Source organism: Rhinatrema bivittatum, chromosome 1 (genome assembly GCF_901001135.1).
Source record: "Rhinatrema bivittatum chromosome 1, aRhiBiv1.1, whole genome shotgun sequence".
Lineage (NCBI taxonomy): Eukaryota > Metazoa > Chordata > Amphibia > Gymnophiona > Rhinatrematidae > Rhinatrema > Rhinatrema bivittatum.
In genome coordinates, this window is record NC_042615.1 from 561,624,439 (window position 1) to 561,696,527 (window position 72,089).

General features: G+C 43.9%; 1 protein-coding gene across 2 annotated transcripts; it reads right to left on the reverse strand.

The window, feature by feature from the left end:
• Positions 1–4,191: 4,191 nt before the first annotated feature.
• CTSL (cathepsin L) lies at positions 4,192–16,805 on the reverse strand. Of its 2 annotated transcripts, none has more exons than XM_029616942.1 (8): positions 16,667–16,805; positions 15,871–16,023; positions 15,656–15,778; positions 12,906–13,061; positions 11,878–12,102; positions 5,148–5,316; positions 4,945–5,062; positions 4,192–4,612 (listed from the first exon to the last, which is right to left on the reverse strand). In XM_029616942.1, exons 2-8 carry the CDS (start codon positions 16,000–16,002, stop codon positions 4,513–4,515), a joined length of 1,023 nt encoding a protein of 340 aa, XP_029472802.1. In that variant the 5' UTR covers positions 16,003–16,023; positions 16,667–16,805; the 3' UTR covers positions 4,192–4,512. The 2 variants fall into 2 exon arrangements, with proteins under 2 accessions (XP_029472802.1, XP_029472810.1); XM_029616950.1 differs by lacking the exon at positions 16,667–16,805 and adding an exon at positions 16,308–16,555.
• Positions 16,806–72,089: the final 55,284 nt, after the last annotated feature.

Below are 72,089 nucleotides of genomic sequence, written 5' to 3' on the forward strand. Positions count from 1 at the left end.
CATAGCCACAAATGATTATGGATTTGGAAGGGCTTATTGTTAGCCAGGAAAACAATTGTTTGAGTGGGTAGGGACTGACCTGCCAAATTTGGTTTAGTGGAAAAATCAGATTCACTTTTTTTTTAGGTAAAGAATAGAGTGGGTTGCTATGTCCCATAAACCTTGATTGTTTTTGCCTGTTTATATTCAATCCCTGCCCATAGAGCTCACAGCTCTATGCACAATAACCTCTCCTTGCCTTCTGCCCAGTAATTTCTCCTCCTCTTCCACTAAGGTCCTGGGGTGTTGGGTCTCTTCTTCCCTGTGGGCAGCTGCAAAGGTTGCACAAGCCTGCTCTTTCCTTTCATGTACTCCTTTCTTTGCCTGGCTTATGGGTGGGGGAGGTGGAGGTTGCTGGGGGACTTCTTGTTCTGTTCATGGGTGCTGCTTGTCTCATTGCCCGTATGGTTTTGTGAAAGATATTTAAACATAAAAGGCTCATCTCTAGGCACAAGTCCTCCAATACCCAGGCTGCAGAATAAGGTAGGCCACCAGGACCATGGCCTCTTTTTGCCTCAGGAACAAGGGAGCATGTAGAGGTTGGTGTATTTGTTTCCCCCTTCGCCCAAGGAGAAAAAGTTGTTTGGCTCCTTTCCCTACTCTAACATGACTTGCTCTAGAAGTTATGACAGCTGTATGATTTTAGCCCAAGCATGGCAAAACAATTTGCAGAGAATAAAAAATGGTCTTCTCTAGGACAGAAGCAAGAAATACACCCCAATACACGGCAGATAGCATTAAAGAGGACTAAGTGAGCTGCCCTCATGCAGCAGAAGAAAACATACTAATACTGTTCACCAAATCCTAGTTTACTCAGAACCTACACACTGGAAGGAAAACAAGAACTTGGCATTTAGTTTTCGCATTCCTAGGTCATTAGATGACCTAGGAATGTGAAAACTGATACTGCAGCCAGAGACCATTCACCCAAGCTTCAGTGATCTAAGAGAGCAAGCAGAGCATATAATCCAAGTATCTGATGCATAAGGGTGAGAATACTACCAACTCTGTGTTCAGTGTTAAGGCCAAGCAACGGAAGAAGGAATATTTAAAGGCTGCATCTTTTGCCATTACCAAACACTTACTGGGAAATGCATACTGTTCCAACATGGGTTAAACAGCATATATTGTACAATAGAGCACTATCATGTAATATTGAGCATGTGACCACACAGGTACCCTCCCCTATTACAATGACCTTTGCACACATAAGTTAAGCAAATACCTACAAAGAAGGTCATTACTAGGGAATTTTATATTTGATTGAAAGTGCCTAAAAAGCAAAATATAAGAGTGAATTACATTCAAATGCTATAGGTATTTCACTATCCCCAGGAGGGCTTAAAATTTATTGTACCTGAGGCAATGGAGGGTGAAGCGACTCGCCCAAGATCACAAGGAGCAGCGGTGGCATCTGAACACCCCTGGGCTTCCCTTACTTGAGAAGGTGGTCAGCTACAATAAACCACTACCACTTATTTGAAATGTGAGGGATGTCACAAGGTTCCTGCTTCATATTTAGAGGGCCAGACACCCCCCAAAACACAACCCACAGCTTCTGCAAAGGTTGAGCAAGAGTCTGGGTTGACTCCCAGCTCAACCCCGAGCCACCACTTGAGGTATCCCTGAAGGGCCACAGGTTAAAAAGTAGCCAAAATAGCCATGTGGCAGTCACCCCTGCCCCCCCCCCACGGTACACATGGCCTGGGTCTGATCCTTGTACCTTGCCCCAGTCACATGGCTGGGGCAAGATCAGGTTGGCATAATTTTAGAAAATGCCCATCAAGGCCAGGTGCAAGGGTACACCCCAGCTCCATCTAGGAACCTTATGACCCTTCTAAAGGTTCAGGGGGTGTGGGAAGTGGCCCATTAAGCCACCAAATCTTATATGGGGGGGTGGGGGAGGTGGTCAGGGCCTATAGTTTATAATCTCTGGGGAAGGGGGAGCCAAATCCTGCTTTGTATTTTAGTGTACCTGGGGGAGGGCCCTCACTGCAGCTATTTGTGACTATTTTAACCTTTGGCCAGTCAGGGCCACTGCAAGAGTCACACCCAACCCCCAGCTCAACCTCTTCACATGGGCCTATACAGTAAAATCACGGGACAGCATCTGCTGTCCTGGCACACACAGGCCACTGTTTGCTATACAGTATTTTAATTTATTTAAATTAGGCCTGTGGTAAAAAGATGCTAGGGACACTACCATGTCCCTAGTGCCTCTTGAGGCAAGCAGCAGTTGTCAGCGGGTTTGACAGCCGACACTCAATTTTGCCGGCGTCTGTTCGAGCCCACTGACAGCCATGGGTTTGGAAACTGGACACTAGCAAAATTGAGTGTCCGTTTGACCTGCCAGCCCTGGGCCCATTTTAAATTTTAAATTAATTTTTTAAACTTTCAGGACCTCAGACTTAATATCACTTTCCCAGTGCCCAGATAAATTAGCGCCTACCTTTGGGTAGGCACTAATTTCGGAAAGCAAAATGTGCTGCTTGGCTGCACATTTTGCTTTCTGAATCACGTGGGAATACCTAATAGGGCCATAAACATGCATTTGCATGTTGCGGGCGCTATTAGGTTCGGGGGGGGGGGGGGGGGGGGGGGGGGGGGGGGGGGGGGGGTTGGATGCACATTTTGGACACACTATTACCCCTTACTGAATAAGGGGTAAAGCTAGCGTGTCCAAATGCTGGCAAATAGTGTGCTCTGGAGCACACTGTACTGTAATTAGCCCAACAAATTTGTTAGTTAGCACCACTTTAAGGCACAGATGGTCCCTTGAGGTTGGGGCCACCACTATTAAAGGCCTGCCATGAGAAGACCTGCTTTAGTGGGGCCACTCCCCAAAAATGGTTCTATCAAACCCTCCCCCACAATGGGACCCCACCCACAAAACTCAGCACCCCTTAGTGGCTCTAGGCTAGTGGTCCCCCCAAACCTGTCCTGGAGGGCCACCAGCCAGTTGGGTTTTTGGGATATCCTCAATGAATATGCATGAGAGAAAGTTTGCATGCGCTGCCTCCATAACATGCAAATTCTCATGCATATTCATTGAGGATCTCTCAAAAACCCGACTGGCTGGTGGCCCTCCAGGACAGGTTTGGGCACCACTACTCTAGGCCTTAGATTTGTATCCAAATGGAGCAATTTTTCACAACACAGGTGAACGAAACTAGTTCAAAACAAGGGAAGTTTTAGTTAAAACTTCTCTAAATAAGGCTGCCAAGAAGTGCTTGAATAATGATTAATAAAGTGTCCAATTACTAGAATGGCTACACTAGTAGTTTTCCCACATTGGTTCAGGAAAATGTTTTTTGGAAGGTTCCTTTTTGTCAGCTCTGGTGGAAGTACCCACCACACTAGTCTGGATAAGTTTGTCACCTGGGTAATATAAATCCAGGAAAAGTTGCCCCAGATCCAGCAGTAGGGGTCCCATGCTAATTATATTACAGGCAGTAAGGAATGACATTACATTGGTATTTAAACCACCTTTCTGGTTCCAAAGTTTGGCATTTATGCTATGGAAGGTTAAACACATCAGGGTTTTGACCCTTATGTCTCAAAATTTGGAGACCTTTTCTGGCTAGAGTAGATAGGAAGAGTTAGATTTGGATTAGGGAGTACATATTTGCCTTGTAACAAGTTTTCTTCATTGTATATTGCTTTTAATTGGGTATGGGTTTTCTAACGATTTGTCTTAAATGGATGGGTTTGATTTGTTCTTGTGCCTTTGTATTCACTTATTGGTTTACTTGTTTGTATTCAATTTGTTTAAACTGAAATATTAACAGGTAACTTGCATCTTGGTGTAGGACAACTATTGTGTTTGCAGAAGACTTAAGGCCATAGTTATAGCTAGACATTAGCATAAGGGTAAGCAACACTCCAGTCCTTGAGTGCTGCACTCTGCTCAGGTTGTCTGAGCATCCACACTGATTAAGCATTTGCCTACATTGCCTTAAACTTCATGCAAATACATATCATGCAGTCAGTGTGAATATCTGACATGAGACACTCAAGCATCAAAGTTGCATACCAGTGGCCCAGATATCAAACATCTTCAGACTAGAGTATTTCTATAGACTTTACAAGTTAAGTGTTTCAATATTTAGCAGCATATGGTCCAGCATTTTAGATTAAGCATGACAGGGGAGATTTAGAACACAACAGTAACTAAAATTTATTTTACATTAAAAAGGTAATACATAATCACTATAAAAACAATTACACTAGTTCTGTAAAAACAAAAGAATGCTACCTATATTACAAGTCTTTCTATAGTCCAATATTTTTAGACAATGACGATCCAAGTCACAATACAAGTCCAGACTTCAGCACCCTGTGTTCCTCTTCTGTGGCAGAAGAAACACCAATACAAGGTAAAATAAAAACAAAGGGCCCTGGAAGGGCAGGCTGGTAGTACTGACTGTGCAAATAAGTTTGGTCCCGCAAGGGTGAGGTAGTTCTCTTATCAAGTTACACGAGAGGATAGCTAGCAGCTGTTGCTATTCCACAGTGATTCTTCTTGTCCTTTGCCATTAGCACATATCCTTCTTTGCCCCACTTCTCACCCCAACTTGAGAAAAAGAAAAGAAAAAAAAAGAGTTAGTTTGCATCATGCATAGTGACCAGACCAGGCCCCACTTTCATTCAACTACTCAGATACACATTAGTACTAAAGATAAGTAGGGAAAGCTGGTTGTAACAAGAACAGAAGCTTGGTGTCAACAGGCCAGTAAACTGGAATGCCAACAGATTTGGGAGTAATGTCCAAACTTAAGTCAGTATGCCTTGCAACTCTTAACCAGCAGAAGGTAGAACTAAGGAGCTCCATAGGTACCTGCTATCAAGTGGGAAGAAAATCTGGATCACATCAGCCCAAGATCTGAAGAAAAAGCCAGTGCATACCTGTTCTTGACAATCCAATATTTCTTTCCATCCACATCTGATCCCTGAAATCCATATCCCACCACTAGGACACCATGGTCTAGATCTTCACTGCTGCAATCCGGTTCATAATAGACACCTAAAATGAAAGATGAGGCTAAACTAAGTATACCCAACAGAATGTAATCTGAACATACATGTTTACAGCCACAAAAGATACATACCAGACTGATAGAACTGGAATGATGAATGGCCTGCATCAATAGCTACAGATACTGGCCCCACAGATGCTACTGCTTTCATAAGAGCCCTTTCATTACCAGCTGGGATGTCCATAAAGCCTGTGTCGTTTGCAGAGTTGTACTGAGGATCATAGTGGCAGTCCACATCATCCTTAAAAAGGGAAAATAAAGTTTACCTCATGTTTAAGTAGGACAGAAATACATAAAGATCTGATCACAAGTACTGCTAGCATTCCTGCACAGCATCCCACCCTGGTAATGTATTGATGTCATCAGGCCTAGGCCATGAAAGCTTGTAAACCTAGAGGGCATCCCTATCAGTTTACAGTACAGAGCACTTCTCTCAGCTTTATGATGCATTTGCTTTCCTGTTAGGCAAGAAAGGAATTTCCAGAATGTTTTAAAATGTTAGAGCATGAGATTAGATGCTGTTTCAGGGCCTGAAATGCATCTCTTCCAGATGCTCTGAGCTGGAATGAAGTCTCAGCTCTAGGTAACATACTGTTTTACCCAATTCCACCACCTATATGAAAAACAGACTTTAAAACCAAATGCCTATAGCTTTAAAGCAAAAAAGTAAAGCAGCTTCATTTGTAATGTAACGGTCCCTGTAATAAGTGCACATTCCCATTCACTGCTGGAAGACTGATCTACTTCTAACCTTAGATCTTAAATAAATACTACCAGCCCTTATGAAGATCTTTAATATGTAAAGATATGTGCAAGGATGAAATATCAAGTGTGGCCAGAACATCTGCCATGCCTGGGGCAGTGGCTACAAAGGAAAAAATGAGCAAGTATTTAAGTCAACAGCAAGAGATAGAATTGGGCAGAAAAACTTTGAGAGGACCCCCTCTTAGTCCAGTGTGTGCCACCTGCTTCTCTTCACTATTACTAAGTACCCAAGCAGTACAAACAACTGAATAACCAAGAACTTATCCTCCAACCCCACAACAAGCAGAGGCTGGAGGGACAAACTAATTGAATTTGGCAGCTAAGACTGCACTCCTGCGATCAGGCAAGCAAGAGAAAATATTAAAGTGGACTCTTAGTTACACCCAAACCCAGTAACTCAATCTCTATAGTGGGTGGGTGTCTGGACTGATCTGTGGCACTACAGAATTAGCGGGTAAGAACCAATTTTCCTTTCCTGTATGTACCCAGATCAGTCCAGACACCTGGGATGTACCATAGCTTCCCTAGACAGGGTGGGACTACAAGAGTCCTGCTCAGAGAACCCAACTGCCAAAAAGACAGGCTTTGGGATCTTTAACATCTAGGTAGTAATGCCTGGCAAAGGTGTGTAGAGATTACCACGTAGCTGCCCTGACTTTCTGCCCAGGACGTTGCTTGTGAATGTGTGGAATGGGCCTTTAAACCCTCAGGGACTTCTGCCCCTTGTTAGTGATGTGCCACAAAACAAAAAGGTGATATGACAGTCTGAAATTGTTGGTAACCTCCAAACAGTGCAATAAACCACCTCATGTCCAGGTTCTTTAAATACCTGGCATATGGAGAATTGGACTCCATGTCAGAAAAGGCTGGATGCTCCACCAACTGAGATGAAAAGATGACACTACCTTTGGAAGAAAGCACGGGACTATGTAGGGAGATTCAAGGTAGAGATTCTCAAAAACTGTTCTAAGGACAGAGCCTGTAGTTTCAAGATCCTCCTGGTGGAACAGATGGCCATCAAAAATACTGCTTTCAGTGTCAGATCCTTCAGGGTGGCTCTTAAGTGGCTCAAATGACACTGCACACAAGCCCCTAAGGACCAGATTCAAACTCCATGAAGGTCACACCCAATGGACTGGAGGACAAGTGCTTCACCCCCCGAAGAAAAAACATTACATCTGGATGAGCTGTCATGCAAGGTTCATGGATCTTCCCTGTCAGGCATCCCAGGACCACCACCTGAACCCTCAAAGAGCTGAATGATAGACCCTTTGCAAGGCCAGCCTGCAAGAAAATCTGTCAGAGGCTCAACAAGGGTCCACACTGTCTTGCACAAAGACTCCACACCCAAATATATGCCATGGAGGGCTTCTGAGCTCTTAACAGTAGTAATGACATCCTCCTCTCAAAAGCCAGACTGCAAGACAAAAGTGATCTGCTTGATCCAAAAATGTCAGGCCTTGATGCAGGAGATTTGGGAGATGATTGAAATGCAGGGATCTGTCCAATGCCAGATTGATCAGGCCCACAAACCACAGGCAATGTGGCCACTTGAGCCACCAGATCACCTGTCCCTGGTGAAGCTCTATTCTCTTGAGGACCTTGCTGATCAAGGGCCAAGGAAGAAACATGTAAAGGAGGACCTCCTGAGGCCAAGGGATGACTAGCGCATCAACTCCCTCCATGGCTGTAGAACAGTTCTGCCTTTGCATTGCTGTAGGTTGCAATGAGAGACATGCAGCTGGCCCCACTTGTGGGATATTAAGTCCATGGCACTCTAATTCCCATTCTCTGGGGTCCAGTTGACGGCTGAGAAAATCTTCCTGAATGGTGGAGGTTTCTGCTAAATGGGAGGCTGCCAGCATTGTCAAATGATGTTTGGCCCAGGACATCAACACCTCTGCCTCTAGAGCTCTTGGTTCCCCCCCTTGATAGTTGATATAAGCCACCATGGTCGCAGTGTCCAACAGGACCCAGACTGCCTTGCCCAGAAGGGGAAGGAAGCGCTCCAAAGCTAGTCTCACTGTCCTCGTCTCTAGACAGTTGATTGACCAGTTTGCTTCCTTCCAGGGACCATTAACCCTGTGCTGCTTGAGACTGGCATACAGTTCCCCAGCAGGAGAGACTGGCATCGGTGGTCACAACCATCCACTAAGAACTTCAAGGTCCACACCACACTCCAAGTGACTTTGCGACTTCAGGGAGAGGGAACTGTAGATGAAATTGTTCTGACAACGGATTCCAACAGGACAGCAACTCTTGCTGCAGAGGTCTCATGCAAGCAAAGGCCCAAGCGATGAGCTCAGAGGTTGATACCATGGAACCAAGACCCTGTAAATAGCTCCAGATCCTGGGCATTTGCAGCCGCATCATGTTCTGGACTTGAGCTCGCAACTTGATCATCCTCTTCCGAGAGAAAAACCTTTCCCATGTCTGTATCTAATCGAGCCACTAGGAACTCCTCAATCTGGGAAGGAATAAGATGACTCTTGGATAGGTTGAACACCCAGCCCGAAGAGTACAACTGGAGCAGTACTGTGTTGACCTGTAAGCACAACTCTTGCAACTTTGCTCTAATCAGCCAATTGTCCAGATAGGGATGGACTAGAATCCTCTCTGCACAAGGCCACCGCAACTACAACCATGACCTTTGTAAAGGTCCAGGGAGCTGTGGCCAGGCCAAATGGCATGATGCAAAACTGGAAATGCTGGCTGAGGATCATAAATCAGATATCTGATGATCCCTGAGGATCCAGATGTGCAAGTAGACTTCAGTCAGATCCAGGGAGGCCAAGAACTCCCCATGGCACACTGCTACAATCAAACTGAGAGTCGCCATCCGAAAGTGGGGCACCTTGAGGGCGACATTGACCTTCAAATGTAGGATGGGGTGAAAGGATCCCTCCTTCTTTGGAACCACAAAGTAGATAATCTCCCCTGGCCTTGTTCTTGGTGAGGTACTGGAACGATGGCCATTAGGTCCCTCAGAGGAGAGTGTCGAACTACCTGCTTCTTTTCTGGGGAGCTGCAGGAAGACATGAAAGTCAAGCTGTGCAGCGGGCAAGCAAACACGTAACAGTGTTCTACCATGCTTAAAACCCACCAGTCCGACGTGAATTTGACCCAGTCCTGGTAAAAGTCAGCCGACCCCCCCAATGTGGGGGTCAGCTGATGTGCTCCCGGAAGTCCCCTCCCCACCGGAGATGCATTGAGGGCAGGGATCGGGGACTTGCGGCTTGGGAGCCGCAAGCCGCTCAGAGCGCAATGGCTTGAATATGGCATGGTGCCTGCGGTGGAAAACCTGAGGAGAGAAATGGCAAGTCGCCACGGAGAACCCCCACAGCACACATGAACCTTAGTGCCGACGGGCATCCTCTCCCCCGCTAGCCATCCTCAAGTTTGTTTTTTTTTTTTTTACACAAAACTAAGAAAAAAATGGATATTTTCCTGAAACCCTGGCGTCTACAGAGGAGGGGGATGGTCCCACCAGGACCTAAAACCCCCTGGGAGGCTGGACCCAGTCTTTGTTTTGGTTTTTTTTTTTTTTTAAAGCTGATACAAAATGCAGGTTTGCACCACCTTCATCTGACTGAAGACAAATACTGAAGAGAAGCAGGTGCACACCAGACTAAGAGGGGGCCCTCTAAGTTTTGTCTCCATCTGCTGGAAGGGAGGCAAAACCCAGGTGTCTGGAATGATCTGGGTACATACAAGGAATGCTACCAGGATAAAAAAAAAGTTACTTTTTCTTGGATATACCTGTAAATAAGACCCTGGAAGCCCCTTGTGCTTAACTATTTCCAGGCCCCAGTACCATCATTGTAGAACTGCACAGCCAGTTTTAGAGAACAGTGTTAAAATATTTTCTAAACTTGGGAGCCAGCACAAAATTCTTGCACTTATGGTCTACTGCATCAAAAGGATACAATAGCACAAAGTAGGACTAACCTGATTTACTTCCTTCCTGAGTAGCAGCACCCAATCTGTTTCCTGGAGTGCAGCCTGCTCACCCCCCCCCCCCCCCTTGTGGAATCCCTCAGGGCTCTAAATTGTCACCCATCCTATTCAATGTCCGTATGCCCCCCCCCCCCCCCCCCCCCCCCCCCTCACAAGAATCCAGGACTAACAAATCACACTGCTAGCAACATCAACTATTAATCTCATTCAGTTGCTAACCCCACTCAAACCAAGATGGCTGCACCAAAAACAGACTAAGACCTAAGGTACCAAGAGACAAATGCTCTGGATTTGTAAGAACCCAGCCACTCAAATCACACTCATGAGCAACCTTGGGTAATATTTAAACTGTTCCCTGGACTGATCCTGGTACATACAGGGAACTCCGTTCCCCAAGACCACAGCCAATTCAAAGACCAGCTCCAAGTAGTGACCAAAACAGCTTTTATGTTAACCCCTCCAACTCCTGGAAAACACTGCCTTTGAAATAGTCACCTGGGCCTATGTAATCTTCTGCTCAGATTTCAACTCACTGTCAAGCTTCCAGCTCCTTAAGCCACCAGTTGCATGTCATACACAAGCCAATGCAGTATTGTACACCGAGCCTAGTGCACAGGTTAATGAGTGCTTGGACACTATTCTGGACATGCATTCATAACCCCCAATGCAATAATGGCATCAACACATCCAAAATGCATGTAGCTACTAGTGCTCACCACAAATTCCATGTAGATGAGGCTATTACCTGCAATGCAAAAAATCCCTGCGTGCCCAAGGTTGCACTAACCAGTCCAATTTTACCCTTGCCCAGAGCAGGCATAAATTCTTCCTGCTCATCAAGGGTTCAAATTAAAGAAATGATTGTGTTTTCTCCTTAGCATCACGATAATTAGGAAGAGACGCATAAAAAAGATTCAGGGTGCACCCTACACCTACAACATACACGCTCATGGCCATGTATATTATGCATGTGTATTTTGTGCCAGTAAGTTAGCTGCTGTGGGATAAGACAGATGCTCAATTTGAGTGTATTTTGGTAACCTGTACACAGAGCACTTATTCACTGTTTCACTTAATTCTGACTGTCCATTCATTGACACTTCAGTGAAAAGGACCAAGTGAGAAAAGCCCTGCTGGGTGGGGGGCAGTGGAGCGCGCTCTGACCTAGCTGTTGTGAACACAGCCACTTCTCCTGGGAGCCTGATGCAGAGCACTAGGGACACAAATTATCCATTGTGCATCCCTTTTAGCATGGCAGCTCATTTGATTATATCTAGTTCCCAGGAGAGGTGGACGTGCACACATTCAAAAAACATGCATCCATTTTGTTTGCCCATTTATGTGCATATTGCATCGGCCAGAATGGTGCAGCTTGCATAATAAGGAATGCAAACAAGTGATTGAAACCACTATTGAAACCTAACCAAAATCCTCAGGCTTGGCTCCATCATGTCAGATCTAACTTCTATATACCAGCCCATTCACTCAGGTTCATCCTCAAAAGCAATGGACCTCACTAGTACCAGAAAGACCTTTGCAGATCTGCCCCAACCTTGTGGAATACCCTACTGCTTTGCATCAGATATGTTCTAGGTTTATCCTTTAGAAATAAATGTTGCTGTTAAGCCTTAATTGTAACACTAACCAGCAATGTCAATCCTATTTAAAACATCCTTCTACATTTTTGCATATGTTGCTCTTGTTTTTGCATGCTTTATTTGAAACTTGTTGCATTTGTCATTTCAGCATACAATTTGCAAATATTTGCACCATTCTGTAATATGTTTTGATGTTTCCTGTTAGAAAAACATGCAATAAAAGACTTGAATTTTTACTTCCTTAATTGCTTCATGTTTTTCCAACCTTTTTCATTTCTCTTTTTTCTCCAGCCTCCCCCTCCTTATGGTAAGGAAGCCACACTAGACTGTCGTGACTTCCTAGATGGGTGCCTGGAATTTTCTACCCCATTAGTGCTAAACTGAGGACAAATACACCCAAAAATGTGATCTAGAATGAGACTCTGGGAGCAAGAGGACATAACAGTACTGCTTTCACAGTGCCCCCCCCTCCCCCCATTTACCTTAGCAGTATATGGATATGAGTCTTCTGAGTCAATTCCATTATTATCTTCCACATACTGGAAGGCCTGATCCATGAGCCCACCATTACAGCCCTGGTTTCCTTCAGGCCGTGAACACTCCACCAGGTTCTGCTCACTCAGCGAGACCAGCTTCCCAGTTTTTCGGAAATGCTGACCTTCCAGAGCCCCTGTTGAACTGAATGCCCAACATGAGCCACATGCACCCTGGGGAGGAAAAAATTCCAATCAGCTTGCCTTATATTAAATGAAAAAAAAAAACTACATCAGCAGCATCTAAACCAAGATGTGACTATAACTGGGTCAAACATTATCCACCACGTGTTCATCTTCAACAGGTAGATAACTGTACCACAATCACCACCCATTGTTTGTAGAGCAAAAGGCAAGGCTCGGCTCCTGAATACTATCCGGCAAACACTTTACTAGCAGGGAAGATGCAAAAAGCAGAGTATTAAAAAACTGTGCTAAATTCAGTTTTATCTTTTAGAACTCCTGATGCAGAAAGCTAGTAGTATGCTAATGCATCAGGAGTTAAAATGAGAAGACAGAAATGGGTGCAAAGAAAAAAGCTCAGTGCATAGCAAAGCATGATTTATGCAAACTCATTTTGTGCACAAACCCATGCTTTCTGTATAAAGTTTGATTTATGTGCACATAAAACAGGTACATGTGCTGAAACTCCAGCTTCTACCCAGAGACTAACATTAGCCCTGGAAATGTTACTCCACCTTAGACTAATGTTTCCCAGCACTAAGATACAAGGTAAGCCAATACACTTCTGCACTGGGGGTTAATAGTTTACAACTTCATTAACGGGGGGGGGAGGGGTTTCCATGCAAGGGCACTAACTATTGTATTCCCATTTTTTTGTACATAAAACTCCTTGCTGCATCAGCAGTAAAGTTTGTACACAAAATGTGCGTCAAACTATGTGCTGTGCCAAATGCACCTTACTGCTAAGTTAGAACTGGTCTAATATCCTTGGCATGAACACACTGCTTCAATACCTGATCTTTAACAGGAGTCACATATCCATGCTCACGCCAATCCACAGATTTTGGGGCTTCTAGGAAGTTGGGCTCAAGAAACAGGGATCCACGGAACTTCCTTTCCGACTTCTTATGTAGGAAGCCGTTCATTACTTGTCTGAACTCTTCAGAGGTCTGGAAGATAAGCACATTTTGTATTCCTTCATTCAGATCACTAGAGATGTAAGTCTTGGCTAACAATTTATGATAGTCAAAAACATGTGCATCACCCAGCAACAAGACCTGAAGTTAAGCCAGGCGGCATTCACCTCATGAAGTATAGTTTTAGCACTTGTGCCAGACTGCATGTTGATGTCTTAATTTGCCATAAATCTGCAGCAAAATGCCACAAAACTGGCTCCTAAGCCAAGGAACTGTGGCAAACCACCCTCCCCCTGTGTGCCAGCTTTTCTCCTGGGGCCCTTAGCTGCCACTACCAAGACATGGCACCAGGGGAAAGACACCAGAGGTGCAAGAAGAATGTGCACTGTATCATGAGGAGAAAGGGGAAAATAATGAGATTAGAAGAAGGTCAGAGGCTAGTGCAATTAGGGAGCAGGAAAGGGAGGAAAAGAGTGAAGACAGACAAGATGGGGTAGAATTGAGGAAAAAGGCATAAGGAATAAAAGCATATGGAAAAAAGCAGAACATTTAAAATCAGTAGTGTTGTGTTTAGTATTAAACATTTTTTGTTGAAACTGAACCCTCCAATCAGGTGTTTGTTGCAAAAGCTAGGCCTTATTCCACATCATGTAGCCAGCTGATTTGTGAAATTTGTTTAGAGAAAAATTCTACTTTATATTGATCAATAAACTCTGCACTTATCTGTTGTACTTTTCTGAATTAAAAAATTAAAGTTTCATCAGTAAGAAGTTAAATCTTTCATAAGGTGGCAAACTCCACTGTATATAAATACGACTTTAAAGAGTCCCAGACACAGACCCCCGTGTTTTGCCAAAAGGCTGCATCAGGAGGGACAACGAGTTTTAAACAATCTGTAAATAAATATAAAGGAACATATTACATAAAGATAAGACCAAATAGGGCAAGCCGATGTATAGCATATACAGTAACATACCAATGTTCATTAGTTGTGTAGATTCACAGGGAGCGCACTTGGAAAAGGGAACAGAGGGACTTTAAATGCTGTCAGAATGGTGCAAAAGAAGTCAGCCAATCAGCAGCGAGGGGAAGGTTAGCCAATGATCAAGCCAGCCATCAAGCATCGGAGCGGATGAGAGGGAGAGACTGCAGCAAATGCTAGGTCGGTCACAAGAAACAAATACATCGGTGGGTTTTCTTTTTTTCCCCCTTCGGGCACAGGTCTGCTGAGGGCGAGTAAGCTCCCCGGTATCACCCCCAGCCATGGGCAAATAGCAGGGTTTCCAACCCTCTGCTACCAGGGAGGATAGTACCACCAGGACCTAGCAACCCCCTGGAAGGCTGAAACAAAGCCTGCGCTTTGCCTTTTTTCAATAAACTAATTCTGCTTTCTTAGCCTCTTCTACTTTTTTTTTTAAACACCTAACACTCAACCCAGACTAAAGGTTTTGCACCTCCATCATCTGCTGGAGACAAATACTGAAACTCTAGGTGGCACCTCAGGGGTATAGGATGGAGTCCATTAGAACTTCTGTCTCCATCTGCTGGGGGGAGGGGGGAACCCAGGAGTCTGGACTGATCCAGGTATGTACAGGGAAAGTCAGGATTACTTATGTCTGTCTAATTCCAATCAATTTCAGACAGCAACTAATGAGAGCCTTGACTTTTACAGTCTGGGAAACCAATGTGCAGAATTAGGGGAAAACCACAGGACTGCTTCAGTCCATAAGCAAAGCACATGAAATTGCATTGTCAGTTTTCAGGAATGCTCATCACCCAAGAAAAGTTGCTACCATTAAATTTATGGGTTATAAGGCTTGGGGATAATCGCACATAGCAGCAGTTGCTACACTTACAAGACACATGGGGTAACATGCACTGTGCAGCAGATACTATCATGGGAGGCTTGCTGGGCAGACTGGATAAACCATTTTGGGTCTTTTCAATCATCATTTCTACGTTTATTTTAATTATAATGGAAGACTGGCAGTCAAATTTTAAGTTTGGACCATCCAGCCAGAGTGTCCACCCTAGTTATAAATCACACCCACACACTGACCAGCAAGAACACCCTGAGAATATATTCCTGTCTTGGGCCCTGGAGGTCTATCCCCTTTGGTGAATTTACATCCTCTGTTTGAAGAAAGACTGTGCAGATATCTAGCCCCAGGTCTGAATGTGACCCATGCACTTCTTAGCACTACTCTAGAAGAGCTACATAATTTTTTTGTTTTGAGAAAGGAAAATACATCACAACAGCAATGGACAATCAATTCAACCTATTTTACCACTCCCCATAAAAGATTTTTAAGCAATGTGGATTTATACCATTTTACATTCACACTATTATGCGCAAGTTTTGTTCATATTTTGTTATGAAAACACTTCTACCCTACCTGTATTGAATAGATTTTTCTAAAACTTGTCAGCCTATTTCTACTCAGTACTGAAGGATGCTGCAACCAATGTCAACATCATACTAGGGAGGTAAAGGACAACTTGAAGCTTTTATTGTAAAATACCCTGAAGCATTTGCTAAAGAGAAACTCGCCAGCAAGACTAGAAGGAAGACTAGAGACAATATTGGTTTAGTTTTTGCAATTGCTTCTTTGCTTGCCAGCACTCACCATATCCCCGAAGCGGTTCATGGCCAGGCTGTAGGTGTGCTTCCCCAGGGTATAATCCAGATTATGCAGTTCGATCATCTTCAGGTTCTTCTCCCAGATCTGTCTCCTCCAGCCTTCCTCCGTCTGTAGAGAGAGGGAAGGCCAGGGTGAGTTACGCACTAGCCGCATGGCGCCCACCCCTCCCCTGGGATCCCTCAGGGGAGCAGGACACTCACCGGACCATAACTTTTGGTGTGCCAGGTCTTCCACAGATGCCAGTGGGTGTCCAGGTCCGGATCCAGCCGCGGGGCCGCCAAGGTCGCCCCCATCAGGCAGAAGAGCAGCAGGGAACAGCACCATGCAGCCATAGCTATAACCCAACAGGAAACCTAGGGAGAAGAGCAGAGTCAGCCCGGGCACAAGGTACCTAAGGGCGGAATGGCGGGTGGAGATTTACCACCACCCTGACGATGCAACCAGTCCGCTTTGAAACGCCTGTAAAAGCGGAACGTAAATAAAATGAAAAACCGGGCAGGGGAGTTAAAGCCCACGTAGCGCGATCTCGCGGTCTCACTGGCTCTGTTTTCCCCCATCCCATGATGAGGACGTCGCTCCTTCCAACCCCTCTCCGAACCGGCTCTCGCATCAGCCGCCGTCTCCTTCTCCGTCTCACCTTCCGAAACGGGCGACTCGCCACTCAGACTAATCGCCTGGAGCGGGAAGCCGGCAGCAGCCCTTCCCGTGCCTCTCCCAGGAAACCACACGGGGGTCCTCCGCCATACCTTTCCGCTTGCTCTGTATATTGTTTGGACAACGTTACACGTCTCACCCCTAATAAAGTTTTTTTTGAATGCTAAAAGCGGCCACGAGCCCCAATCCCCAGGGAGAGCACAGGGACGCTAGCAGCTCCCAAGCGCGCACCGCCCCAATCACAACCCTTCCGTCCGCCCTTCGGGAGAGAGCAAGGGGGCTCTAGCTCCCATTACCCAATAACAAACCGGATGGACGCAAGCCAGAGCAGCCCGCACCCACCTGCACCCCCTCCTACTGCAGCACACTACGGCCAGCACTAAGGCTCCAAGGCCGCCCGGCCACCGCTTCATAGGCATCCGCCGAGCCCCGCCCGGCAGTGACGCTGCGTCCTCTGATTAGTCGGAGCCGCCTCGAGGCGGGCGTGGCGAAGCGTTCTCGTGACTGCCGAGCGCGTGATGCTATTGTCCTCCGAAAAGTCCAACGGGGCTTCAACGTTAGGTGGAGGAGGTTTTGGAGAGGGAGAGGAGCCACTCCTGAGTGTATGCTGGGATGATGGGGGCGGGATGGGGGAAAATGTTACCCAGAGGCCCAGCTTTTTCTCTCCCCCCTATCCGTAAATATCGGTTATAGAAGAAACCACGGCGCTTATTCTTGCCATTTTAGAGATCCCCCTCCCATTCTTGACTTTGCTTACAAAACAACAAACTAAAAGCCCGCCATGCCGTTCGCGGGAGGTGGAGGTGCTCGGTATGCCCAGTGTATGTCTCAATGAACGGTGGCAAGGGCGCCGAGCGCAGCAAACCACACTTGCTACCTCGCAGGAGCCCGAATGGTGGCAGAGACCCTTGCTAGGAAAGCAGACTTTCATAAAAATACGGCTTTGTGTAACATCCCATTAGACCAGGGATGTCAATAAAGTCGGCCTGTTCCTGCACTGTCTTACTTTTTGGGGGGAAGGAAAGAGGAGAGACCGCCTCCACATGCCTGAGCTTTGTGCTCAGGGCTGGACTGAGCCTTGCGTCATTATTCAGTTTTAGCAGACCTGCAGGCATGCTGTGTTGGATCAAGCTAGGAGAGGTGGAGGCATGCTGAATCGGACCAAGCCTCTGGCAAGGCCAGCGTCCTTCCTTGAAAGTACGGGCAAGAATTAAGAGATGGAGGCACTACATTCTGTTTGGCTAATAACCTTTAATAGATCTGCCCTCCAGAAACTTGTCCACACCATTTTTAAACTCAGCTACTCTGCTAGCCATGGGCAACTTTCAAGCACTATGGGGAAGGTGTTGGAGTAAAACAAATCCACCAGTGGTGCACACTTCAAATTCTGAAACTGAGTCACTGGGCAGAGTAAAAAAGAAAATACAGACTAACAAATTAATGTAAAAGACAACAGGACAGAAGCAAAGGCATGCAGTTTATGTTGTTTACCTGTTGTCATTTCATGCTCAAATATATTTAAGAAGAAATAATCACATTGCTGTCTGCTTAATTCAGGCCTGATCCTTATTTCACACTTAAGGTCACTTTTAAGAACTATTACAACAATCAAATTGTTCTTATGGTCTTTAATTAGTACCAGATATCGTTCAGGCTCCTTCTGAATCTTTTTTCCATAATTCCTGGACCTTCTCATTTTTATGAAAATTTGGTAGGTACTGTTTTCCTCCTTATTGCTATCCCTTGGTTGTATACTGTTTCCGTCACACACCCGATACCAATTCATCAATGGTCATCAGTAGCTTCTGTAAATTGAGAATTACAAGAAACATTTCAAGTGTGCAATTTTTAAGAAGTTGGATAGAGTAGTGCGGTGGCTATCAGGAAATAAAGGTCAGTAAACAAGCGAGTGGTGCCACCTTTTCTTTGGACTAACATTACATGTCTGACTACCTTTTGCACATTACACTCCCTTCTTCAGGTAGTGTAAGACTGGGACAGCACAGCAGGCAGCTACAGCTGGGTAAACAATTGGAAAAATGATTCCTATCTGCCATCATCTTCATTGCCAGGATCTTCTCTTTCCCTGTGTCAAGCAGCAATATGCTCTCAGCGTTTTGGTACTCTAGCAGTAGTTCTCTGCTAGGCCTGATTGCCAGAGGTTAATCAGGAGCAAGGAAACAAAGAGCTGTTAACTAACTAGTCTTGTGTAACATGCTGGAGCAGGCCAGGGTTTTATTTTTGCTCCTTTCTAGTTATTCTAGGAATTTCTGCTGCTTTTGATTTAGGCCAAGCTGTGTGGCATGTGGAGAGGCATGGGCACGCCTTTTCCAGAGTTACCTTTGTTCCCAATGCCTCCCCAGAGGGGAGGGGAGGTTGGGAACTTCTGTCAGAATGTGAGGCAGGCATCGGAGCTCCTTGGAGATCGCAGAGGCTGCAGCACAGTTGATGGCTCCTCGGTTTCTGTGGGAACGGCAGCCATTTTAGCCTCCTTTGCATCCACAGGAAAGCAGTGAGAAGAAGGATCCCTTCCCCCTCCACTGTCCCCAGCCGACAGGAGATCCCGGAGGCCCAGGAACATCTGTCTGAGGAGGAGGAAGACCTCCTGGGTCAGGAATCTGAGGGTGCAGACAATTTTTCCTTTGAAAGTGTGCTCCTTCTCCATAAAGCATATTTCACCAGGAAGACCATAGGACACCGCCTTTCCTAATGGGGGGGGGGGGGTGCCACGCCACAGGATCCGTGTCCTATTAAGATCAAGGAGACACATGCGAGGGGGTCTACCAGGGTTCAGAGAATCCTAGGTCAGGCTTCCAGGTCTGTGGATTCAAACGAGCCCTTGGGAGACTCGGATGACGGAGAGCCTCTGGCAGAGGACCTTCCGTGGGTGCATTCTCACCCAGACCATTTGAATGAGGAGCAGGAACAAGCCCCCAGCTGTGGAAGGCGACGATCCCAAGGTGGTTCACCTTTTTCCACAGGGAAGAATTGTGGCCGCTGATTCCATTTGCCCTTAAAGAGCTAGGAAGCAAGGAACTGCAAACGAGTCTTATCAAGAAGAAGCGGACCCAATCATAGAGGACTTAAGAGGTCCAACGAAGGCCTTCCCATTTCATAAGTTGGTGAAGAAACTTGTGCTCCTGGAATGGGAGACTCTGGATACTGGTTTGAAGATTGGCAGGGCTCTGGACAAGCTGTATCTATTTATTTATTTGAAATTTTTATATACCGACATTAGTGACAAGAGATCATACCAGTTTACATTGTAACTGAAAGCTGGAAAAGTACAAAGAACAAAAAAAGGGGGGGGGGGGGAGTGGAGGAACAAGGAGATGCAGGAAGAAAGTAAGGAAGTGCAACAATTCAACAGAGGAAAAACTTTGTACATGAGAGTAACTTATATACAGAGGTCCCTGCCTTTTAGAGGGGGAATGAGGGGGTCGTAGCAAGGGGGGGACTTCTAGCCTGTGTTCGAGATGAAAGCAGGTGATTAATAAGGTGGGGGTGGGGGGGCTATCAGCACGGGTTATTCAGGGTAGGCTTGTTGGAAAAGCCAAGTCTTTAGTTTCTTCCTAAATTTGGAGTAGCATGGTTCTAGTCTGAGCAAGGTCGGAAGGGAGTTCCAATGTCTAGGGCCTACGATGGAGATTGCGCGGTCCCTGGTGGAAGAGAGGTGGGCTTTTTTAAGGGAGGGTATAGCGAGGGTTCCTTTGTTGATGGCCCTGGTAGGTCGGTCAGAATGAGTGATGCGAAAGGGTTCATCAAGCCAGCTAGAATTGTAGCAGAAAATGGATTTGTGAATTATGGATAGAGTTTTAAAGAGGATGCGGGAAGGGATGGGGAGCCAGTGAAGGTCTTTGAGTATGGGAGTGATGTGGTCAGATTTCCTTTTGTTTGTGATGACCCTAGCTATGGCATTCTGGAACATTTGTAAGGGTTTAATGGTGGAAGAGGGGAGACCGAGGAGGAGGGAGTTACAGTAGTCAAGCTTAGACAATAGTGTGGCCTAGATAACGGTCCGGAAATCATGATAGTGGAGCAGGGGTCTAAGTTTTTTTAGGACGTTGAGCTTGAAAAACCCCTCTTTAAGGATGGAGCAGATATGTTTTTTTAGGTTCAGTTGTTGATCTAGAAAGACTCCCAGGTCTCTTACACATGGTAGCGATGATATGGCACTGTTAACTGGGTCATTAGAGATCAGGGGTTTGGGGGGTTGGTGTTGGGATATAAGGAGCAGTTCTGTTTTCGATGTATTCAGGGCCAGGTGAGAGCTTGTGAGGAGGCTGTTTATAGAGGAGAGACACGTATTCCAGTGCGCCAGGGCATCAGACAGGGTTTTATCAAATCGGGATGATAATTTGAATATCGTCTGCCTAGAGATAGAATTTGAGGCCGAGATCTGTTAGTAGCTGGCAGAGGGGGGTGAGGTAAATGTTAAATAAAGTGGAGGAGAGGGAGGAACCTTGTGGAACGTCTTTGACAGGGTAGAGTGCAGATCCGGCATTTCCACTCTTGACAGCAAACCTTCTGTTGGAAAGGTAGGATTTAAACCATAGAAGGGCTAATCCTGTAATGCCTATATCTGACAGCTGGGTGAGGAGGTGATTGTGGTTGACGGTATCAAAAGCAGCTGAGATGTCGAGTAGAGCGAGAAGGTAGCAGTTGCCCTGATCCATGCCTCTGAGCACATGGTCAGAAAGGGGAAGCAGTAGTGTTTCGGTGTTAAGGTATTTGCGGAAGCCAAACTGGGTTGGGTGGAGTAATTTGTTGTTTTCAAGGTATTCGGTGAGTTGGGCATTGACTATCCATTCCATAATCTTAGAGATGAAGGGTAGGTTAGAGATGGGGCGGAAGTTGGAAGGGTCTTTAGGGTCAAGGGATGGTTTTTTGGGGAGGGGTTTAACAATCACTTGCTTTAGACTGTCAGGGACGGAGCCTGAGGAAAGGGAGGAGTTGATGATATCAGCGATTGGCTTGGCAATGGAATTAGGAATGGAAAGGATGGTTTTTGTGGGTATGGTGTCAGAGGGGTGACTGGTGGGTCTGAGTTTTTTGAGAACTGATTCGACTTCTTTAGCCGAGGTGAGCACGAGTGTATCAAGGGTGTTGGTGGAGGGGTCCAAAGGGGGGGGGGGGGGGGGGTTGCGGGGGATGGGTGCTGGAATCTGAGGAGAATATTAGCTATTTTTTTCTGGAAATATTGAGCGATTTCTTCACTTCTGGCGGAGGTTTCTGTGTCTGGAATAGGGGGCTGAGATGATTTGGTGAGGTCTGCAACGTAAGTGAAAAGAGCCTTAGGGTTATAAATATAATCATGAATTTTGGTAGAGTAGAAATCACGCTTGGTGTTGAGAGTGGATATTCTGTATTGATGAAGGGCAGATTTATAGTTGGAGGCATGTTGGGGAGCGGGGGCTTTACGCCAGATCCTTTCTCGCTGTCTGTTTATTTTTGAGGATTTTCAGCTCTGCTGTGTACCAGGGTTGGCAGTTCGTTGTGGGATGTTTCAATTCACGTCTGGAGATGGGACATAATTTGTTGGCGATATCAAGTAAGTATTATCTGCAAGTATCTGTTACCAGAGGACACTTTGGATTTGTTGCGGCTTCCGAAAGTGGATGCCTCAGTATTGGTTACAAAAAAGGATGACTATTTCTGTGGCTGGTTCTGCTGCGCTTAAGGATATGCAAGATAGAAAACTGGAGGTTTACCGGAAGAACATTGTTGAGGTCTCTGCCTGGGCATTCGTGCAGCATCTTTATGCTTCGGATTGGTTTGCACTGGACAAAACAGTTACAGTCTGAGAAGATTATCTCAACTTCAGAGCCAAGCAGGCGGAGTGGTTGGAAGCCATGGTGGCCTATGAAGCGGATGCCTTATACGATCTTATCTGGAAATCCTTCAGGACTATGGGGTCTGCAGTCTCTGCCAGGCAACTCCTTTGGTTAAGGAACTGGTCAGTGGACGTGTGGTCTAAGTCTAAATTAGGGCCAGTACCTTTTAAAGGGAAGCTCCTTTTTGGAGAAGACTTAGAGGAGCTGCTGAAGCTTTTGGGCGAAATCAAAGGGCACAAGCTACCTGTTGCACCTGTCGGTCGCAGATGGCTGCGACCTTTGCTGCTCACCTACTTTCTCACTACAGCTCCTTCGTGGTGTGGATTCTCGGGTTATCCCGCTCTGCAGGCCACTACTGGATCCATACTGTCTTGTGCAACTTCCAGCTTCAGCCTCCGACCTACCCAGCACTGTGGACCACTACCAGAGATCAGCTGCACAAGGTCCATCAAGAGGAAGTATTCCCCGGGTTACCCCGCACTTTGGGACACTACCGGAGAGACCAGCTTGCAGATCATCTACTCTGGACTGAGTCTATTAACCTTCTCAGGTTATCTTTGCTGTACAATAAAGCTATTGCCTCTAGTGTCCATCACTGCTGAGACCCCGCCTGTCATGGTGAGTCCCCACAGGGCTCCTCCCTGTGGGTGGAGTCAGCTCTTACCACGAGCCAAGGGCCCACTATCTAGTTCTAATACATAGAACGTAACACTACTGAAGGATAAACCGAGGGTCAGAAGATTTCCTCTTCCCTACAGACTCACTTTCGGACAAATCTGTGTTTTCATCAAAATAGAGCTTCAGGAGGAGCTAAGAGGGAGGCAACAGTTCTGGAATCAGTACTTTCGAGGCCAGAGGCTGAATAGAGATGGCTCCAGCCAGGGGGCGCCGGGATCTAAGTCTACTCAATGAAGCAGGGCCGGTCCACATTTCGATGCTAGCCATAGTGAGTTGTGGACGCTTTTTTACGAGGAATGGGCCAAAATCACCACAGATCAATGGGTCCTAGATGTGATAAGTCAAGGTTATGCTTTAGAGTTTGCTCGTCCACTAAAGGACTTGTTTATAGTGCCCCATTGTGCCTACGCAGACAAAAGGTGGGTGGTTTGGTAGACAATCAACCGTTTAAGGATGGTGAAAACTATTGTACCTGTGCCCTTGGAGGAATGGGGAACAGGAAGGTATTCCATTTATTTTGTGGTCCCGAGAAAGGAGGGAACTTTCCGACTGATCCTAGAACTGAAAAGGGTGAATGTGGCGTTCAAGGTTCCTGATCGCAGTGGTGCACAAAGGAGAGTTTTTGACTTCTCTAGATTTGACAGAGGCTTACTTACATATTCTGATCTGTCCGCATCATCAGAGGTTTCTGAGGTTCATAATTCTGGGGGCTCATTTTCAGTTTTGCACCCTGCCTTTTAGTTTGGCAACAGCTTCGAGGACCTTCATCAAGGTGACACTAGTGGCAGCAGCTCTCAGGAAAGAGGACGTGTTAGTCCACCCGTATCTGGACAATTGGCTCATTCAAAGTCAGAGGAGCTTTGCATCCAGGCAGTTGCAGTGATCTTGCACCGCCTGAGGTCCCTTGGTTGGGTTGTGAATCTGTCAAAGAGTCAACTAAACCCTTCTTAGGTGTTGGAGTTCCTGGGGGTGCGCTTTGACATTAGGAGAGTATTTCTCACCAGCAATCGGATCGGCAAATTGCAGAGACAGTTTCACAGTTTGTTGGACAGTGCAGTTCCTGTGTGTGGAATTATCTGCAAGTCCTCAGATCCATGGCATCCATGTTGGAATTGGATGCACAGGCGTTTGCTCATATGAGGCTGTTACAACGCACGTTGCTTTCACAGTGGGACCTGTTGTCAAAGCAATTTCACTTACTGTTGCCTCTTACAGAAATAGCCAGGTCGAGTCTCTCATGGTGGCTTGTGTGAGATCACTTAGTTTGGGGGGGTAGCCTTGGAAGTTCCGAACTGGATAGTGGTGACAACCGATGACAGTTTCATCGGTTAGGGGGCTGTGTGTCAGTGTCAAGAGGCACAGGGCCGGTGGTCACCAGAGGAGGCATTGTGGTCTATCAATCGGTTAGAATCGAGAGCTGTCCAGTTGGCGTTGTGTGCTTTTCTGCCTATCTTATGAGAGCAGCTGGTGAGAATTCTGTCAGACAATGCGACAGCGGTGGCTTACATCAATTGTCAGGGTGGTATCAAGTCGAGCGGTAGCTCAGGAGGCCCAAGAGTTGATTTGCTGGGCAGAGCAAAATCTGGAGTTATTGGCCTCATCTCATATAGCCAGGATAGATAATGTGCAAGCGGACTTCCTCAATCTTCAGCAGCTAGATCCCGGAGACTGGGAGTTGTCAGAGGAAGCGATTAAATTTATCCGTTGCAGGTGGGGCATCCCCTACATAGACCTGATGGCAACTCAGAAGAATGACCAGGCTCCATGCTTCTTCAGCTGCAGAAGGGATTGATGCCTTGGTACTCCCTTGGATGCAGGGGATTCTCCTGTACATTTTCCCACCATGATTGTGGTGGCACTGAAGTGGCCTCGGCGGCCCTGGTTTGCGAATTTGATCAATCTTGCGGTAGATGGGCCGCTACGTCTCGCTCATCTTCCCAACCTGTTGCACCAAGGTCCCATATTTTCAGATCAGGCAGCTTGCCTTTGTCTCATGGCTTGGCTTTTGAGAGGAAGCGTTTGAGGTGTAAAGGATATCATTTCCATTCTGTTGCAAGCCCAGAAGATTTCTACATCTTTGGCCGATGTGCGGGTATGGAGAATATTCAAGACTTGGTGCGAAGAGCAGGGGGTTGATCCTACTCGAGCATTGGTGGCACACATTTTATCCTTCTTACAATGAGGATTGGTGAAGGGATTGGCCTTTAACTCTTTCAGAGTTCAGGTAATGGCTTTGGGTTGCCTTCAAGGCAAGGTGCAGGGGGCAGCTCTAGCTGTGCATCCGGATGTGGTGCAATTTCTCCGGGGGAGGGGGGGGGCAGCGAAGCATTTGTGGCCTCCAGTGAAGAAGTTATGCTTCCGCTGGACATCCTTCAGTACTGATTGGCAGTTTCAAATCTTTGGATACTTTTTTATATCATTTACCTGATTTATAAAGTTGAGCTACCTTTGCTCACAGATCCTTTGACAGTTCTTTAGCTTTCCCCATGCTTCAGTAGCCACCAGAATAAAAACAATGTGAAAATTGTTTAAGTGACTCTTAAGAACATAAGACGTGCCATGTTGGGTCAGACCAATGTTCCACTGAGCCCAGTATCCTGTCTCTAACAGTGGCCAATTCAGGTCACTTGGACATATCTGGCAGATCCTAATAGAAAAGTCCATTCTCTGTTACTACCATATATAAGAAATGGAGACACCCAAATCTATCTGGCTAATACTAATTTATGGACCTGGCCTTCAGGCATTTTTCCAAACTTTTTTCAAACAGTTATTTTACTAGCTTTGACCACATTTTCCAGCAATAAATTGCATAGCTTAATTGTGTATTGAATTAAAAAATACTTATCTGCTATTCTTTGGATGGAGTTCCCCTAGTACTAGAACAATCTGAATAGATAAATAGCCATTCCCTATAAACTTTTTCATTCATGATTTCATAAATCTATCATACCCCCTTCTCTATCTTCTCCAAACTGAAGAGCCTTAACTTGCTCAGCCTTTCATAAGGGAGCCAATCCATCCACATAATCATCTTTGATTTCTTTGTACCTTTTCTAGTTTGAGACCATATCTGCCACAATCAATTTTATCTACTCTTTTTTCACGTAGATAAGCAGCTGAATTAGCCATGCTGTCTGGTTACGTTCTCCATGCCACTAGGTGGCGGAACTCTCAAAGACTAGCAAAGTCTTTTAGCTAGGTACTCCCTCCCTCCTGTATCCTGACAGGATTACCTCAGGCTCCTCAGTCTTAATTTTTCCGCGCAACAGAGTGCGGGGAGCTCTCTACTTCTCTTACACCAGAGTGAAGAATCCGGTGTATGGAACCCCTGCTTCGAAGCAGTTTACATTCGGGAATAGGCCCACCAGCGATCCATCTCTCTACAAGCCACTTATTTACCCGATATTCTCAATTCAAGATCGAACTGACTCAGTAGAATTGTTCGCCCCCATGAATGACACCTGACTCCAAAGGTAACTCAAGAGTTTCTCAGTTTGGAGTCTCCCTACCATCGATCTCTTTGCAACAGAGAATGACGGAATAATAGAGGACTTTTGCTCTGATTATTCAAGTTGGTTCAACACGCTTTAGCCGCCTTTCTCATCGATGGGTCACACAAGCTACTCTATGCATCCCCTCCGATACCACTCATCTCTCGCACAATCCAGAGATGCATACAAGATCGAGCAGCTGTGCACCTGATCCCGCCCATATGGCCACGACAACCATGGCATAGTTTACCCACTACACCTATTAATCCACAACCCACTTCCTCGGACCGCCAGCCCACGGCTTCTTCCCAGGACAAGAGAACACTGCTACCTCTTCTTCACTCCTCCCTGCATCTCATGGTGTGGAGTTTGGAGGAATCGCTTACCAGCGCTTACACAATTATTCTTCCCTTCAAGACGTATAATTGTCATCAAAGACGCTGTGACCTAGCCTCAATTTTCCAGATAGAGTGGTTGCGCTACACTTCCTGGTGTACATCAATGGTTCTCAACACATTCATTTACCGCATGAACGGCTTCTCTCCTGTCTCCATCTTACAGCAAGGACCTTGCTGCGTCCTCGCTACGATTTCATTTGAGCACTACAACAGCTTATCACATTCATCTGCATGGAGAGCCTGTTTCATGTCCTTCCTTAGTATCCAGATTCATAAAAGGAGTACTACAATTACGTCCACCTTTGCAGAAGCCACAGGTGCCGTGACACATTAATGTACTTCTCGATCAACTGATGCTTTCACTGTTGAACCTTTGGATACTTGTCACCTTCACTACCTCTCATAGAAGGTGTTTTTTCTCACTTGCTTTAGCTTCGGTTTGGAGAATAAGTGAGTTCCAAGCATTGGTTCACTTGCCTCCTATCTTCAATTTCACCATGACATGGTGACATTGCGTACTCACCAGTAATTTTGGCCAACACTTATTTCTAGTTTTTTTTCCACATTTCCCAGATCGTGACCTTACCACCTTTCATCCAAGACCTCAGGCAACTGCCAATGAGAAAGTCACGCACCAGGATTGCAAATGTGCGCTAGCATACTACAAAGCACACTGTCATCCAGTCGACCTTCATGCCTCTTTCTTGCGCTCAATCTAAACGTGAAAGGGATATCCATCTATTTTCAGTGCAGCCATAATACAAGGTCGTGCACGCTATTGCGACCCTAAGGGCACATCACGTGCAAGCAATGGCAGCCTCGATTGCCTTTCTCCATCATGTACTGCTCATGGACATCGATGCACCAACTATATGGTCATTGCTACACATTTTCGCATTCCACCACTGTTTACACAAACAGACGGCGGAGCTTGCCTTTTGGAACGGACTATCTTACAGAAGTGCACAAATTCCAAACGAATACAGCCTTCATAGGAACTGTCCGCCACTATTATCGTATTGAGCAAAAAATAAAATAAAGATATAACACACACACACTATCTGTCAGCTGGGGACTCCCAGACAGCATGGCTAATTCAGCTGTTTATCTACATGAAAAAAGCAAGTTTGCTATCTACGGAAAACGGTGTTTTCCGTAGATAGCAGATGAATTAGCCACGCTGACCCGCCCACCTCCCCGGATGGTTCTAGCATACCTTCCTTGCTTTGATACTGACTGAGGAGCCTGGGGTAATCCTGTCAGGATACAGCTTGCTCGCTCATTCACTCTCTCCCCCCCACCCCGGGAACTCGCGGCAGCAGCAGCCTCCTCCCAACGCTAACCTCTTCATTTTCAGCCCTCGCGGAGGCGGAGTCCCATCGGCCGCGGTTGAACCTCTTCATTTTCCTCCGAGCCGCGCTGCAGTCTTCTTTTCTTCGGGCCCATGCCGAGCGCACTAGCGTGGCCTCTTCTTGCCGCGCACGCACCCGATACTCTCCACTTCCTCTTCCGGGCCATGGGGGGGGGGACCCTGTGTGTGTGTGTGTGTGTGTGTGTGTGTGTGTGTGTGAGAGATGCATGTATGTGAATGATTGAGAGCCTGTACATGTGAAAGAGAGTATGTCTGTGATTGAGAGCCTGCCTGTGAGAGAGAGAGAGAGAGCATGAATGTAAGTTTACCATTGGGAACCTGTATGTGTAAGTTTGTGATTGAAAACCTGTTTGTGTGAAAGAGTATGTGTGTATGATTGAGATCCTTTGTGTGTGAGAGAAATCATGTGTATGTATGATTAAGAGCCTGTGTGTGTATAAGTAAGAGAGAGATCATGTGAGTCTGTGTGTGATTGAGAGCTGGTTTAGGTGATGGAGCATGTGAGTATGTGATTGAGAGCCTGTGTGTAAATGAGAGAAAGAGAGGACATGTTTGTAAGCATGTGAATGAGAGTCTGTGTGTGAGAGAAAAAGACAGCATGTATTTATGTGATTGAAAGCCTGTGTGTGTGTGTAAGCGTGAAAAGATAGCATGTGTGTAAATGCGTAAATAAGAGCCTATATAAGTGAGAGAGAAAAAACATGGGTATATGTGAGTACTGAGAGCATGTGTGTATAGGTGTGTCATTGAGAGCCAGTGTGAGAGAGAGCACTGGTATGTGACTGAGAGAGGAGAAAGTTCCAAGCAAACCACCCCACCTCCTGCTAATTCAGAACAATCTCAGGACACCTGATATCAAACGTTCCCAGGTATGCAGAGCAAAAACATTTTTGATTCCTTATTTTTCATTACTGGGTCTTTGTGTCTGTTATTTTGAAATATTTTGTTGGTATCTGGAAATGTTTTATATGAGTTTTTAATTATTGGATATTCCACTCATCAGCTGTTTTGAAATATGTTCTTTTTGTTAGTACAGTTTTACTGCTGATGATTTTATATTTCTTGATTTGTTTTATAAGGATGGGTGATGTTTCTTTTTTCCTTTGTTACACTGCATACAGAGACTCTGGCTTGTTGCAGTTTCCAATTCAGTTTTTTCTGCATGCTTCTTGTTATGCGTTTTGGTCTCTTTATTCTATGTTAGGTGAGGGACAGCACGTGATTCAGGTGAGGTTTTCTGCTGGCGTGTAGTTTCTGTGTAGGACTCTATAGCAGCCTGACTTGGTCCGTTTTCCTAATAGGAGATGTATTGGTGTCTTAAGGCCTGGTGTAATATTTTCAGAGACTTATTGTACTTTAAAAGTGTGATCTTACATAAAATGCACACATTTACTTGTATTTAGTTTTAAACATATTGTATGGCTCTCATGGAATTACATTTTAAAATATGTGGCGTTTATGGCTCTCTCAGCCAAAAAAGTTCCTGACCCCTGATCTAGCTAAAAGACTTTGCTAGTCTTTGAGAGCTCTGCCACCTAGTGGCACGGAGGACATAGCCATACAGCATGGCTAATTCATCTGCTATCTACAGAAGACAGTTTATGGTAAGCAAACTTGCTCATCCATGCTACCATTACTAGTAAGTTAGATTATTGTATGCTGGTATGGCTAAAGTACAAATACATAGATTGCAATTTATTCAAAATCCTGCCGTTCGCATCCTCCAGGGTGGAAGTCTACAGATCATATTTCCCCTATATTAAGGTATTTACATTGGTTGCCTGTTTCTTTTAGGATAGATTTTAGATTCTTAGCTTTTAAATACTTACATGCAGTAGCCCTAGTATTGAGCAGAATGACTTTCAGTTTATATTCCAAAACAGAACTTACAGTCTTCTAAAAAAATAAATAAAAATAAAAATTGGTTGTGTGTTCCTCCACTTAAGAAAGTGAAGCTGAATGCGATACAGAAACAACCTTCTCAAAGAGGGGGCCCATCTTATGGAACTCGATTTTCAGTGAAATCCAAGCAATAACCTATTTGAGCTTTTGCAAACAGTAAGGTGGGTATTTTTTCCAATTAAATGTTAGCTTTTGAATAATGGAGATTAGAAATTGTAATGGGGTTTTCAATCTGTTGCTTGCTTTAAGTTATTTTTAACTTTAAGATGGATTTGGGTTTTATGTAATGTAATGCTGTTATTTTAAGTTTTCTGTTAGTGCATGTTATGTATGTTGTATTGAAATTTTAGCATGTGTTTATGTTTTGGTAAACCTGCCTGGAGTTCTTATAGGAATTGGGCAGTATATAAATTAGAAGTAAATAAATAGTTCTGCTATATCTTTTTTGACATGTGGCAGTTAGAACTACACACAATGCTCAAAGTGCAAGCACATGATAGGCCAATACAAAGGCATTGTTTTGTTATATTCCCAGTTTTGTTTTCTATTCTTTTCCAAATAATTCTTCATTTTCTGATTGCTTTTGGGCTTCTGAGTGTTTATTAAATGTCAGTTATGATATTTTTCAGCTAATTAGGGGTTTATTGAGGGTGCTTAAATTAGTGTTTTCCGTAATGCAAGCACGTTCATTGGTTTACTTTTACTGTTATTTCACAGTACTATGGTTACAATGTTTATTTACCTGGGACAATAATGTTCCAGCTATGTCTTTTAATGGTATACTGTAAATCACTCATCATTGAATCATGGCCACAACATACATTTAGGTCATTGTTTCCCAACCCTCTCCTGGAAGCACACCTAACAAGTCAGGTTTTCGGGATATCTGCAATGAATGTGCATGTAAAGGAGTGACCCTATTTTCCCTCCTTAACCTGTGCAGGACCCAGCTGGGAGGTTAAGAGGTGGAGCCCAGCTGAGATCAAGAGGTCAGGCCCAGGTCTCCAGGAGAAAGCAGCTCCCGTGCAACATCGCTGTCCTAACATTGAAGTCTGTGTATGATTTGTGATTAGAGAGTACACTATCCTGAGGGTAAGGCAGTCTACTAATGTGTATAAGCAGAAAGTGCAAATTAAGCTAAAAGTGTTTGCGAAAAGGCTGAAGTCAGTGTGGGTTTATGCCTTCGGCCTTCCACTCAGTAGCCCAAATGGGTCAGCTGTGGGATTTTTTTCTCTAAGCAAAGCATAGAAAAAAACCTAGTCTCCAGGGGAAAAAAAGAAAAAAAAGTGTGTGAAACCTGTCAAGAAGTTGGAGGCAAAGCAGTGCTGAAGAGTTTAAAGGGTGTGGCTCAAGGAGCACTCTGAAGTAAAGCAGTCCACAAAGAAAAGATTTCTGTTAGGGGCCAATGAAAAAAAAGCTCTGAAAGCTGGCGCTGAGTGTTCAGTGCCCGTTTTCCTAACGTGCCCCCAGGCACCTTTCCTGGGGGCGCCATACAATATTTGACATTAGGGGCCATACTGTAAAGGAGGCGCTAGGTTTGATATTAAGTCAGAGGATGTACAGAAAAGCAGTATTTTCTGCTTTTCTGTACAACGTTTTGGGGGTGCTCAGAAATTAACGCCTGCTCTGGGCAGGTGTTGTTAATTTCTAAGTGCAAAATTGTGCATATTGGATGCACACTTTTTTTTTTTGGCATTTGGAGTGAATAACTAGTAGCCTCATTCACATGCATTTGCATGTGATGAGTGCTATCAGTTTCCCGGCATGTTGGACGAGCGTTGGGGAGGCGCTAATCCCCTTATAGCATAAGGAGCTGTGGACGAGCCTACACAACCCGTGTCCAACTGCGGGTTATACAGTGTGCTCGGCTGAGTGCACTTTATTGCATCAACCCCAGAGAGTTGAAAAGAAGACCTGTTGCTCTTAATAGAATACAGGGTACAGGAGTGCACAGAGCACTGAGAAGTTAAAAGGAGCCTGGCTCAGGAAGAACAAAAAAGCCAACAGTAAAAGCTTTCAGTTTAGAGAGGAAAACTGGTTTATTGGGCCTGGCTGCAGGGACAGCCATAATAGTGTCAGGAAATAAACAGGCCAAGGAATCTAGCTTCACGTGAGCTAGTTAGAAAAAAAAAAGTGCATACATTAATGCTAGAAAAGCAGGCTTTTTTTTTAAACTTTTTTTTTAAATTTACCTTTGAAGAAAAAATAGAGAAATGGTTGTACACTGCTTAAACAGGGCGTGGCCCTGCAGAAATGGAGATGTCAGCTTTGGCTGTGAGTGCTCAGTGCTTGTGGCCTGCAGAAGAAAGCATGACTGGAGTAAATATGTAAGTATTGATTCAGAGCTTCCTCGAAGGACAGAGGCAGCTGCAAGAAAGTGTCCTGAAAGACCAGGCTGCTTCAGAGTATGCCTGGAAGCACTGGGATGCAAAAGCAGTGCACCTAACTCCTTACCTGCAGAAAGTAAAGCCAGGACTGGATTCAATACAAGTGAAAGCAGAGGAAGCGCAGCAGTTCATTAAGTCACATGACTGCAGCTCTACCCTTCAGAGAGCCTCCACTCCAGAGAGCTGAAAGCTGCAAAAGGGCTGAAGCCAAAACAGACCCTGAGTGGTAAGAGCCTGCAGAGGAGATTACAAGTGAGCAGGAGGAGGGCCAGTGGAATTATCCTGCAGTAACTAAGTTGGAGTTTCCTGTACGTACCCGGATCAGTCCAGACTCCTGAGTTTATTCATCCATGCCAGCAGATGGAGACAGAGAAAAGCCTCATTGAGACTGCTTGATAAGCCCTGGTGCCACCTGCAGTAGTTCAGTATTTCTCTGTCTCCAGCAGATGGCTGAGCCCAGAGGAGGCAACACAGACTACACAGAAGGGGGCAGTATAGAATAGCCTGCTGGATGCAGCACCGATTGGCCTATGGAAGGTAGCATAGAAAGGTCTGAGAGAGGTGCTGCCGTGGAACTAATGAGTGCACTACAGAACAGGGGGCAAAAGAGAAGCCTGGAAGACGTGGACAGCCATGTGCTTTTGTGTGGTAGGAGTGCCCCCCCCCCCCTCTCAAGAACAGGAGGAGAGGGAGAAACTGAGGCTGGAAATATGGCAGCTAGAAAAGAAGCCAAACTAGGGGAGCCAGAGAATCCACTCCCAGAAATCCTGGTCAGGCAGAGTAGTCATTGCCTACAGCTGCTGGATGAAAAAGAGGAAATTCAAGTCCAAGGTCCCCATTTTTTTTTTTAATCTAGTGTTGGAAGCACTTGTTTCTAAAACAAGGGCTACAGCTGAGGTTAAAAGGATTTGAGGTCAGGGATTCAAGTCACAAAGTAGCTATGTATACAGATGATGTATTATTATTTCTTACAGACATAGATAGATCTGGCCCTGCCCTAGTAAGACTACTTGCACAGTAAACTTAATGTCAGGATATAGGGTGAATTATATGAAATCTCATATTCTCCGTATTGGCCCTACTTGTAAAATATCAAAGTGTTTCACTCGCCTTTCCATTCCAGGATCAGGTATCAAGTATTTGGGGATATACATTCCCCCTAATTTTACAGATCTTAATAAGGTTAATTATCCACAATTATTGGCTAAAATTAAGGTGGATTCAATCTGATGGACCCCATTGCCTATGGTGTTAGTAGGCAGGGTTAACTTGATAAAAATGGTGGTTTTTCTGAAATTGTTATATCTCTTTTAACAGCTCCCCTGCACGAGTCTGGGCAAGGTCTTTGCTCAGCTCAGGGGCCAGATTTCCTCCTTTCTTTGAAGAAATAAAGTGCCTCAAATTAAATATGTCACATTGCAGCTTCCTAAAGATTGTGGTGGAATTGAATTACCAAATCTATGCTATTATTATATTGCCGCATGTCTTACATGCCTGAGGGAATGGATGGGGGTGGACTTGGCAGCAAGATGGTAAGAATTAGAAGCAGAAGAGGCTGGGGAACATAAGCTTAGATGCCCTGCTGCAATGTGCCCCACAGAATCCCACAGTGGCAAGGCTAGGCAGAGATGCCCCCACATCGTAAAACCCGGGGTGTGGTGGTAGAGCGATATTCTCCAGTTTTACTGCTGATGTCCAACTTTCCCAAGTTACACATTTTGTGGATATGTTATTTATTTATTTATTTGTTGAGTTTTATATACCGTCATTCGGTAGAGCCATCATAACGGTTTACAGATTATGTATTTATCTTATTATGTTATTGTGGAGGGAAGCGGGATTGCAGTATTTGGGATAAATTTGGGAAGGAGAGTGTATAATTTCTGGACTTTGCCAGGGCAACAAGAACACTTTTTACTCAGCAAGAGATTTTCAAATTCAATTTATTTGGCTTCTTAAAAGACAAGTCCGAGACAAGTGTTCCTGTGAGATGCAATCTGCCCTCTATCTGTAATAACTAGCATCTCCCCGAATAACAGACGTGGCTCTTCTTTATAGTCACACATACCGCACTGCCGAAGCTTCCAGAATCACGTCACTGCTCAAAAGCTCAGTTACAGAGATACATTATGCTGTTATCATGACAATCTATCCTGTATAGAAAATGCTTGTGAGGATCACTCCCCCCATTCTGAGAATTCCTAACCAACTAAACCTGTATATCCTCCCACCATAAAAAGTTCCTTTATCAATCATGGCTTTGCTGGCTTTTGTTCTTCTGTTCTTCTCTTGATATTCTTTTGTTGTGTAAACAAATAGCAGTCTTAGTCTTACATAGAAGCTAGATCTGAATTCCGTCGGTTGGCACCAGGATTTAATTGAAACTGTCACCTCACAGGATCTTCTTTTCAACTGATTTCTGTCCGTTGAAACCATGCATCTGCAAGACAAAAGCTTGCATCCTGGACCCAGCTTCTCTGTATTGTGAAGTAAATGTTGCCATTAAATAGGCCTCTTTCCTGTTGTTGCCAGCAAATCTGTCTCAGGGATTTTCTGCAAGTCATGCTCAGAAAAGCACTCAAAGTTCATTCACCTCTGACAAGCCACAGTACAGCAGAGGTGTCTGGGTATTCTTGGTTATCTTAATCAGACATATTCTTCATTTCCCTCTATGGGACACCTTTAATGGACAGGTGTCACATCAACCAGTCTTCGATGATAAGCCATGACAAAGGAACTTAAAATGTGTCCTAACCACTAACCTTGGCATTTATCAGGTGTAGTGCATAGGTGTGTGTCCCTCTAGATTCCTAATTAATATGAATGATACTCCCACAAGCATTCACTAGTTAATCAAACAATAACATCAAAACTAATTTTCACTAGGTAGCTATTAGCTCTATAATGGAGCTATACAGATACCTGCATTATAAAAAAGGCCCTACTTCATAATAGCATAATCACATATGTTATCTTTCAGAATCAAGTAAGTACATAATAGTGGTATAACATGTAAAGATAAGTACACAGAAAGACTAGTATGAAAGTACTATGTTTCTCATATAATACTAGATATCTTGGGCAAATCTTTTCAAGAAGTACTCTTATTATGAACAACTACCCAGGATAATATTCATTAAAATGGCAAACAGGGATATAATCAATGCACCTTACCAGAAAAGTAAAGAAACCAATAGAATAGAAGAAACAAGAATCAATAGAAGAACTCATACTGTGTTGTGCATACATGATGTGGGATAAAGTATAAAAGTGTTGCAAAGCATAAGACATATTCTAGTCATATGCTGTAGTGATGGAAGATCAAATACAAAGGCATATGCATGATAGGCAAAGGCATAGCAAAAGTCTGAAACATCATACTAATTCTGTAGGGTATTAATGGTGCTATCCAGTATTAAGACAACAACCTGTAGCAGTGAAAGCACTCACTGTATGGACAGTCCTAATTCATTTATGACAGTCATATGTCCAAGAGATAATACATCTGTGTATGGCAAGTATTAATTATTAAGGTAGATGATGGCTAGTAATACTGCTTCGTCTTCAGATACTTCTAGGGGAAATGGGGCTAATACCCTTCTCAAATGATGGTAAGTCTAAATATATTGGGGATAATCATAAAAATAAATGAAAGCTGACTCTGTGAGAAAGTCTTTAACATATTATGTGAACTACTTTGCAGAATTGATAAACCATCAGTGTAAGACTTTACACAGAGAAGAGAAAGAATGTAATACAAATAAAAAACAGAACTAAGGAAAATTATATCTTCCCCTTTGGAATCCTAAATAGAAACCAACTAGCTTATAAGTCACAGACAGAGTTTATAGTGAAAGGACCAAGATAAGAAGAAAAGAACAATGAGCAATTAATATACCGAAAAATATAGTAATAGAATATTACAAATCCCTATAGCAGAGCTCCTCATGTGTAAGGTATGTATTTGTTTCAAGAAGAACAATCTCATAATAAATATCACAGGCTACACTAGTAAAAAATCTTTGTGAAAGAAAGTGAAACATTCATTAGGTAAAATCTAGCAAATAATGGCATAGTAAAAAGATATTCAAAGAAGGGTTCAGCGAAACAGAATAAGAAATAGAATATGGAGATATTAAAGATCAGCAAAGTGATTACCCTAAGTGCAAGCTGCAAAACAAAAGAATAGGAATAGCTTATAACTTAGGCTAGTGTGGAAGAGAAATATAAAGAGATCTCCCTCTTGAACCCTGAATTATCATATTGAATCACACTGAAACACATCACCCTCTATGTGATCAAACAGCTTCCATAGATAAAGATAGAAAAAACCTAGCACATATACATTTAACTGATTCAGCATATAAGTATTATAAAGTCTAAGTCTAGAAAATACTACTTAACTTGGAACATACAAACTAATAAAAACAGCATCACTCCAAATAATATTAACTTGAACACCTAAGTGCTGACAGAGAATGAAAGAACCTAAATTCTGCATAAAGTCATTCCCACAGAACAAAGAAAAACACAAAAATCAGGTATAAATTGTAAGCCTTGCAGTCCATATTATATGTAAGAACGTCTGTAACCAAGAATAATTTCTGCATTCAGTGCGTATATAGTTCTTTTAGTAGGATTCAGTGATGATGTCAAGGCAGAATCTCTTAGCTCCTTAGATTAGATGCATGTGTATGAAGTCAAACCTAAATAAAAGTGCAACAAAGCCGATTAAGTAGTAAGAAAATACTTTTATGTCACGTACTCCCTATATTTAATTTGCCAAATAATCCCCACATTATTTCAAAACATCATGCAATGGTCCAGACCACAAACATAAATACTCAGACTGTACATTAAAACATATATGTCACAGCACTAACCACATAATGCATTCATTCATTCATTCCTCAGTTTACACATGTAACATTGAACAGACAACATGACAAACGTTTGAGCTCAAAAAGAAAAAAAAGTACTTTAAAATATAAAAGAATTGGATCGATCCACAAAAGAAAACAAAAACTCAGGATTAAAAGTAGAATAGATCTATTAAAAATGAAAAAGGAATCAAACTGGAATAAACTGCATTCTTCATCTCCCATAGCATAGAGACAGATGTACTTTGTGCTTTGGTACCCTGAAAAGAAATCTAATATATAACAGTTAATATAATGATTAAAATTAAATTTAAAAATGACATTACAGGTTCCTTAAAAGTCAAACTGCTATTATACCTTAATTCAGCAAAAAGCAGTCATAAAGCTACTTTCCTTTCTATGATGGTCCACCTCTAGGAGGCGCTGTCCCCTGTGATATGAGCTACTTCCTTTTACAAATCTAAAACCTTTTTGTTTTCCTATGCTTGTAAACTCCTAACTCGCCTTTTAAAAGAGAAACTTAAAACAGACAACTTTGCATTTAATTAGAAGTCATTTTATTTCCATCCAATATGCATATGTTCCACAAAGTTCTTACTACCAAATCCTGTAAATACCCTAAATAGAAATACGAATCATTTCCAAAAGCACAAACATATCAACTAGGAGTCTGAAAGTCTGCAAAATAAAAGGATGGCACATACTAATATACATTAACCAAAAGTTTTTCTTACTGGCACATAAATAGATAATAGGCATTGCTGCTTAACTCTCTGCTGTTCACCGTCTCACAATCTTACTCCTTTACATACCGTCGAAACCATCCACAATACAAACGTCCAATACCTGAACTCCCATCAAAACAAACCACCTAATTCATTCCCTTACTTCTAAAAGTTAGCAGCTAGTGAGATATAATCAAAACTGGGAACTATCTATCATCCTTAGAATATAACATAAATACTGTAATTAACACATACTGCCACATAGAGTTCATGCATAGTAGTGCCTGCTGTTTAGTTCTGACCTGTGTTTAATTTAAAATAAATCATATCTTCACACAATTAAATGCAACTGACTTACATCTTTTCTCTACTTTTACCCAAAACATTCTAAATTTCCCACCTCACAACCTTCTGCATATGCATTCTGTCATTGTGACGCACAGTTAACATACTGCCATAGCACTTTACCTACCTACATCAACATAAAAGAATTCTCTTCCCTCTTTAACATTACTAGGTCCCTGCGAATAGCATCAAATTCACTCCCGCCAACTTTCAAACAACCCACAATTCCCATTTTCAAACTGACCAGTCCACTCCATTACTCCCTCTTCTATCACCTTGCACTTCATCCTTTGACATACTCAATCAAATATTTATATCAAACAAAAACCTTAAAATTCTTACTTCAGCAGAACTTTGCAATTCATTTTAAAAGTGACTCACTCCCAGGTTTTTTTTTTTTTTCTTCTCAAACACATTCCTGAGGGGGGGCACCTCCTCTCCCGCCAAACAACTGTTACACTCAATGAAGAGGTTAGTTAATTGATAAAGCACTTAAACAGATCATTTCATTAAAATGACATCGCTCTCTGTTAGTATATCTATAGATTGTTTTCCTTTCTATCTCTCTGCCTATGCACCTGACCAAAGAAAAAACATCCCTTTCCAATGATGAATCAAAGCTGATTATGAATGGCTTTAAATAAACACAGTTTCATGCTTTCGTTCTTACCAAATGAAATGAAACACACTGCACATAGTGCTACAATCTCTTCACAAGAAACTCTCGTTAATCACACAATTCTAAAAACTTAGATGCCAATATGAGCATCTCTGCATTAATGGTGGGAAATAAAACCAAAAACTAAGAGAACCAGATAAGTAAAATGTGTAAAACTACCTGGGCAAACTGGATGGACGGCTTGTGCTCCTTCTGCCAGCATTGCTATGTTTCTATGTTTACTGTAAACACAAATCCTTGAAGCCAGCCAGGGCTGATGAAAAACAACATAGCACTGAAAGATTCCTTTCTCTGTTTAATGAACTGCAGCAATTAATTCAAATGTCCCTATATACCACACTGCCAGCAGTTCACTAATGTCCAGATTTAAGTTCAACTACAATCACTAAACTTTGTTTTACAAGGAACCATTTTACACAAAATCTTAACTTATATAAATAGATGCACACAGACAAAAAATAGGCTTCCTTGTTAAAGCTAATCAAAGAAGGCAAAGAAAGAAATTAACCACATGTAACCTGCTGTAAAAGATTAAAGCCGTTAGCACCTTCCTGTAAGAACAACAACCAAACCTTTGGGGAATAATCCACTAAACAAAAACTCCTTCTCATACCAATTATAACTTACCAAATTTAACTTATTCCCTCTTCCTCCTTTTGAAGCTACCTCCCAGGTGTTACTGAAACTGCTACTGAGCCAGATGCCATGTGGTTTGAGGACAAAAGACCACAGACTGACTAGTGCTGGTAGTGGCTACCCCTCTGTTTTTTCAACTGTTCAATCTGATTTTAATCAAATCATCAACTCATGTCCTGTCTCCCTAACATATATTAAAGAACATTTTGCAAAAAGTATTCTAACCCCGATGTAACACACAATCTATATACACTGTACAACAAATAAAATAAAAACATTGATACTTACAGATTTTTCCTTTTTTTTTTTTTTTTTATTTCTTTCGTTACTTACTCACAAAATGGATCCAACTTCATTCCACATCTGCTCTGAACTCATAATTCTCCGGGAAAACCCTCCACTCATGTGGGCAACTCACTATCTTTGAATGGAAAGCCAAATTACCCATTCAAGAACCTAGTAAACTTTTGTCCACCAAAAGTAATACTACAGCTTATTAATAATTAATAATTATAATAACAACAGCTATTAATGTCCCATCTGGGGTGCCAAAATGTATAATTTCTGGACTTTGCCAGGGCAACAAGAACACTTTTTACTCAGCAAGAGATTTTCAAATTCAATTTATTTGGCTTCTTAAAAGACAAGTCCGAGACAAGTGTTCCTGTGAGATGCAATCTGCCCTCTATCTGTAATAACTAGCATCTCCCCGAATAACAGACGTGGCTCTTCTTTATAGTCACACATACCGCACTGCCGAAGCTTCCAGAATCACGTCACTGCTCAAAAGCTCAGTTACAGAGATACATTATGCTGTTGTCATGACAATCTATCCTGTATAGAAAATGCTTGTGAGGATCACTCCCCCCATTCTGAGAATTCCTAACCAACTAAACCTGTATATCCTCCCACCATAAAAAGTTCCTTTATCAATCATGGCTTTGTTGGCTTTTGTTCTTCTGTTCTTCTCTTGATATTCTTTTGTTGTGTAAACAAATAGCAGTCTTAGTCTTACATAGAAGCTAGACTTGAATTCCGTCGGTTGGCACCAGGATTTAATTGAAACTGTCACCTCACAGGATCTTCTTTTCAACTGATTTCTGTCCGTTGAAACCATGCATCTGCAAGACAAAAGCTTGCATCCTGGACCCAGCTTCTCTGTATTGTGAAGTAAATGTTGCCATTAAATAGGCCTCTTTCCTGTTGTTGCCAGCAAATCTGTCTCAGGGATTTTCTGCAAGTCATGCTCAGAAAAGCACTCAAAGTTCATTCACCTCTGACAAGCCACAGTACAGCAGAGGTGTCTGGGTATTCTTGGTTATCTTAATCAGACATATTCTTCAAGAGGTTTTCAAAAGTTTCCAATTATTGCAAGATGAATTTGGACTCACAAGTCATAAGAAATGTATTTCAGTTGAAGAGAGATATATTCAGAGATCCTATAGGCCCAACTTCTTTGAGACAAAAGACGAGGGTGGAAAATGCTTTGGTACAATCTGCTATGGCTCCCAAACTCATCACGCAGTTTCATCGCTCACTTCGATATAGTAATGATGATCAGGAGACTAGCTTTGATTTGATAGACTAATGGAACACGGATCTGAATACAGAATTTGATGACACTGATTGGATGTTGATCTGGAGATCTATATAGAAATTATCTATTTCTAATAAAAATCAGGAGCTAATGTATCGGTTACTACATCATACATACCAATATCCTGTATCTTTTCTTGGTTTAGTGCTTCTAGTCCTATGTGCTGGCAGCTGTGTGGTGAGCAGGGGTGCTACGTACATATGTAGTGGGGGTGCAGAAAAGTGCAACAATTTTAGGAAAAGATTCAAGAGATAATCACTAATATAGTAGGGACTAAAATTTTGTTCTCACCTCAATTATGTTTATTAAACTGTTAGGATGAACAAGAGTTATCAAAATCAGATAAACATTTAGGGCCGGATTTTAAAATGTACGCTTGATTTTATAACATGCGTGTGCAGCCGCTCACATGTTATAAAATGCGGGGTCGGCATGCGAGGGAGTGCATACTTGTGCATCTTGCACGCACTGAGCCTTAGGGGAGCCCCGATGGCTGTCCCCGTTCCCTCTGAGGCCGCTCCAAAATTGGTGCGGCCTCGGAGGAAACTTTCCTTCCGCTCCCCCCCCCCCAGCCTCACTTCCCCTACCTGTATCTTAGATTTGATAGACCCCCCCACCTTCCCCTCCCTACCCAGCCCTACCTAAACCCCCTCACCTCACCTTTGTTTTACAAGTTGTGCCTGCCTCCAGGCAGGTGTAGGTTGCACGCGCCGGCCAAGTGCTGGCGAGCGATCCCCCGGCCTAGCGGCCCTAGGAAGGCCTCTGGCCACGCCCCGACCTCCCCGCCCCTTTTTTCGAGCCCCGGGACATGCGCACGTTGCCAGGCCTATGCTCTCCTTGTGGATCCTCTCTGCCAGAATTTTTAAACTTTTTATTTTCCAAAGAGAAATGCGCGTGTAAATCCAGCTGGATTTACGTGCATAGGGCTTTTAAAATCTGCCCCATAGTGTTTCATCTTCTACAAGCTGGACGTCTGACTATGGCACACTTTTGGAAGATCTCACCACAGGTGGCGGTTTGGCGTAATAAAGTCATGGAGGTGGCCATCTTGGAGTGTATCACCTTTGCTTTAAAATCCAAATTAGAGACATGATGCTACCTGAGGGAAAGTTTTGGAAATGGCACACTTCAAATTGAATTGTAAATTTGAAAACTACCCAAGTGATGTTTGAATACCTTTGGGTTTCTCTTTCTATACCAGTTGTTTAAATAATGGGATAAGAATTTTTTTATGTGCAGTCACGGATCATGTCTATGTCTTGTGTCTCTTTGAAAAATAAAAAGTTTAAAAATTCTGGCAGAGAGGATCCACAAGGAGAGCAAGTTGTGGTAATTCGCTGAGGAGACCATAGTGTTAAAAAAAGAAGGAAGAAGGAAAGACTACCAGTTCTCCAGAAGGAAAGCCAAGGAGGGGCTCAAGGCATCTGGAAGCTGAGGCGGCCACAGCAATGTTGCTGGAACCAGAGAAAAGCTTGTGAACAGTGTGACAAGAAAACCTGGAAGGGAACCAGTGACCACAATGCAGGAACAGATACTAGAAGGAAAGCCTAAAGACAGATACAGCTGCAGACCAGAAAAGAGAATAAGAGTCAGTTGACTGAACTTTCTGTGACTGGTGTGCGGGATAGGTCATGGTGGAGCTTTGGAGAGTGGCCTGAAGACGGCAATACAGACTACCCTGGGGGTGGCCATGTAGCATGGCTTATGGGATGCCACACCGACTGGCTACAGGAAGGCAGCATTGAGGACCCAGACAGAGGCGCTGCTGAGAAACACAAAGATGCTGCTGAGAGCCCAGAGAGAGGCACTACAGAGAAGCCAATGAGAAGTACTGTAGAGTATCCAGACGCAACTCCTGCAGAAGGGCCAGAGGGAGGCACTGCAGGAAGAGAACGTGCAGACGAGTTAGACGCCATGAGAAAAGCTTCTGGGGGCACAGAGGTACAACAGGCTCTGAAAGAGAAGCAACAGCACATTGAGCAATGCCTGGCTAAGAGGGTCCTGGAGCGAGCTGAGGTTGCTAAAATCACCAGTTATGTAAGAGAAATAGAGCAGGAGCTGATATTGATCCCTGATGGCCATGATCAGTGTTGTTACGATTGCACCTGCTAAGCAGTCTTATCCTACCTTTTGAACTCCTGCAATAGCGCCTCCTCACCAGCAGAGGCTTTCAGTAAGCCTCACCTCCAGCCTTGCCAAGCTCCTCCTCTCTGCCCTTGCCATGCCTCAGCCCTAAGTAAACCAGCTTTGCCTGTTTCTCCCTGTCTTCTCATGGTGTCACTTCTGGCTCCATGAACTGACCCTTGTTTCTTGCCTTGCTTGTGGCCTTTGGGCCTTCTAGCTTCTTGCCTTGAGACCCTCGAGCCAATTCTCTCTTGCCTTGAGGCCCTTGGGCTAATTCTTCCTTGCATCTTGCCTTGAAGCCTACTCTTGTCTATTGCCTTGTTGCCTTTGGGTTTCTATGTTCTTTGTTCCTTGTCTGCCTCTTTGGTCTTGTCCTGCCTGTACCAGAGTGCAGTCCTTGCCTTGTTTCACCCTTTGTCTTGTCTAGTTCCAGATCCAGTACCAAGCCTTGCCTTGTCTACCCAGCCTTGTCCAGCTTGCCAACCCCTGCCTGCCATGTCCTCCTCGTTCAAGTCATGTCTGTCCGGCCTTGCCTGCCGAGCCTAGTCGTTTTCCAGTCTATATGGACTCACTACCATGATGTACTGCTGCCACAGAGACCTACCAGCCCCCAGAATCCAAGGGCTCAACCCGCGGGGGAGAGGGCTGGCTAGGCGGAAGACCAGCCCTTGGCTTGCCCTGAGTCCTGCCTTGCAGTCCCGTACTGCTCCCCAGAGAAGGACAGATGCGCATTAGTGTATGTTTGTGAGAGGGAAGTGTGCACATGTGTGTATTAGTGTATGTGTGAGAGAGAAGCACGTGTATTTATGTGTGTGAGAGAGAGAGGAAAGCACACCAGTATGTGTGTGAGAGAGGAAGCATGCATGAGTGTGTTTATATATGTTTGAGAGAGAGAGAAGCAATCAAGTGTGATGGTGTATGTGAGGTTGGGAAGTCTCCCATCTATATTTTCTACAGCCTAGAGGCCGTTTCCTTTGATCTGTAGCCCAGGGGTATGCCTCCTTGTGGTGTTCACCTATTCTGATTTTCAGACAGACAGTCCAGGAGGAAGCCAGGGTGCACATTTTAGTGGTCCTTGTACATACCTTGACAAAAGGGTAAATGATCCTTCCCCTGCTTTGGACAGTTCCCTGGCTTTCGCTAATAGTGAAGTACATCGTTCAGCTGAGTTGCGGTAGCAGCTCGATACCCTGCTCAGCATCTTGGCATGGAGCTCCCTGGGGAGAAGTAGCCTTCATGCCTCAGCACTTGGGGCTTTTATCCCATCTGACTTTGCAGGTCTGATCTTGTACTTGTAGTTGCTCGATGGGTGGGGGTCTGCTGCAGACCTGAATACTTCTTACCTGTAACAGGTGTTTCTCTGAGGACAGCAGAATATCAGTCCTCACAATACCTCCCGCCTCCCCTGGGAGATTTGTTTACATGCATTTTCTATATCATGGACTGAGGAATTCTGCCTGAGAGACAGGGAGGTGGCCACAGCTGCACATGCTCAGTAGAGCATGCAGAAAGCTCTAGACTCTGAGATCAAAGTTTTCTGATGGGTTCCATCGGATGATGTCACCCATGTGTGAGGACTGACATCCTGCTGTCCTTACAGAATACCTGTTACAGGTAAGCAACACTTTCACATGCCTCCAGGTGGTGTGAAATTTTCAGCTTAAATAGCATATGTTTTATAGTACATGTTTTATCTCACTTTAATAACTACTGCGAAAATAGTTATGCAATAAGTATTAATTTGCATTAAATTTTACATCATTTCTGTCAGCACATAGTAAACTTTATCATGCACAATAAGCAAAAAAGAACAGAGTGCAACTCACTTCTCACACTAAAAGTCACCGTCCAGTGTTATCAGTCAGCCCCTCTCCAAAAAGTGTTTTCTTTCTGGTGAAATCTATGAACAAACTAGTACCCAATTTAAAGAAAATTCAGACATTGATCTGGAGGGAGTGCTGAAACTCAGTTTTGTATTTATTAATCCTTTAAAAGAAAATAAAGCTTGTTCATTTTTCAGGAACGGTTATTCAGCTTCTTCTTTGATTGTGTCATTTGGGTTTTCACATCCTGCGCAATACTGAAATGTGTTTCATTATTAGTTTTCATGGACTTCTTTGGTTCTGGGTTTTGTCCAAACCAGAGCTAGGCAACTCTGCTCTCAAGTGTTGCAAACAGGTCTGGTTTTCAGGCTCTCTCTAATGAATATGCAATGCATATGAGAGAGGTGCATGCACTGCATTCATTGAGGATATCCTGAGAACCAGACCTGTTTGCGGCACTTGAGGACTGGAATTGCCTACCCCTGGCCTAAACCTTTCTGTGGTGATCCTCTGAGAGAGGGGCTGAGGACAGTGGTGGCTGGCACTCATCAGGTAGCAGTCTGCTAGACGTATTCATCCTCAGGACATCAGCCACCAAAAGGTTAACTGGACCAAGCCAACAGATAAGTTTGGTACTATATACAGTGCCCCTGATTTCCTGCAGCAAATATTTCAAGATTCTATGGCAAGGATGAGCAAATACTTTTTTCATTTACTTTTTTTCTTCTTAAATTCAGTCCTTTTCTGACATTTCTGCATCCAGTTAATTTTTTCTTTTTTTTGGAGGGGGGGGGCGGGGAGGGATCTTAGTGATGGTACTGGAAAGAGAGGAGGGGATAGAGAAAAGCAGATTCTGGGGGATGAGGGAGGGAAGGGGTTTCAGAGAAGGAATGTAAGGGAGGAGTAGAAATGTAGAGGGTAAGAGGGTAGAGGTGCAGGAGGTGGGGAAGACAGGGGGGGGGGGGATCAGAAGGAAAGAGAATAAGTGAAGAGGTAAGGGGGCAGGTCAAGGAAGGTGGAGAAAGAGAGGATCCTAGATTGGGGAAAGGGATCCAGGATCAGGAGGAGGGGGGAGGATTCACTTACAACCCCTTCTCTCAACACTGATTCCTTCTTTCACGCCCCTCTGATCATCTCACTCTCTGCACCCCTCCTCCGATCTCCTCAATCACACCCCACAGCTTCTCTGATCTCCTCACTCACTCATCCCTTCATTTATTCTCCATCTTCCCAACTCTGAACCCCTCATTCAATCTCCCTTCACTCCATTCCCCTATGATCGCCTCAGTTACTCTGCCCTTCCTCTACACCTTCTCAAATCTCATTCACTCTTACCCCAGCCCCTTATTAACCCTCCCTGCCCTGCATTCTCTCACTCATTCACTCTCCTTCCTTCCTCCCGCACCTAATCCTATCTTCTCCTATACCTCCTGCTCCCAACTCCATATTCTGCTTGCATCACCCCAATCCCTCACTCATACCCCCACTTCCCCAGCCTATGAAACCTCCATCCCATTCTCACACACACAGTCTTTCCTTCTTAGGCAATGAAATTAGAGCTATAAAATCAGGTGCTACAGAGTGGGTGGGCCTCGCGTTCTTTGGTCCTGGATCGCTAAGAATTTTCCCGCTGGATACAGAAAGGGAGAAGAGGCTTTCTTGAATCCGGCCTTTTGTCTGCACTGAAGTGGCTCCTGTTTCTGTTTCAGGAGTAAAAGCATTTCTGTAAGGTCCCTGAGTAGAGCGCTGATAGCATGAGAGCACTTTGAAACCGAACAAGCTTCATCAGTTGGAAAAAAAACAATCAACATACTATTTATTTAGAAACTCTAAAAATATCTGTACATATATATATATATATATATATATATATATATATTTTTTTTTTTTTTTTTTTTTTAAATAAGTTTCCCCTTAATGGCCAGAAAAAATGTTAACAGTAATTTGCAAACTGTGAACAAGCAGCCTCTGCTAGCCATGTGATAAAGGGAACAGTGAGGTAGCATAGTAGCTTGTTTTCAGTGCCAGATTCGTACCATGACTAAGCACATAAATCAGTAGGGTAAGCATGTGCCTGTACAATAATGACCACAGAGAAGGTGAAGTCAGCTCCAGGGTTTAATATTGACATTTCTCTAAGAACTTCCTCCACATGTGGACTTGGAGGAAGCGGGGGAAGGGAAGTAATGCATTTAATTTCAATCAAGGCATGTCTGTCTTTTTCTAATTTAATTCAAAGTTAAATTTAAAGCAGCGGTGCTATTAAAATTGTTTTGGATGATTCTATTCACACAACAAACACAAAAAAAAAAAAAATCAAAGATTTCCTGTTACATTTGGTCGGTCCTGCGACAGCTCCGAGACCGGCCACACTCACCCCCTACTGTCGCCGACGGACTCTGCAATGCGCCCGGGAAGCCGCCACCATCTTCCTCCCACCAGCCTTCACAGGCACACAGCGCACATCAAAATTTAGAGGCCCTGCAGCAGGAATCGGCCTGAGAATGCCAGGAGGTGATGTCAGAGCCGGCTGGGGACTTAAACCCCAGCTGCGCTCCCAGTCGGCGCCTCAGCGACTGATCCCCTCTCTTGAACAGAGTGTATTGCCAGTGTTCCTCATCTGCCTTCCCTTCCCCAGCCCCTAGTCTTCACCTCGGACTGACTTCTGGATCTGACCCTAGCCTGGACCTCGACTACTCTCGTGTCCTGCTTGCCCTGACCCAGCCTGACCCCGGTCTCTTTGTCTCGCTGTACCCCTACGGACCCTCGCCTAGGTCCTGCTGGCCCTCGAAATCCAAGGGCTCAACTTGTGGGGGAAAGGGGCTGGTATACGGTTCACCTGCCAGCTGTCGGTGGGGGCCTAGAGGGCTCGCTCTCCAGGCTGCGTCAAGCACACCATGGCACAGGGGTTCACCTCCCTTACATTTCTCATTTGGCATTCTGATAGGTTTAATTACTGAGGTGACACCAGTTATTGTAACCCCCCTGGCTAAATTGGTCAAACCAAAAAAATGTTTTTATACACGAGAATCTTTTTCCTGGAGGAACAAAATATATCTGTAAGGCCCGTCAGTGAAAGGGGACAACATCATGCGAAGCTCTAGTGGTCTCTCTCAGTAAACACACAGCACATTGTGGTTGGAGTTCCCAAAATAAAGTAGCCTTTTTACTAAAGAAAATAACAGGGAAAACGGTTCCAGATTCCAGTTCAGTCATCTCCTTCTGTTCTGACTGGAACAGGGCAGAATGATACTACAGTTGATAAAAGAGCTGCCAAAGGGGAACGATTTTTAAGTGTGAGATTTTAAGAATATTCCCCCCACCCCTTGCCATGCCTCCAACGCCCAATCCCAACTCTGTACTTTCACCCCCCACCACCGAAACTACTCTGAACCCCTCCCCCATAACCCCCAGCAACTCCAGCAGATGATTTGTCCCCTGGCATTTCCTTCCAGTCTCTTTCCCAACATCTGCCTACAGAGGGGAGAGAGCCCTGGGGAAACTGCTCAGATCTGAGCTCCCTCCTCTCATACTGAGACCCAGGGACAGACAGCATCCCCCCGCCTCAGGGGGGCAAAAGAAATAAATAGCTCTGAGAGAGACTTATGCAGCAGCGCTATGGCAGGGGGAGACCATCGTCCCCCAGTTGCTAACCTGATTGCTTCCTAGCGGGCCGATTCAGTAAAAACGCGGGAGAGCGGACGAACGCCCGCTCTCCCAGCGCACGCACAGGCCACTCGCTGGTGCGTGCGATTCAGTATTCAAATTAGGTAGTGCGGTAGAAACGGACAAAAGGAGGCGCTAGGGACACTAGCGCGTCCCTAGCGCCTCCTTTTGACCCGGGGCGGCAGCTGTCAGCAGGTTTGACAGCAGACGCTCAATTTTGCCGGCGTCGGTTCTCAAGCCCGCTGACAGCCATGGGCTCGGAAACCGGACGCCGGCAAAATTGAGCGTCCGGTTTTCGGCCCGACAGCCGCCGGCCCAATTTAATTTTTTTTTTTTTTTTTTACTTTTTACACCCTTCGGGACCTCCGACTTAATATCGCTATGATATTAAGTCGGAGGGTGCACAGAAAAGCAGTTTTTACTGCTTTTCTGTGCACTTTCCTTGTGCTGGCAGAAACTAGCGCCTACCTTTGGGTAGGCGCTACTTTCTTAAAGTAAAATGTGTGGCTTGGTTGCACATTTTACTTACTGTATCCCGTGCGCATACCTAATAGGGCCATCAACATGCATTTGCATGTTGAGGGCGCTATTAGGTGCCACGGGTTGGACGTGCGTTTTCCTCCCCTTACTGAATAAGGGGTAAGGGAAAACGCGCATCCAAGGGCAGAGAGCGCACTGTACTGTATCGGCCTGTACGTTCTCTGCCAGCATAGAAGTAACTGCAAAGAGATTGAAAGTACGCCTGATCATCACTTCTTACCAATCTTTCTGATTTACTGATTGTGAGATCAACAATTAAGAAGTAGCAGTTGTGCAAGCTTTGAACCTCCTCGCAGTTGCTGAGATGCTGGTACAAACGGTAAAGCGTGTTGAGGTCAGCAGCTGCGGGACAATGGGCTCCTTTCACTGGATAATGCCTTCCTAGCTTCATCTTGGCCAGGAATTTCCTACTCTTGTGTAGGAGAGCAGGAGATGGGCTGGGGTAAGGTAAAGGTTTCAGGGATTTTACTGCTGGAGAGGAGAAGGGGAGGAAGGCGATCTGGGAGAAGGAGAGGGGACCCAAGATCATGTGGAGAAGGGAGAAAAGACCCTGGATCAAACTAGGTTGGGATGGGAGGAGGAGGGGAGAGGGATAGAGGACCTAGGATTGGTTCTGTGGTAGTGGGGGAGTGAGAAGAAAATGAAGAGAGGGCTTAGGACTGATTGGGAAGGGGGCAGATAATACAAATAAGTTTGCCTACCCCGGGTGCTAAAATGCCGAGTTATGGCCCTGTATGATGCAATCTATGTGAAAAGCTCTCTCGTGTTTGCTGCATTGTGCTGACAGCCCTCTCTGTTATCTTAGCATATCCCGTGGTCTCTGAGCCAGGAATGTATCGTCAGCCACGCCCTGCTCCTTGCTGCCTCCTAGTCAGGTGATGCCGAGTCATCTGTTTGTCAGGTCAGGAGTTCTCTGGGGCAGGCTGTACACATGATGGGTCAGATTTAGCGACTGGGCAGAAAACAAAGTGTCTATAATGTGCAAAGCAATTTGCTTGCACAATTCTGAAATAGCACATCTATGCTCAAGGATTAAATATTCTGCAACTTTTAAGTCAGGGAAAAATAAAAGTGAAAAAAAAAATTATGCATGGCAAAACGTAGGGAAAAAAAAATCCACAGCAGAACTTTTGGCCAAAATTGTTAAACATAAAGACCTGCAGTGTATCTTATACATGTTTTTACTTGCACAGTTTTTTTCTGTTGAATTTTTCTCCCCTTCCAGAAGCTTCAGGGAATTAAAGTTCTAAGAAAACTGTGTAAGCGAGTGGATGGGGAGCTTTTAGCATTTCTATTTTGCTTGTTTTTTGCCTGACCTTTAAATCTGACCCAATGTACTATATTAACATTGCCATTATACCTTAGAATGGATTAGTAATGTATTCACCATGGGTGAAGTGAGGTTGGAGAGGACTGGCGAACACAGATTGTCAACCTTTGCATCAAAGATGGCATGCATGTGCCGATGAATGCAACCGACAAATTCTGGGCCCAGTTTGCTCAGCTTTGTTCCCGGAGACACGGAACAGGAGAAGAGCTTTTGCAAAATGTATTTATTAAAAAACATTTACGAATCGCTTTCCAGATTCCAGTAAATAGTTCAAAGCGATGTACATCTCTTAAAATAACACAAGCATCACAACAGCAACTTACAATTCAAACAAAGCAATACATACACATAAGATACATCCATTATATTGATGAACTGGACTTCTTCCCTGCACTAACTCCACTTAGGTTTGTGACCTCATCAAGCAAATCTTTAATTATTTTTTTTTACGAAACTTAGCTAACTGTCTTTCCTCCCAGAATTCAGAAGGTAAACTGTTCCAAAAATATAGTGCAGCAGCTGAGAAAACCCCATTCTGAATTCTAGTGTGCCGAAAGATTTGCAGTGAGGGACCAGATGTCGAGTGTTAGAACCCGGATTCCGATTTGGACATTGCCAATTTAATCGACTCCTGAGGTAGGTGGACAAAGACCCACAAACTTACACCATAACGGTACCTAACCAGTAGCCAATGTAATTTCAGCAATCACAGAGCCCATAAAGTCTCTTCTAGAGAGACACTGGATAATCTCCTAACATTTTTTTGAAAACTCTGCAGATTTTGTTTCTGGAATTTGAATATTAGCAATGAGGGCCTGCACTAAAAGCCTCTATGAGATGGGAGTTAAGAAAATAAATAAGTACATTAGAGGAAACTCGTGACATGGGAGGGGGTGGGGGGACACACATTATAGAGACATTCAAATATCTCAGAGGTATAAATCATGCAAAAAGCAAGCCTTTTCAGAGGAAAGAATGCTGTAGAACAAGAGGTCACAGCAGGAGGCTCAGGAGCGATCTCAGAAAAGATTTCTTTACTAATTGGGTGTTGAATGCATGGAATGGCTCCAGGGGGGGGGAAGGGTGGTGGGGAACTGGAGAAGAAAACAGTAACAGAGTGAAAACAAAAAGCATGGGATAAGCTCCGAGGATCCCTAGTGGCAGTGATATCTCTAGACAGAAGTATTTGTAGTTGGTGACAGGGGGAGCCGGCAAGCCAAAGTGACATTTACACACATCACGCCCCCTGCCGTTCAATTGGCTATAAAAGAATCAAATAAGAAAAAATTCCAAGGTCCTTCTGTGCAATTAAAAAAAAAAAAACAAAAAAAACCACAGCCAGTTTCAACCTCCCAGTAAAAGCACCATTAAAATTATTTGATAGCCTCATGCAGCCAATTCTTCTAAATGGATATGCGAGTGAAGTCTATACAAGAAGGGAGGGAATCTTAGCATAAATCCTGCACCTCCTGTTCAGGGACTGGACGTTTACACAATCTGCATCCACAGAAGATTCCCCCCAGCAACGAACCTAGGACGTCGACTCGTACAATTCACCGTACAAAAAAACCCAAAAAACTGCCAAGTTCTGTTGTCGCCTCAGTATCAGCAGCACAAGCGCCTTCCACTGCCAGACACTATAAAGAAACACAAAACTCTAACAAAATGACTTAGAACCTGCAGAGCAAACCTGTTATACCGTAACAGCACTAAGTCCAGCCCTACCCAGTGACGGATTTAGATTTCTGCTAGCCCTGGGCATTGTTGGTGCTCTCCCACCAGCAGAAGGTCAGACAACAGGGAGAAGAAGATCTAAGGCGCGGGAGTCTGCAGCAGGACTTGTAAAATTCTGAAGTGCATCGACAAACGTTTCCATCTTTTATATTATATTATAAAAATAGTCTTGCAAACGCGCTTGTGCCTGTAAAGTTTATTTTTATTGCATGAAGAAAAGCGATCTCAAGTGTCAGGTACAGGGAGGAGATGTTGGGGGTGGGGAGAGGAGAAGAAGCAGGTGAGAGGAGTAAGAGAATAGAATGGGGGGGATGGAGAGGAAAGGAGAACAGATAAGAAAAGGGAGGGTTGGGACTCTAGGATGGGAGGAAAGACAGAGAAAGAGGTAGGAGGAGGATCAGAAGAGGGAGGATGGCATTCCAGGGAGAAGGGAGAGGTAAGAAGGAAGGGAGCTTCCAGAATCTGGGAAACAGAATCTGAGACCGAGGGAGGGAGGATGCGAATTAAAGTGGAGGAGAGAGGGGTCTCTACCATGCTTTGGTTCTGTTTCCCCTTGCATCCCCCCTCTCTGATCTCCCACCTAATCTGGCACACATACATGCACACCTGGCACCAATTCCTTCTCTCTTTCACAAAAATACTGTTCTCCTTTACCACTACCCCCCCCCCCCCCCCCCCCCCCCAGTTCCTCTCTCTCTCACATATACACACTTGCTTCCCAGTTGATCTCCTCTCATCTCCCAGTCTTTTTCCAGATGCTGGAATGATCCCACACTTAGCCCCTCCTAACCTCCCAAATATCATCCCTCCCCTCCTGTTCCCTGAAACATAGAGAATGACGGCAGAAAAGGACCAAATGGTCAGTCTAGTCTGCCCAGCAAGCTTATGGTAGCATCCGCTGCGCCATACAAGCCCCCTCCTTACTTAGTTTCCCAAACTGTCAAAGTCAGGGCCCTTGTTGGTTGCTGAGTTCAATTCCCCGTAACCTCTTGCTGTTGAAGCAGAGACTAATGTTGGAGCTGCATCACAAGTATCATGCTTATTGGTTAAGGGTAATAACAGCCACATCAGCAAGTTACCCCCATGCATATTTGTTTTCCCAGACCATAAAATCCAATGTCCTTCTTGGTTCCTGTCTGAATCTAATTCCCCTTTTCCCCCTGCCATTGAAGCAGAGAGCAATAATGGAGTTGCATCAACAGTATGAAGGCTAATTGGTTAAGGGTAGTAATTGCCACACCAGAAAGTTACCCCCATGCATTCATTTCTTCATTGTCATCCTCTAGCCTTTATGTTCATTCTCTGCCTCACACACCCACTCACAGATGTTCACTTTCACACACACTGCCTCACACACACTGCCTCACACACACTGCCTCACACACACTGCCTCACACACACTGCCTCACACACCCATGCTCACTTACTGGCACTCTCCCAATCTCTCACACACAGGCATCTCAATCAGGGAGCAGAGGGCTACTCTCTGCTGAGAGAGAGATCTAGCACAGCTAAAAGGCAGCAATTCTTCAGCCAGCCTGCTGCCCACAAATATTTGCCACCCTAGGCACAGACCTAGTGTGCTTCCTGACAAATCCAGGACTGAGCCTACCTATGAAGAGGCAGCACCAGAAATATTATATCAGGCCCTAAATCACCAATACATCTATTAGGAAAACAGAACAAGGCAGGCTGCTATACATCCCTATGCAGAAACTACATGTTAGGGTGAACAAAGTTTATCCTCTCTCTCTGTCTCACACACACACTCACAAACGTTCACTTTCACACACTCTGCCTCACACACATGCTCACTCACTGGCTCTCTCTCAATCTCTCATCCACAGGCTTAATGCCAGTCCTTTCTTCGACCCCATGAGATGGTCTGTGGACACCCCGCCAGGCCTCTTTGTTGGCAAAGAAGCGAGGGACAAATTAATAGCTGACAGTGTAGGAAGGAAAGAAGTGAGGGAAAAGCAACAGATTGGCCAGGGTTTGTGCTATTGCACCACTAGTGAAGTTGGGCAGATTGTATGGGCCTAATGGTCCTTATCTGTGGTCATACTCTGTAACAGTGTTAGGAACATATTGGGAGGTTGCACTATTGGAAACAACTCACCCTTTTCTCCCTCAAGAGCAGAGGCAAGGAGAGAGATAAGGACAAAGCAAAGGGTGAAGAAAGGAAGTATGACCTAGTGATACTGCAGGCTAGGGGGTAGTTGGGCTGGTACCAGTAGAAGCCAACTGGGTCACTGATGGCAGATTGATGGTTGCTTTACCATGGTTGGGTATTGTCCAGCAAGGCCACAAGGACCTAGGAGGTCGTATGTCCTGACAATGGCCTCATTAGTTTTGGCAGCTTATTACAAAACTTGGTAGTAAGATGATGGTGAGGATGTGATTGCTTGGTGTTAAAGTATATATGGGATCTTGCATGGTCAGTTATTCAGGATGGTAGAGAACCAACTGAGAAACAAAAACTGACTTGGATAAGAAGTGATATCCTGCAAGCTGTCAAGCTTCTATGGCTGGCAGCAGGGATGGATCCTTGCAGTGTGGACAGGAATAACTTGGCACACTGGATGGGCCAATGGGTCTTTTTCTGCAGTCATCTACTATGTTATTATGCCACTTATTTTACACAAAACAGTGTGGTTCCATCTTAGTCCACTTGAATGCACAGAAATAAAAGTTAACCATAATAAGGTGATAGTCTAAACAAAAAAAAAGGGTAACTAAACACATTTCTTGACTAGCTTTTGGGAGCTATTATTCTCGTCCTCAGGTCAAAGCATAGTTATTTTACAGGCTCACACTGGTTTCAAAAATTCCTGTGCAATTTCTTTGGATTACCCTGCTTTAATCCAATGAAGGATGACACAAGCTACAAAGCCTCCCATCTTTCTCCAGCACAGTTTATCATTTTCCCTGTCCAACCCCTGGAACACTGGAATTCTGCAGAAACTACACACAACTTGTGGATCTTTTTTTTTTTTTTTTTTTTAATTTCTTTTGCAAATCACGTGGCGTTTTCCACTCCCCTACGACTTTTGGTGCTCTTCTTTAGCTCACCCCACCAACCTGTATAATGAGGTCGCACACACCACCCCCAGGGAGAACAAAGAACATGAAAGAGATTGGGTTCGAAATATGTTCCCGATTCACTAAAACGACGCCAAACCCGTGACTCCGTTTCAGAACAGCTCGATTTTCAGCAGATTTCATGTTGAATGTCTTTCTTTGACAGGAAACCAAAAGCTTTAAAATGCAGCTTGAAGCGCGTGGAGGGGTGGTAGATGAAGCGCTAATGTTTTTGCCATTGGAATGTCAGCTCCTTTTCCTGCCATTGTTTCTAAATGCTTGGATCTCTTCCCTGGTGCACTTATCAACTCTCCATCCCCCACCCCCTGCTGTTCTTCCTTTTTTATTTCTTCCGCCCCTGATCACTGCTGACCTTAGTCAAAATGTTACCACCTGTTTATTTAGCTTCAGGGCACAACCAGCATGGGAGCCGCAACAAAGAAAAAACAATTTTTTTTGCAGGACTTGCATAAAACACTGAGCATTGCTAATGGCAGTATTTGCATTTGACCAGGCGTCATTTCCCATTGTCCCTGCTGAAACAGCTCGGGATGGATGTCACTTCAGCTCTTAAAATGTTGTCAATCCCAGTTTACAGCCGCACCCAGACCTTGCAGTAGCTAAATCTTCACTTTACTTGTGAAAAAGTGGTTTCTCAGGTTTCTTTGTGAAAAGTTCATCCCGATCTGTCTACTGTGACCTTTAAGGGGTTTTTTTTTGTTTTTTTTTAAATAAATTCAGTGAACATTGTTTGTATAATTTCTCAGTTTCACTGCTCATTATCTTAAAAAAAAAACAAACCAACAACAACAAAAAACCTGGCCCAAGTCTCATCTAAATTTTCTATATTCTGGACAATAGAGATTTATGTTGTCTAAACCTGTCTTCACAGTTGTAAAGCTGCAGTTCATGGAGCAGTTTAGAATCACCAAATGTGCCTCTTCTAGCAATGTCTTGCCAATGAGGTTGGAGAGATTAGGAGTGCATGGTGTTCTCTGACACTCCCCAGTGGGAGAGGTATCTAAGGAGTGAGATTTTAAAGAACTCATGAGTCCACTTTGGCTCATGTTGTTTTGTGAGAGTCTTCCTTTCTAGGAAGGTGGCTGAAGCTCACGGTCAGAGCCCTCAGGCCTTCCAGGAGGAGGGAGATCCTGATATTGACAGGTGAAGAGTAGTGAAAGGGAAGTTAGTCCCATGCTCCAGTGTACTAGTTGAAGATTTTCCTTAAGTCGTTGACGAGCGGAGTTTATGGCGTCAGAAGGACAGCTAGGCTTGGAGATGAGTTTCTGAGTTGCTGCTTAGAAAGAATCAGCAGGTGGTCACCACCCAAGAAGAGGACCTCGGAGTGCTTGTGGACAATAAGTTGAAATTCTCAGCTCAGTGCATGGCGGCAGCAGCAAAAAAAAAAAAAAAAAAAAAGCAAAGTTAATGGCAGGAAGGATTCGGAAATGAATGGAAAATAAAACAGTGAATAGCATAATACTGTTGTATTGTTCCATGATGCAACTGCACCTCACGTATTGTGTGTAGGTTTGGTTACCCCCATCTTGAAAAGGAACATAGTGGAACTAGAAAAAGTACAGAGAAGGGCAACAAAAATGATAAAAGCGATGAAACAGCTCAATTATGAAGAAAGGCTGAACAGGTTAGGGCTCTTCAATTTGGAAAAAAAGACAATTGAGAGGGGATATAATAGAAGTTTATAAAATCATGAGTGGGGTGGAACAGATAAATAGGGAATTATTTACCTTTTTAAATAATACTAAAACAAGGGGGCACTCCATGAAACTAAAACAGCAGATTTAAAACAAATTGTAGGAAATATTTTTTCGCTCAAGGCACAATCGAGCTATGGAATCTGTTGCCAGAGGCCATGGTCAAGCAACAGGAAAAGTCCATAAACAATTATTAGTCAGGTAGACTAGGGGAACATCATCACTTATCCCTATATGTGAACAACAAGAAACTGATCTGCTTTTTTGGATCTGCCAGACACCTGTGACCTTGGCTGGCTACTGTTGGAAATAGGATACTGGACTTGTTCAACTTCTGTCTGACCCAGCATTGCATATTTTATTGCATTTGTTCAAGACAAATGCAATAAAAGTAGTTCTGAACTACAGAGATTAGCGCTTGAGAAAGCGGTTACTACCCTAAACCAAAAGGGCCTGATACTTCACTTTCAATGCATAACCAGCATGGCTCTCCGCTTCAACGGCAGGAGAGAGGAAAAACAACCAATAGGGGCTGTATGACATAGTCTGGGTAAAGGGAATAAACATGGGTGTAGCTTGCTTATTGCAGCGGTTACTACCCCTACTACCCCTAACTAATCAAGCTAGGTATTTCACTTGGATGCAGCTCCATCACTGCTCTCTACATTAATGGTGGGGGTGGAAGGGAAATAGAACCAAGAGTTAAGAGAAAAAGATAAGTATGAGAGAAAAAAATGTGTGAAGCTTGCTGGGCAGACTAGATGGGCCATTTGGTCTTCTTCTGCCGTCATTTCTATGTTTCTATATGTTTCAGGTACGAATAATGGGAAAGCCCAGAGAAGGACCCTCTTTGATGAGTGCCTGCTTGCTAGGGAGTGGTTGGTTAAAAAAAAAAAAGCCCTAGCATGTGAAGATTTGCATTAACTGTGAATTTTGGACTACATCAGATTACTTTTCTATATAGATTTCCCTATACTCAATCATATATTGCAGTGGTTCTCAAGCCAGTCAGGTTTTCAGGATATCCACAATGAATATGGTCGAAGTAGATTTGCATACAGCGGGGTAGCCTAGTGGTTAGAGCAGCAGGCTACAAACCAAGGAAACCAGGGTTTAAATCCCACTGCTGCTCCTTGTAACCTTGGGCAAGTCACTTTACCCTCCATTGCCTTGGGGACAAGGAACTATCTACAGTACCTGAAAGTAATTCACTTTGAAGGTGCCAAAAAACAGAATATAAATACAGCAGAGGCACTGGATGCAAATCTCTCGCTTGTGTATTTGCTGTGGATATCCCAATAACCTGACTGGCTGAGGTGTGTCCAGAGGATGGGGTTAAGAATGACTGTCCTATTAAATTTATTCATCATTATCAAATACCTCAGTACAGGATGTGTGTGGCAGTGTGGTATTCTTTCTGGAAGGTAAAAGACAACCCTGCAAAAGGCCTAAAGGTATTGGAAGACTTTACCTTTTCACCCTGTCAGGAAAGAACTCAGGAGGATGGGTCATAATTTGGCTTCGGTACTCCCAGCTAAGCCTGCCCTGTCACAACAATAATTTCTAACATTGCTGCCCTGTATTATTGGCGCTGTCTGGTTAGATTCTGTTTCTACGTTGTCATATTTTATGACATTATAGGGAAACTGCATTAGCATATCTTTCCTAAGAGGTCTGCCTCCTAATGCTCTGATTGGGCAAGCCGCTGAGCATGCTGGGAATTTTCTTCTGCATGTGAAGATTCTCCATATTGGGGCCAGCTTTCAGAGAGGCTTGCATCCAGTCTCACCTGCCTGCCTCTCCAGAGCCTGCAGAAGGCATTGCTTGTTACCGCATGATAATTCAGCAAATGTACTCTGAAGACTCATGAAATCACAAACACTCTGAGACTGTTATTCTGTTTCATCATTCAGTACGTTGAATATTTCCCAGTTCCTGTTAATTAATGTTGTGAATTGAGAAACTGCTGGTCTCCATGTATTAAGCTGAATTAAGGTCAATTATCTGTACAGCTGTGTACAAAAACATGCAGTGAGAACATAATAGTAAATCTCAGTATCTTCTTAGTTGGCTCTGTAGAAGAGGCAGCGGGGCTGATAAAAGCACTTCAGTCCCTCTCGCATGGCTATGTTTCTACAGCAGGGCCCAGAGCAACAGCTATGCTTCAGACATAACACCAAAGGCAGAATTAACACAAACTCCAGGTCTTCCAGCAATGTGACACTGAGGGCAAGCAAGCATCAGCCTTCGGTGCAAGATAAATACCTTTAAAATTGATTTAAAATTGTTATAAGCTACAAATACTGAATTATGGCCTAACATAAGCCTACTGATGACACTGCTGTGTCTTCTGAGACTGCAGATGCTGGGCTCTCAGCCCAAACTCAGTAAATACAAGGGGAGCACTAGGCCTAAAAGAATTCATATCTTAAACACAGAAAGCCTGGGAAAACTGACATGAGCAAAGAACAATTGCAAGAGACTAGGGAAAGCATGTAAGAAAACTGAACATGACATGTTTAAGATTACAAATGCTGCACATACTGCCAGAGTAATTCAGCATGCTATAAGCCAACTCAAGTCCAGCTATACATGCTATTAACTCCTGCCCGAAAAATATCTGTTTCTTGATTAAAAAATAACAAAACAGTACAGAGAAAAATCTTGAGAAAGACTTCAAGAAAGTTGTAGATCAAGAACATGACAGTTTGGTGAAAAATAGTGTAACAGAAGCAGAGGCCAGAGTGAAGCATTTAAAGGAAATTGTTTCCCTGCACTCAGGCTTTTCTAGACATACGTCAAGTTCTTTCAGGTCAGTAAAGTCAGTGCATTTGAACCTATGCACAGCAAGTGAGGCTGCTACCAGAGCATGCACCTTCTTTAGTAATCAAGAGGCTGCCAGAAAGCTAGAAGTTAGTGTAACCACCTGTCCATTGGGAGTCACCTTTTCTGCTTCGGGGAACCTGGGGTAACTCTCCCAAAGCGAAGAAATAAATCTCAGTTGGGTGATGGGTTGGGGGCAGACATTCTGCAAGGCCAGACTGGGAGCAGGACACACCCAAATGCACTTCCAAAAAGCCACTGTCCACATCAAACAAAAAGACAGTTATTAGAAGTCTCTTCAGTTATTGTAGGGAAATATAATTCGCAGCATCACAGCAAATCCAATAAGACTTCACTCTCAGCCTTCCAGAAAGCCTCAGATAACGGTTTACATACACCACTCTTCAGCCTATACTAGGTCACATTGTTTAAAATCTCTTCTCAAACCCAGTAAATCTCAATACACTCACTTTGGATCTCAGATGGCTTCAAGCTACTCACTCCCCCTTGTTGCAGGAGGAAACAGGAGACGTTCAACCCTATTTCCAGGATCCCACCAGGATCAAACGTTTTCCTTTCTGGTCCCAAATGGTCTCTTCACCGTTCCTTTCATTTCCTTTCCAACACATTTAACTCTTACATCCAATTTCCAATTACTTTGCTTAGGCTCCCAGAGACACTATTGAAGTATCTCTTCCAAACTCTCTCCTCTGTTCCCTGGCACCCTGAGAGAGGGTCCCAGCTGCTGCCTCTGGGAAAACCCCCGCCCTTGCTCTAAGCAGGGTAATATACCCTTTCCTAAACCCAGCCTTTAGGGGCTGAGCCAGTCTGTCTGTCAAGAAATTCAGGACTACCCTTTGACCAACAGAGAACCTTTTTTCAGCTGGAAACTTCCCTGCTCTCTTCCCTCTCTAGTACTTCCCATAGGGGGAAATCACATTAACCACAATACACTCTCTGCCCATTATACACTCTGCACTCCTTTCTGTGGTACGTAGAGGCCTCATTAGAATGGAGGAAGGGCAACAGAATGCCACAGATACTGCCACCTGTAAAAAGCTGAACTGGATGCTAACCTAGAAATGCTGCATCAGGAAAAGAAAGTCACTACTGAGGTGCAGGCCAAGATTCTTGAAACAGCTGCAGGACAGGAAAGCAGGAAGAGCCATATTAGTCAGAGGATCCTGCTCAGCGCCCAGAGATTACATCTTAGACCATGTTGCCAGATATGCAGGTTCACTTTCTCAACTTGAAGCAGAGGAGATAGAAGAAGCTGAAACAATTTAGTCCTTCCATGAAATACAGAGCAGTGTAACACATGCTCCGCCATGAATGCCAATCACCACCGCAGCAGTCCACATGCTTGCACGTGTACGCATGTACTACAGCTAGCTTGTGATCCAGGTACATGAGCACAAAGACTCACTATTTCATGCTGATACCCAAAATCTCCATGTGACTGTTGCGTCAGAGGTGGACCCTTGGGCTGAGGTGGGGTTGACACAACCCATAGGTAGGGACCTACAGGTCCTCACCATTGGCAGGCGGAGTGGGCTGATGAACAGAGGCCAGCTGGAGCTTCACCAATACCAGCCCTCGTTCCCCGCGGGTTGAGCCTTTGGGTGCCGGGGCCAGCTGGACTTAGGTGGGTCTCTGTGTGTAGTCGATGCAGAGATCTGTTCAGCCCAGAGACAGCGGGTGAGAGGTGGTACAGTCTTACACTGGACAAGGTAGTGTCCCGGGGACTCAGGCGCCAAAGGAACGGAGACAGACAGGGCACCCAAGCAAGAGCAGGCCGAAGCCTGAATAGACAAAGTCCAGAAAGTAAGCTGGAGAGGCATCGAGAAAGAGGCTTGAGTCAGGGCTGGCGGCAATCCAGAGGCAGTGGCAAGCAAGGCTGAGGTCTGATCACCAAGATAGTCAAATGATGCGGAGGTCTGAGTCTGGAGATAGTAACTAAGTCAGGCAAAGCAGAGGTCCAGGTCTGGAGATAGGCAATAGCGTAGTCAGGCGAAGCAGAGGTCAGGCTTGGAGAGAGTCAATGGAATGGTCAGGAGTTGAATGCATCAGGAGCTCAACACTGCCAGAGCAGTGGCATCAATGTTTCTTGGAAGTTGTGCTCTTGTGTGCGCGGACAGAGGTTGAGAAACAAGCACACACAGGAAAACATAGCACATAAAAGAAAAGGAAAATAGAATGTGTACACTTTGTTGCACACAAACCTTTTTTTCACTTACAGTTCACAAAAACAGAGGGAACATTGAGTGGCATTATATACCCCCATTGACCAGAATTCTGCAGATCATGCTACAAGGTGAGCCCCTGCAGCAAGCTTGAAACACACAACTTGGTTAACAGGGCAAGAAATCCTCTTGAAACATGATACATCACCTGGTTTACAAGATACTTAGGATCTTACGGACCGAGTCGTATATAGAGATCTGTCCACAGGTGACTGCCCTTGCTACCAAAGTTGCACCCAAGCATCAGTTAGGGGCTCAGCATTTCATTCATTTCTCAAAATGGGAAATACTTATATGAACCATAGCCCACCTCATCCACGTTGTGCATGTTCTTTGCCGAACACCTGATAGCGTGATAGACAGCTGCCATCTCTGGGATCTTTGTGCAAAGCTAAGCACAATTAGAGAACCGTCACAAGTGTCGAAAATTGTCCTTCAGTGCATGCAGCAGGATACATTTGCTGAAGAAATCAGGTGCATAAACAAAGTTCTTAGGGGTAGCTTCCTTTGGAAGCTGAATCTCTTCCTTGGTGAAGATGGTCTGGCTTAGGATCGGTGGCCTGGCCAGCTGAACTATGCTAAAATGGATAAAGTTTAGTGAAACCTTCTCATTGTTCCTGGCGAGCATCTCAGCACTACTTTGTGTATCATTATCATAAGCAGGTCAAACACTAGGATCGACATTTCACAGAGCAGCAAGATTGTGGATAACCAGTGCAAGATGGTGTATTGCTGTGGCAATCCACAAGTGCAACAAATGTCGTAAACTATGAGGCAAGCACCAAAAGCATAAGATGGCAAACTTGCTAGCTGACTGCACCTGTATTTCAGTCCATGGACGGTTACCTCACAAACAAGAGAACAAGCAAACAGCAAATGATAGGCTGTGCTTTTTACATGCATGAGTATTCAAGCTGCTCACACTGAGGTCACTGAGTTTACAGATACCTCAGAGTTTAATACAACACGAAGAATTTTCTTCATCAAAGTTCCTGCTAAGCAATTATGCTCAATGATTGTGGAACTAACTTCGTGGGAGTTTGTAGAGAGCTGGACTCACCTCAGATGGCATCAACAAAAATGACATTGATAAGTATCTGTGTTAGCCTAGGTGTAGATGGACATTCAACTCATCTCACATCTCAAAAAGATGCTGTCTGCGAATGCATGGTTGGAATTGCTCATTGCAACCTGGACTGTATGCTGTCAGAGACCAACATTACTTGATTCACCCATGAAGTTCTGACCACTCTAATGGCCATAACCATGTTTCTCATGTGCCATCTGATGCATTCCACATAGAGGTGGTGAAAGAGTTCAGCCTTGTCTCACCCCTGACCTGATAAAGGGATTTATTTTGTAACAGTTAACTATTGCAGTGTTAAAAATGTCAGCATACATCATCTTGATGTATATATAGCACAAATTTCCCACCTCGAAGCTAGAGCAGTGTGCCTAGGAAGTCATGGGAAATGTGGTCAAATTTTGTTTTCCTGTTCTGGATTGTGTTTCTGATCAGGGAAAGACTGTCTACAATACTGTGTCCAGGGATTTTTTGGCCCGTAAGTTTTCCCTTGCTTTTTGGGCTTCCAGCTGAATCAGAACCAGCCTCTTATTGAACGATGGCACTATATACTGTAAATGTAACAGTGACTTTGCCTCTGTACAAGTTTTTGCCATTCCGCTTCCTGCTATGGGAAGTGTTTGCATTTTTCAACCTCCCTTGGCATAGTACCATGCTTTTTGGGGATGGGTTTTTAACCTTCCATTGTTGATTATGGAGAGAGAGAGTTGTAGAGAAAGAGAAAGTGAGCAGGAGCTTGTGTAAGAGTCAGATCTAGTCCCACAAGGTTTGGAATTTTCTGTTAGGTAGGCCTTAAGGTCCACCATATAGAATATTTTAGAGAGAGATTTTGGAAGAGTTTTGGTTTTTTTTTTTGGAGCTTGATTGGTCTCACTCTGATTTGATCCCATCCAGGAGGGACTAAATTCTAGTTATCTGACGCTCTATATCCAGTAACAGTAGAGTCAGATAGTTTGGAAATAGTCTTGGCTTTTCCATTCCATTTTTGTGGCTTCCGATTGTGAATGGGCAAGAATTTCCCACCCTACACAGGGAAGGCCACAAGGACACTGATTCAGTTCAAAGAAGAAAGGCTATTATGGATAAAGATACTGCTGCTGCTTTAGTAGTTATACTCTTCTTTTCACAATTTTTGCCATCTTGACCTGGAATTTATTTTTCAAGCTGCAATAAACTAGTTTTATGTGGAACACCATCAACGGAGTCTGGCAGTATTTTTTCAGCCTTCCTGCGATTGTCTACACGGCTGCTACAGTGAGCACCCATCCAATTACTTGAGAGAGAATCTTTTGAGAGGAAGATATTGTTGGACTGTTCTTCCTACTATGCTGAGGACCCTGGAGTTTACCTCTTCCCCACTGGTGACCCCCTAGCCCCCAAGGCCAGACGTCTGGCATTAGAGAAGAGTAAGCGGTCTGGGATGGAGAGAGTAGGCCCTGGGACTCTGCTGTGATCCTCCAATTAGGTGGCCCCCAAACTAAGAGGGAATTACATAAGGCTTCATTTCTGAGCACCCATGATGCTTCTTCTATTCTTGTAGTTTTATAATTTATTGGCAAAAACAGACAAAAACCATATACCAGGGATAAATCCCAGATAAAACAATCAGAATTTTTCCGCCCGCATCCTTCCCTCCAAATCCCAACATCTAAACAATGCAGATACAAAGAAGCAGCTCAGCATCACATTGTCAGAACTGAGAAAAACAAATTTAATTATCATTGTACAGCCTTATTCAAAACAGTACATTTCCTTTACATGTCTACTAACAATGATTTAACAAATTCCCCAAACCTTGGGAAACCAGACTTGTGATTTGATACCTTTGTAGCCCCACCCCCCTTTTTTTTTTTTTTTATAAGTAGATTGTTCTTTCAGGGCACACAAACTCATTTATATCTTTGGGGCTTCTCCAGCGAGCATTCATTCCATGTCTTGAGTCCTCTACCCCAGAGGTGCATTCTTTTTATGGGGAGAGACTCATCTATGGTCCAGACAGTGGGTGTGTAAATCCCTTTTTGTGTTAATAGCTGTGGCATCCCCTGGAGGGAGGTGCTAAAACAGAACAGGCAGGACCAGGCACTGGGTATTTAATAATTTTACTTATTGGTAAAAGTCAACTTAAAGTCCATCTTTAAGTGTGCAGTTAAAGCTGAATTTATTACAGTTAGGGTTTCTCAGCTTGGATAGGTGTCCTTTTCTTCAGCAAACTAGTAGAGCTTCCCATGGTGGTGAAAAGTGTGCACTAAAGCTATTAATAGAATTTCTGCTTTTGAAGAATTTAAAACCCAAGTTTCTTTCCTAACCAGGATCTGACGGCTGACATACAACTCTCTAAATGTGAAGGGCTGATATTTTATTTTAAAAACTTTTCTAATCCGTAATGCACCATCACAACTGTTTACAAATAGGCACGTAAAAATAAGTTTGGTTTAAAATTTGTCTAAAAAAAAGTGCCAGTACATTTTTCGGTTACATTTTCAATAATGTAAGTGGTTTGGATTTTTCCATTTATATGATTACTAGAATAATCATACAAGTATTATACTTTATACTGTAATTCTCTTATATTAATATTTAATTATGAGAAAAATAATAAAGTAAGCAGCTAGTTATATTGTGATCTGAGAGACGACAATTTGAACACTTCATAAATGAAAGGTGAAAATCCAGAAGAACAGATGTCGTTCCTCTATGGGGTTAGAAAAATATTAAATAGTGGAGAGAGGGAGGATCTCTGAGGAACCCCACAGAATGATGTACCTGTTCACAAATAATGTTCTTGAAAGGGTCCACTTGATTATCTATTTTGCAGGAAATTTGAAATCCAATTTAGAACAGTCCCTGCTAACTCTAAAGAAAGGCAATGAGAAATTAGGATTGTGTGGTCAACTAGATCAAATGCACTTGAAAGGTCAAGGAGAAAAAGCAGAATAGCCCTTATATAGACTAGTTAGGACAGAGTCCATAACATCTATCAAGATAATCTCTGTGCTGCATTCCCTCCTAAATCCCATCTGAGCAGGATCTAATTTACTATTGTCTTCCATAAACTCAGTAAGTTGGGTAGTAACAACTTTCTCTAATATCTTGGAGATAAATGGAAGATTAGAAATAGGTCGGTAATTTAGACTTTTTCTGGGGTCTGCATCTTCATTTTTTAAAATATTTTTTTTAAATATGAGTGATCACTGCTTTCTTTAAGATTTCAGGGACTTTCCCTGAAGAGAAGAGAAGAGTTAACTAGGTGCTTGATGTAATATTCCATTTAAAAATGATGGGCAAGGGTCCAAAGATATATTTCAATTTTTGTTCACCTTTTTCATGATAGATTGTATCTCCATAAGAAATGTGGTGTCAAAATCTGAGAGAGTATTTAATTTATCGGGAACTGCCAATGATGAGTTTGCTACATCTCTCTCCATATCAATAAACTCAGTTCTTTACATGTGTAAGATTTTGTAAAAGAGGGTTTATTAAATTGGAGATCTTGTCTTCAAAGAAAGTAAGAAGAAAATCAGTCAGGTTAAGTCATCGTAAATTAGCTTCTGAAGTTTGTTATCCCTTAACAGTGAGTTAACTAATTTAAAAATAATTTTGGGATAATAGTAAGCTTCAATAATGATATTCAAATAGAAATTCTTTTTGGATAATTCAACCTTTTTGAAGTATTCACCCAAAGCGGATTTCTACAATTTTTTTTTTATCATTGGCTGAATTAGTTTTCCTCCGTCAATCAAGGCGATGTAAACCTCTTTCTAATTCTAATAAATGGGTTGTATACCAAAGGGGCCAAACACTTTCTAATTACCATTTTACTTCCATCCTAAGGCAGCCACTTTCATACCTTCTCCCAGTATTGTATTCCATTTTCTAACCCAGTTTTCAGGTGTCACACACACACACGTGCACACAATCAACAGTGGAAAAAGTAGAAAAATCAATGGCCTCAGAGGGGACTTTCCTTCTACGTCCCCCCACCTTCCCCTCCCTTCCCCTACCTAACCCACCCCCGGCCCTATCTAACCCCCCCCCCATCTCTGTTGCGAAAGTTACGCGTAACTTGCCGCGCGCCATGTTCTGGTCCGGGGGCTGGTCCGGAGGCCGCGGCCACGCCCCCAGGCCAAAACCACGCCCGCGGCGCCGCCTCCGGATGAAACGCTGGCCACATCACGCCCCCGATGACACATGGATCGCGACACGCCCCCCAGGAAAGCCCCGGGACTTGCGCGCGCCGGAAACCTATGCAAAATAGGCTCGGCGCGTGAGGGGGTTTTTAAAAGGGTTACGCGCATAACTTATGCGCGTAACCCTTTTAAAACCCGGCCAAATATTTTTATAAAATAGTAACAGCTAAAAATTACATAGAAAAAGAGAATAAATTAGCTGCTAGAATAAAATAAAATAAATTTAAAACATAACTATCCGATAGAATCCCTATCAGTAATAAGAGACTTACTTACTATAAAATAATAGACTAAAGTAAAACATAATTCATAAAAGTTAAGCACGTGGTATGTTCTGGTGTTGTGCAGCTAATATCTATGGTTTCATACTCTGTAAAAATGTTTCATACTCAGCAAAGGCACAACATGTCCTTCGTGATCTCGGCTGAAGTCCAGGACAAAGTCCAGCCGTTAATGGACCTTCTCCTCCAGGAACTTATCCAAACCTTTTTTGAACCCAGCTACACTAACTGCACTAACCATATCCTCTGGCAACAAATTCCAGAGCTTTATTGTGCGTTGAGTGAAAAAGAATTTTCTCCGATTAGTCTTAAATGTGTTACTTGCTAACTTCATGGAATGCCCCTTAGTCCATCTATTATTCGAAAGTGTAAATAACTGAGTCACATCTAGTCGTTCAAGACCTCTCATGATCTTAAAGACCTCTATCATATCCCCCCCCTCAGCCGTCTCTTCTCCAAGCTGAACAGCCCTAACCTCTTCAGCCTTTCCTCATCCCCTTTATCATTTTGGTTGCCCTGCTCTGTACCTGTACCTTCTCCATCGCAACTATATCTTTTTTGAGATGCGGCGACCAGAATTGTACACAGTACACCATGGAGTGATATAGAGGCATTATGACATTTTCCGTTTTATTAACCATTCCCTTCCTAATAATTCCTAACATTCTGCTTGCTTTTTTGACTGCTGTAGCACACTGAGCCGAGGATTTTAAAGTTTTATCCACTATGATGCCTAGATCTTTTTCCTGGGTGGTAGCTCCTAATATGGAACCTAACATCATGTAACTACAGCAAGGGTTATTTTTCCCTATATGCAACACCTTGCACTTGTCCACATTAAATTTCATCTGCCATTTGGATGCCCAATCTTCCAGTCTTGCAAGGTCCTCCTGTAATGTATCACAGGCCACTTGTCATTTATCTACTCTAAATAATTTTGTATCATCCGCAAATTTGATAATCTAACTCGTCGTTTTCCTTTCCAGATCATTTATATACATATTGAAAAGCACCGGTCCAAGTACAGATCCCTGAGGCACTCCACTGTTTACCCTTTTCCACTGAGAAAATTGACCATTTAATCCTACTCTCTGTTTCCTGTCTTTTAGCCAGTAATTGAAATCTCCCATTATTATTGCACTGCCAAATTGGTTTGCTTCCCTGATTTCTTTTAGCATTTCATCATCTGTCTGACCATTTTGTCCAGGTGGACGGTATTATACTCCTATCACTATACTCTTACCCAACACACATGGGATTTCTACCCATGTGGAAATTTGTACACACATCTGCCTGCGGTGGATAAGATCATTGCTACTGGGCAGACTGGGTGGGCAGTTTTGGTCATTTGTTTCTGCTTACTATGTATATTTGTTTTAACCATTCGACAGGGAATACAGAGTCAATAAGGGCATACTATGCTTTTCTACTGCATACTCACCTCTGCAATACAAACACTATGTTTAAAGATGCACAAGTTGGGTTTGACAGCAGTTTTTCAGACTTTTATGTGCAAAGTTAAACAAGTTTAGTTGTTCAGAAAGCTTTGTTGAAGTAAGAGAACGGATGCTTGGCTTTTTGGCTCCCTGTTGCTGTAAACATATTTTGATCCTTTGGCTTTGGGAATGTTCACAAGCAGTAAGTTTGTCCTGGACTTCAGCCGAGATCACCGAGGACATGTTGTGCTTGCTGATTGTCAGGGAAGCTTGCAGAGTACTGAGGCAGCGGAGAGGTGCAAAATTACCTTTAACCTGAGCTTTGACTGAAAACCCACGCGATGCCTTTGCCAGAGGCTGGGGCTGAAAGGACATCTCGCACTGAAGGCATCGTCTGTCCACTTTTTAGCATTGGCACGCCTGTTCATATTTGTACAGGGAACTTTAACAAATGTACTGTGGCCATGAAGAGCCCCCCATTACTAGAGAGAAAGCTTATAACTTCATAAGAGTAATAATTATTAACAGAATCACTTCCTTAGCAAAGGGAAAGGGGGGGAGTACATGAGATGTGCTAGAGAAAGCCTTGAGGAAAACCTTGGCTCCAGGATGTTTTAATTTACTCAGTCAGAAAAAGTCCAACAAGAGGGGAAGGAAAATGATTAAAATAAATAAATACCAGATCCTCCCTGAAAACACTGGTACAGAAATTTCTAAAGAAGGGTCAGAGTATGCCAAACGTTCATAATGAGACCACCATAAACGTGATAGGGGACTACAGCACCGGGGCAGTTCTATCTGTGGCAGACCAGGCCGTCGCCCCGTTGTCACCAGGATAGGAAGGAAGCAGTCCACGCTCTCTCTGTCTACCCCCTGGCTCGCAAGGTCGCATCAGTGCTTTCTGCAGTTTGAGAGATTTTTGGATCCTACGTTTTGGCTTTTTTTTTTTTTTTCTGGATTCCTTAGTCCTGAGAGCTGCTCTTTTGTTCCATCTCCCAGGGTGGCTCTGTCTTCCAGGGATGGAGTATGCGCTTCGGTGGAGATATTTCCTCTGCTGCCTGGACCTTTCATTCTCAAATATCCCAGGATGGCATCGGGCGAGTAAGAGACACCCCTGGGGTCTCTCTCCTAGGAGAGGAGGACTGGGGATTTGTAGACACTGAATTACATTTAGAGCTTGGGTATTGTCTGGGAAGGGATTCCACTGCATCTAGGAGACTCCACAGTACACCAAAAGCCATCCAGTGATCATTTAGAAATAGTGACAGAACATGTCTCCCCCCCCAATAATGCTCCCGAACAAGGACACCTCAGGATCTCTCCCACCCAAAGCTCTTTGTATAAACTTTCATGGATGAAGCACAGTTGGTGATCCTTTTACACTGGTTTCCTAGGACACAACAGTTAATTTCATTTTTATGTTACCCGATACATCTTTCTCTTCTGAAATGAAAATTATTATTTTCAAAACCACTCACAATTTAAAGGAAGAAGAGTAAAATCTTTAGTCAGGTAACTGTCAGTTTTCAGGACCCTAGAGAACAGAATGGACTCTGATGAACTCACTAAAATACGTACAAATACAGACTTCTCTCAAACTCAAAGACCAAACTATGATCCTCAAGGTCTTTTCACTTTGAACAGTTAACAAAATACTGTTTTTAGTCCAGCAAGTCGCTTGTTAAACAGGGAAAGAACCCATTCACTATATCCTACAGAAATCAATGGGTTCTCCTATTGGGAGCACCAATCAGAAAATAAAGCATTTAAATGTCTCAAAAGTTATATGCCCAGAAAGCTCTCATGCAGATAAATCTCTGGTGATGCTCATAGTCAGCCTTCTACTATTAATAGGTACAATGTCACTGTTGTTCGGTGGGAGTCTCCACAGCCATCACCAGGTCCCACAACCCCGAACGAAGGATCTTGCCACAAGTGCGGCCTATGCTGTCTCCAACTTTAGCCCATGACCTAATCCCCAGCCTACCGGCTGCCAGTTCCTACTACCACCAACTCTCCCCTCAAGCTGTCATGGGACCCGCTTCTCCCATCCCCCATGGCCTAAAACTGCTGCAAAAGAGAAAGTAAAGGCTGCAGTTATTGCCATGGATATTTCTGCTACTGTGAATCCTAAAGGGTCAAAGGACCTCTATCATCATTGACCACTAACAGCTACAAGCTCTTTAGCTCTTCTGGGAGGGAAAAACCCCCAAAAATAAACTAGAAACTTCACACAAGGATCCTTGGATAGCCTCTGCTGGCAGCAACTACCTGCTGCCTACGCAGAAAGGGCACACAGGATTTATACCACTACCATCCCTGGTTTAGGGGCTGCATTTGTCCTTGATAAGGCAAAAAGGCCTTATTGGCAAGGGATTAGTGATAAGTCTGAAGAGGACATCTTGAATCAAAGCAGGATTTTGGGAAGATTTTGGATACTGCGTCCCAAGGACAGGCTGGAATGAAGTTTGGCCAGGATACAATAATCATGCACCCATCAGAAGCCGTGAGAGCATTAGGGGCCAGGTGTACTCACCTTTTCCCCCATAGACACAAACTGAGCAGAGCCCTTTAGTGCCTCTGGCCCTAAGTTAGGAACCTGTACTAGCTTATCAGACTGTACATTTAAGACTTATCCTGCGTCTTTTTATGGAAACACTGCAATCAAAGTACAGCACAACTACCTAGGAAAAGCTGAGACACTTTGTACCAGTAACCTATTTTCCTAACAATTCAGACAACATAGTGACTCTAATAGCTGCACGCGCTTC

Coding starts and splice junctions, on each gene's coding strand:
- CTSL (XM_029616942.1), bottom strand. CDS start 16,002: ATGGCTGCATGGTGCTGTTCCCTGCTGCTCTTCTGCCTGATGGGGGCG. Junction 13,062..15,655: donor TGAACCGCTTCGGGGATATG/GTGAGTGCTGGC, acceptor CTTATCTTCCAG/ACCTCTGAAGAGTTCAGACA. Junction 12,103..12,905: donor TGACTCCTGTTAAAGATCAG/GTATTGAAGCAG, acceptor TTTCCTCCCCAG/GGTGCATGTGGCTCATGTTG.